The following is a 72,089-nucleotide window of genomic DNA, read 5'->3' as shown; positions in this document are numbered from 1 at the left end:
CCATCATATCACTCAGGTGAAAACTGTCTTACTTTACAGCAGATAGCAGCTCAAGGCCAAAGTGCCAGTGGAGCACCAGAGGGTCAGGGAGGGTGCTGAAGTGAGTGCCATGTTTAAGTGCCAGTAGATGCCTGCCTTTCCTCCACTGGGACTGGGCAGCTGATGGAAAGAAACAGGCCCGTTTCAGTGCCTGGCACCCAGATGCCCTCAATTCCCCCAAGCATTTCTTTGGTAAACTAATTTCCAGCTCTGTCACGTTTCTCCTCTGTCATCCTGTGCAGGGAAACAGAAGTTTGTGGGACTAAAAAGAAAGTTAAATCAATCAATTTCAACTTCTTGCAAAAAAAAAAAAAAAAAGATCTTGCAAAGTTGGAATTGATTGATTTAACTTTCTTTTTAGTCCCACAAACTTCTGTTTCCCTGCACAGGATGGCAAGAAGCATGACAGAGGAACATGGTGGAGCTGAAAATCAGGTTAGCAAAGAAATGCTTGGGGGAAGCAAGGGCATCCAGGCAGTGGAAGGTGAGGCAAGCGCCATGGCATGGTGCTGCACTACACTGGAGAAATGGGAAATGGGGAGTGAGGGGAGGAGGAGGATCAGGGAGAAGAAAGAGGGAAAGCAGTCTCCTCAGAACCCATTGTTAAATTATTTGAATCTCAACACTGGGTCCAACCATATATATTGGAAAGGTTTTTATGAATAAATGTTCCTTTGTTTCAATCCTCAAGCTAATTTAGGACTTCAATGATTGTTGAAGACGATTGAGTTGAGTCAAAACAAACTGGAAGTCATTGAAGAGTGTATGGCTCTGCTTTAATGTGATTATAACTGTGATTCTTTTCAAGAGTATTGCTGTTTTTAAAATATGTTAAAAGCAAAACCAGTGCTATATGTCAAACATGATTATATTGATAAATAACTGAAATATAGATAAGTTTAGCTTAGTGATCCATGCCCCAATAGAGTAATCTTGGGTACATCATTTGACCAAAGTTGGAATTATGCAAATTGTTATATTTATGTTAAAAAATTCTATATGCTATCTTCACCCTAGGAAGATGATTAGATATCTGCCAAATGAATTTAGCAGTTTAAATAAGTTTACCACTGATGTCCCTTTCCAGAAAAAATAATCAAGTGATTTATTCTTTACAAACTGATTTTTAAAAAGCAGGAGAAATGAATTTTAGAAAGTGTGCAAAGCTAATTATGCTCTTAGGAGTTTTATCATCTACAATTTAAATCAGCATTTTCCTAAGTAGGATTGAGAATTTTGCATATTGCATGTGCTGTGCTAACCTTTATTACAGAAACCAACTGAGAAGGCTAACCTAATTTGCATATCAAACATATTTCCTACTGTACATTTTAAGCCATTCATGTAGTTTATGCTATATTTTACAGAAAATGATGCTGGAATGAAATTTCCTATGGAGATTCTTTTTAATTAGGGTGAGCAGCAACATTTCTTAAAGGAGAAATAAACAGATTGGTCAATCATCTATTCACTCACATTTGTATATAATATTTGTCATGCCAAAAAATTATGGAGATTTGAAAAGTCAAGCATAGCAATTTATATGAGTAAATAGCCCTGTTACATTTTCTACCCACAAAATTTGATCAAGATTCAAAGCTCTATGTTCTGCTTTGGCCTGGTTTTGATCACAATATGATAGAGAAGAGCATCACAATAGTAAAATGACCCTGCATTTCCTATTGTATTGGAAGCCAAATGAGGCAACTGTTTTTACCTTTATTTCCACAGGAATAATTGATTAATTATAATTAATTATAGCCTCCCAACTTCAGTGAACTCTCCTGTGGCACACAAAACCAGACCAAACCAAACTGGCAAAAAACCTTGTAAAAAACATAAAACCACAAAGATAGCTCAGGGTAAAACTTTCTAAAAGCAACTGAAATCAAATCAAATACACACACACAAAACACACACACATGCACAAATAGTACAATACGTTATAGTAGTAATGTGCAGTGGTGGGATTCAATTTTTTTTACTACCAGTTCTTTGGACGTGGCTTGGTGGGCATAGCAGGGGAAGGATACTGTAAAATCTCCATTCCCTCTCCACTCCTGGGGGAAGGTTATTGAAAAATCCCCATTCCCTCCCCACTCCTGGGGGAAGATTACTGTAAAATCCCATTCCCTCCCCACTCCACTAACCTGCTTTCCAGCTCTATTTTCCTGTGCAGGGCAACAACGAAGACCCAGCCGATCAGCTGGGACTCAGGAGGCAGAGAATAGATGGGGGGCAGGACCAGTCAGAGGTGGTATTTGCCAAACTACTCAAAATTTCAGCTACTGGCTTTCCAGAACTGGTCAGAACCTAAGGAATACCACCTCTAGTAACATGAAAGATCATTGCTATTTCAAGGAGTTTAATAACATAGTTAGATTTTCCCTTCACATTAAAAAAGCATAGAAGTTTTGAGCTCATTCTGAGCTAATCTGCTTGTTTTCTATTTTTGCTTGTTGAATATAGCAGAAGTGTGTATGTGTGTATGTGTGTGTGTATCTTTAGTACTTCAAAGCATGAAAAGTTCATACTTTGGATTCCCCTCCCAGAGTCATGTATTAGCCAGTGAAGGTCAGGTCTTGTAGTCTCTTGACCATAGCACTTGAAGTCATAGTGCTTGGTTTTAATAAAAACCTTGCAGTTATGTTACTTATTATGAGCTTCTACACGGAATTTAGCATTAAGGACTGTGGAAACTGGCTGGACATAAGGTATTTCTAGTGTCATTATTAAGGAGCTCCTGAGAACCTGAAAGAGATTTGGTATTATCTTGCTTGGTATATGTGTTTTTTATGTTATGCTGGAATAATAATAAAGCTTAAAATTCCTTTATTTACTGGTATGCTTATTGTCTTTGGATCCAAGAAAGAACCAATTGGCTGGGCATCTGATCACTGCCCTGACACTTGGCAAAACATATATTAATACATTAATTATATTAATAAATTAACCTCAAACTTGGGACTAAAGCCAGATTTTATTTCCAAAAGCCTAGAAGACAAGACTTTTTAAAATTATATTCGGACAGTAAAGCAAAGCTGATACAAGTTAAATAGGAAGGAGTGAGTTAAAAATTATTTCCAGGGTTAAATAACAGGAGAATATATTTGATCTATTTTATTGATCAGAAAGATAGCAAATTTCAGATGACACTCTCTTTCAGTGTTCTCCATGTTGGCTGCACAAGAGGAGAAATGAGCAAGGGCCAGTTTCACAACAACAGCATTTTATTCAAGGGTATAGATAACCTAATCTTTCAGTTTCAAGAGGTTGACATTTCAAGAAGCTTAGTTTTTTCCTGAGTTATGAAACTTAGAGAAACACCACCTCCAGTTATAAAGTAGGATTCTGATGCTTAAAAACAGAAAAATGTCTTGATGTATGCTACCCAGTCAACCTTTAGTAAAGACCTATACCTGAAGACATTGGAATCAAATCTAAAATTCCATTTCCTTCAAGAGGCAGTTCCCTCTGATATAAATTCACAGGAATAATGTTTATTTTTCTTTAGATGATTTATCCAAAATGTATCAAATGTTTAACTGTTGCTGCATGCTTTTTAATTCTACTTTTAGAGTAGTATATAAGAAACAAATGGAATACTAATTACAATTAAAACAAATCTACAAGATGAGTAAAAGCATACATGATTGAAAAAGATCAATTCACAAGTAACCACCTTCTGAAAAGGTGAAGTAAAAACTAGAAGCCACCAAACTCCTATGGGCTACATGCCTCCAAACTCCTATGGCATATACCTGTTCACCTGGATGCTGAACATCAGGCCATTGGAGCAGAAATATTATCTCAAAGGTGTCTGACAGTGCTATTTTATCTTAAACTATTTGACTAGATAAGAAAAGCCTTATGTTCTTGCTTGTTACAGCTTTTTAGTTTAAGGCAACATTGAGAAACTTGTTTAAATATTCACAGTTGACAAATTTGCATTAAATTCATATTTAAGCCTCCTTTAAAACGAAGTTGTTGGCAGGATAGACAGCAATTATTGTACAGTTTATCCTATGCCTCTGATTTGGTTAGAGATTGTCTAAAATGAAGAAATCGAATTTTAAAGCTTTATTACTGCTTATGGATAATGAGTAGCAGCTGGTCTGGTGGTAAGTAGTAATTCTCAAAAGATTGGACATAAAATAAATTTCCCCTTTATTCCTTCTGCTCCTACTTAACAGAACATTTGTCTATTACTTTATTTATTTATGTCCAGTTTTTCCTCTTGATACATGAAATGGCATAACTCTCATTTATTGTCATAGCAGCAACACCTTCAACCAGGCCAGCATTAGAAATGGATGGCCTAAAATAATTTAATATGGATTAAGCATGATTAATAGTCATCCTACAGAATTCCTGATCTATTGGAGGTTCGCAATTTCTTTTCTTGAAGTGCCCATGCTTCTTGCTTGGGAAATGTGCATCTTTAAGAGTCCTAATTTTAAGGAGACATGGAAAAAAGGACAGGACTCCACAGAAACTTCAGTTTGGGAATAGAGCATATAAAATCCATATGACCTGATTTTATTCAAAATTACTTGTCATTGTTATGCTTGATTTTATTTACAGTAAAACAAAGCAGATAAAATAAACTCATGAGGTGAGAAAGTGTTCATATGGAATATTTGTTCTTAAAAAATAAGCTGCTGCAAATTTAAAGGAAGGGTAAAAAAACATTTTGGTGAATGAGGCCAAGACCTCACTTTTGGTCTAAGGCTGGTTGAGAACCCAAAGTAAACAAACCATACCATGAACAAAGGCAGATCTAGGATGCTCTGTGTGGTTTTGTAGTTGCTTTAAACTATACTAAACTATTTTAGGGCATCTATTTCAAGTCTCAGAATCAAAGATGATTATGGTTCAAGGGAGTTATAGAGTTGCAAAATAGCTGGAAGGGGGAGGTTGGTTACAATATACATATGGCTTAAAAATACATAGGTTGAATATATACAATATGTTATACTACACTATTAGGCTAAAACTAGATTGGATAGTTTGTGATTGAGTGTGTTATGACAAGCCCAAAGAGATATCTATCACATCACAATTAATTCAGGGATTTATCTAATTAACTATGTGTTTTATTTAGTAAACAACATTCTGACTTTCAAATGGTGAAAAGAAAATGTAAACTGTGCAAAGAATGTTGACTGCGAATAGTTTTGTGTTTTCTTAGGCACTCATCCTATTACTATGCAAGTGTCTAATTGGAAAAAAAAGTTTAGAGTTTTTTTTCTCCCCATCAATCCTTTTGAGAGCGAAACAAGTACAATTGATCTCTGGGTCTTCAATATGGCACATTGTTAGTTAACTAGACTAAGGATTAGATGGTTGATTTAAAAATTACCCTTTATTTCTTTACCAAAAGAAAAGAAAGAAAAGAAAAAAAAGTCCTGTTCAGGGGATTACTTCTCTCGATTTCTAAAGTAGAAGCCATTGAATAAAAATAAAACTGACAGCATTAAGAATCAAATGAATCATGAGAAGATCACTAATCCTTCTTTAGAATAAAATGCAGACCATTTCCTTGAATTCCAAAACAGAACTCCAAGGCCTTGAGCTGGGTATCTGAAATACACTTTGAACATGCTGGAAATGTACTGAATTCTTCCTCCAGCATTTTTTTTTATTCTTGTCATTTTGGCCAAAACAATAAAGATCAGATTCAAAGTCCGCCCAAGTCAATAAATGCTGAGATAATTGGAAACCTGAAATTGGTGGAATAAGGCCACACACTTGAATAATGCCTCTGAGATGTGTATTTCTCAAAAATGATAGAATCAGAATAGTAAGCTTTATTTTATTAAAATTGAATTCAATAAAATGAATGTTTGTATGATGGCCATATCATTAATCACATATTTCACTTAATTATGATAAAGAAATAATGTTTATTAACCTTTTGACGCCAGTGTTGTCATGTAACCTTGACTAGCATTTGCAATAGCCAAAAGAAGTTTCTTCACATGCACAGGAGTCTAAGCAGGTACTACTAGACCTGACTATTGTAAGGCATAGGTGGGGTCAGTTTCAAAAAAAGAGACAAAGTGCTTTACATTTAGAAGGAAGGGGCTACATTACATCAGAAAGCAGCTTTGAAAGGGTGCTTCCTATGAATTTTCATCCAAGCAATGTACTCCCAGAAAGCACTCTTGACCTAAGTTTATATAATTACTAATTATGAAAAGAGATGTGGTGGCTCAGTGGCTGAAAAACACTGCTCTGCTCTGGCAGTTCGAGCCCTAGCATCTTGTGGTAGAGTGAGCTCCTGTCATTTAACTCAGCATCTGCCCACTAGCAGTTAAAAACATGTTCATATGCCAATAGATAAATAAGTACCATTTTGGTGGAAAACATGGTAGCATTTCATGTGGATGGTCAGATCCCTGCCATCGCTGAACCTGCCTTGGTGCAACATCTCATTGTGAGGTGATATTGGTGCAGGGGTGAGATTCAAAAATTTTAACAACCGGTTCTGTGGGCATGGCTTAGTTGGTGGGCATGGCTTGTTGGTCATGTGACTGGATGGATGTGGCTTGTTGGTCATATTATTGGCTGGGCGTGGCCAACTCAATTTCACTCACATCGAGGCACATATCTCCTCGCCTGGCCTCTCATGACTGTGGGGATGCTGCAACAGTCGTAAGTGTGAAAAATGGTCATAAGTCACTTTTTTCAGTGCCATTGTAACTTTGAATGGTCACTCCACACAAGCAAAGTACCAGCAAAGCAGGGGGAAAAAACTCCAGAGAAGTTCCTGAGACAGGAAGTCTAGTCCTGCCAGGGATGTAATAAGGGTTAACAGACTAAGCAACACCAGAATGTTTCCTTCCTGCCTTCCTTACAGGATTAGGCCAATAACTTCTTCTAAGAACCGGTTATCTGAACTGCTTAGAATGTTAACAACCGGTTCTAGTGAATAGGTGCGAACTGGTAGAATGATAAGGAGTGATGAGAAGATTAACAGTAATAATAGTGCAGTCTTTGTAAATAATTGGACAGTGTTGAGGGAATTATTTGTTTAGCAGAGTGATGGCTTTCAGGAAAAAATTGTTCTTGTGTCTAGTTGTTCTGGTGTGCAGTGCTTTATAGCATCATTTTCAGGGAAGGAATTGAAACAGTTTATGTCTGGGATGTGAGGGGTCTGTAAATATTTTCACAGCCCTCTTTTTGACTCGTGCAGTATACTAGTCCTTGATTGAAGGCAGGTTGGTAGTAGTATTTTTTTTTCTGCAGTCCTAATTATCCTCTGAAGTCTGTGTCTGTCCTGTTGGGTTGCAGAACCAAACCAGACAGTTATAGAGGTAATAAATTCCTCTGTAGAACTGTATCAGCAGCTCCTTGGGCAGTTTGAGCTTTCTGAGTTGGTGCAGATAGAACATTCTTTGTTGTGCTTTTGTGATGATGTTTTTGATGTTAGGTGTCCATTTTAGGTCATGTGATATAATAGAACCTAGAAATTGGAAGGTCTCTACTGTTGATACTATGTTGTCTAGTATTGTAAGAGGTGGTAGTATGGGAGGGTTTCTTCTAAAGTCTACCACCATTTCTACGGTTTTGAGTGTGTTCAGTTCCAGATTGTTCTGGTTACACCATGAGGCAAGTTGTATAACCTCCTGTCTATATGCCGATTCATTGTTGTCTTGAATTAGACCAATCACTGTTGTGTTATCTGCAAACTTCAGTATTTTATCAGATCGATTGTTTGAGATGCCGTCGTTGGTATATAGGGAGAAGAGAAATGGAGAAAGCACCCAGCCTTGGGGTGCGGGCTGTGCTAATTGTACAGGTATCAGATATGATTTTGCCTAGCTTCATCTGCTGCTTCCTGTCTGTCTTTTTATACTTTTGAACTTGAGGCTGTCTCCTTTTTTCCCATCCTCCAAATTGGGGACCAAACATATTATGGAGAAACACGTTACACAATATTTTTGAGTTCAATATGTATATCCAGAAGTAATGAATAGAAATAAATATAAGAGCTAGCAAGGCTATATATAAATATTTGCTTAGATTTACATTGAAGACTAATCATGTCCAACACTGATTAATCTAGGTACCCAACATTTTTTGTTACCCAAAGGTAACATAAAGTACCCAATATTTTTATCTTATTCAGAGATAAAGAAACAGCTGAGAAACAAAAATAAACAGGTAAAAGGATAGGTAGTGTAATGCAAAAGAATCAAGAGACCCAGATTCTAATCCTCCTTTGGGCATGGAGGCTGGCTGGTTGATTTTGAGCAAATAGTTCTCTTTTACTCCTAAACTGAGAAGCTGAGAAAGCCTATTTACCAGCCTGCATTGGACTACATTAGTAGAGTACAATCCAGAACCTTGAATGAAGAGACCTTATCCAGTGGTATAAATCATTTGGGACATACTTTTTTTCCCCAGCGATTTCAACATATATCCACTACAAGAAAAAAAAAATATCTGTTATATTTCCACGCTAAAAATTATCTCAGAATATGAATGGACAATTATTTAAGTACTACAATCTACAGACTACTAACAATGATAGTGGTAAACAATTGTACAATTGTGCATAAACCATTCATTGCAAATTAAATTTGAACTGCATTGCTGTTTTAGGATGGTTTTAAATTCCTCTTCTGAAAATAATACAAAGTATCTCTAGGGATACAACATGCATGCAATTGGTTTAAATTGTGTACAATAAATATGATAGCATGAATATTCATGCTAAATATTTATGCAACATATAACAAATTAAATTTGTAAAACAAATTAAATCTTGAATTTGCGTGCCTCTCTCTACTATGAATAAGTCCTTCATTAAAACATAGAATCTAAATCCATGGATGTGAATTCTAAATTGTATGAGAGTAGGTCCAAAACAAGAAACCACAGTCTATTCATCTAGGAAACCTTGCATGCATGGTACAGTTTACATTCAAAATCTCTCAGAAGATAAAGTGAAAATATTTGTGATCTAGCCTGAGAACATCTTGAGAAATGAGAAGCACACACTTAATCCTGTTCTCCTCAGCATCTTCAACAAAGGTCCTGGATAGTTTTGAACAATAGAATGTCAGGCACCCTGGAGAAACATGTAAATTTAAACCATTATAGCATTTTAATTTGCAGGGATGAAGGAAAACATAGATGTTACCAGAAGTATCTCCCGGCTAATGAGAATTTCTACCTTGCAAACAGGTTTGATAAAGAGTCATCTTATATAGCATAGTATTTTAGTTATACTCAAATGCAAATGCCACAATAAGCAGTGTTGTAACATCAAATTCAGGAAAAAAATGAGCACTTTTTTTGTTCCAGGGTGGTTTTGGATTTATGTTTTTCAGGATAAATGCTCCATCGTGCTGCATGATAACATGCATTTGAAAACAACAGCTGTTTCAAAAGCATTTTGACATAAGCATTATGGATGCTAGTCTGCCCAAAGACTAAACATCATGTCCTTGTTTGAATTCCTTCCTGGACTGTCTGGAATTAGACTGTAAAGGAAGAAAACCATAGCCTGATTAGATTCTGCCCTACATCCTGCTGAAGGTTATTTCTTTGGCTAATTGGATTTTAAAATTAGACATGTATACTGATAGTTTAACTTAATTCAGTGTCTCTCAAACTAGATTGGATTTATTTTTCTCAAGAGATAAACTGAAGTTATTTTGTTAGACATGTTTTTCTTAGGGTCAAACGAGGTACTACACAAGTTATGCATTCTTTTGACTCTTTATCTTCATTTTCAAACGACAGTGTTTGGGAGAGGAAATAGAGCGGAGAAAGCAGAGAAGGTGAGGAGAACACTTAATCTTTTGTACTGCAACCATTTTCCCTCAAAATGGCCCTGACTATTTTTTCTTATTGTTGCTATACATGTATTATTATTTACTAAGTTTATAACTTGACTTCATTATGATTCTGACCATTTTGACCACCATATCAAAACAATTTAAAGAAACAGACAAAACAACAGGCATCCAGAAAGAATCCATCAGCTCTAAAAAGAGCTATATAACAGCATCCCCTCTAGCCCACAAAAATAAAACAAAACCACAACCACAACAACAAAATCAGAAAAATAGCCTTAGGTGTAATTTTTGCTTAATTGAAACTTAGTGCATGGGACACTACATATCATAGTAGTCCCATAATAGAACTTTTTGAAATTGCCTTTTTTGGTTTCTTTCTCTTTCACAACATTTTTTCAAAGTACATTATTGAATTATTTCCTAGTAGTCAGCAAACATGCTCAAACATTATCAATGTTTTTCTACGTGCAGACTGGATAGTCATTGTAATGCCTTTTTGTTGACAATCAAGTAAGCCACAGGTTGGCTACACAGTGCCTGTGGATATTATGCATGAGGCATTACTCTCTCCAACATTATTGTTATAAACTTTTATTCATTAAACATGAAACTCAGTCAACTGAACATTTAAACATGTATCACAAATATCATTGACTGGCTCTGATGGTTGATATGGGTTGCTGCCAGTATCCTAGGTATCAACCAAGCATCTTCTTAAAATGCATGTTGTTCTGAGTAGCACAGTCTTTTGCAGCTCTGCTGGCATTGCAGCAGGAAGCTGCAACTTCTTGATGTATTTTAGAAAATTATTGGACATGATACCAGTGCCCTGATGACAGTGGGTATCACAGTTACATGTTTCATCTACAATCACGTAGTTTCAATGGCCAGGTTGCGATATTTCATGATTTTTTTCCAATTCTTTTTCTTCAACTCTGGCATCTCCTGGTATAGCAATATCAATAAATTGTATGTTTTGGTTTTCGACAACTGTGATATCTGGTGTGTTGTGTTCCAAATGATGATCCATCTGTATTTGAAAATCCCACAAGATCTTCACCTTCTTATTTTTGGCAACTTTTTCCACTTTATGTTCCCATGACTTATCAGATACAAGTAAGTCATATTTTTAACATAATGACCAGTGAATTAATTTAGCAACTCAGTCATGTCTAGCTTTGTAATCAGTTTGTGCGATTTTGTGATTGCAAAGCCAGCTGTTTGGATTGTCAGTGGATTTTTCATTTTCTTCGTTTTCATGGCATTACTTTGTAGTGCTTGTTCTTGAGCAGCAAGTATTAAACCTTCCATAAGCCATGCCCACGTCAAGTTGTAATCACATTTTCCTTCAATGTTTTTCAAGTGCTGTCCATGCAAAGCTTTGGTTTTCCATCCATTTAATCTATCATCCAGCTGTTTTTCCTTATATTCTGCTTTTGTTTCTGTTGTTTTTATAATGTTCACTATTTTCACAGCTTGCAGCAGTTTTTCTGTACTTTGATTCACATATTCATTCAAATTTAATTTTTCTTCTTCTACAGTTTGATGAATTTTCAATAGGGATCTGCCCCCTATTCTTCTTGGCAAGTACAACCTGTCGATGTCATTATTATTATTATTATTATTATTATTATTATTATTATTATTATACTTTTATTCATTAACCATGAAACTCAATCAACTGAATATTTAAAAATGTATCACAAATACCAGTGACTGGTGCTAATGGCTGATACGGGTTGCTACCAGCATCCTAGGTATCAACCAAGTTATTATCAACCAAGTTATTATTTATTTATTTATTTATTTATTTATTTATTTATTTATTTGATTTAATTTATTTTATTTATTTTATTTATTTTATTTATTTATTTATTTATTTATTTAAAAGTCTTAAAACTGAAGGATCCTTGGTGTTCTCTGAGTTTGGTTGTTTTCTTGCAGACATTTCATTACCTGATCTAGGTAACATCATCAGTGCTAGTAAAGCTTAAATCTTCATATTTCCTGAGATTTTGGTGTTCTTATCTGACATTTCATAAGGTGGATTTGCATATCCATATCACATCAGAATTTGAACAATCAGATGCTTTGTAACATGCCCAACACTGTCTCTGCTGACTCTGACAAGATGTCTCATCAGACCTGAGACAGGAACAGAGAATTCTAATGGTCCTAACTGGGTTAGATGTTAGCTAATGGCTTTCAGTACTTTTGAGAATCAAATTGTAGGGCACTTTGAATTTTCAGTCACTGTGTTCAAATTCCTTAATAAATAGTTTATAAAGCAAGGAAAAAATAGTTATTTTAGCCTTTAGTAGTTAATATCATTTCATGGGGCCTTGGGCATTTATTTTTTTACAAAAGACACATGTAACCTTTTCCCCTTTCAAATTAGCAAATAGCTTTCTGCTTGTGATTGTTAAATCTATAATGAAGTAAAATACCTTCCTTGCAAGTGGCAGATAATTGAGAAGGCAGATAGCTTTTTTCTCTCTCTTGTTATGATGAGCAAATAAGATAAGGTTGTGCTCAAGAAACATCTGTGTCCTTGCTGGATATCTTTGTTCCATACTGTTACTTGGCAAAGAGATTGTGAAAGCAAACAAATTGTCATTCAAGGCCTGGCACAGATCCTGTTGCAAGTTACTTCATCTTTACACAGATTATATGAAAATAACAGGGTTTTCTTCTTCTTCTTCTAAATAGCTAGCTAAGAAAAGCATAGCTCAGTTCAATGGCAATATAAAATATTGGGAAAAAGTGCTCTACAGAGAGAAATGAAAAGTTATAAAAGCTCTTTCCTTGAGAATATGATTGCAACTGAGGATCCACTGAAGTGTAACTAACTATGAGTGTCAGTTTGTGGGGTCACTGAGAATTACACAAGTACTAAAAAGCCTGAAACAAAACCATTATAATTAGTTTCTCTTGTATTTGTAAAAACAAAGAAAACTTAGTAATATGTTTTGGGAGAACATTTTTCTAAATGTTCATAAAGGTGTAGGGCATGTAGGGCGTGTACAAAATGTAAGAAAAATGGTTTTGTTCTTAACACAGAACAAAGCAGCCAATGATCCAGGGAAACTAAATAGAGGATGGCACAAGTGTTCAATGTTCCAATCAATCAATCAATCAATCAATCAATGAATGAATGAATGAATGCTTGCAATATCCATAATATTCTACCGCAATAAACAACAGGAATTCTGCTATATGTGCCACATGGCTTTCCATGAGCAAAGTAATCATTTGAGAGCACAGAGCCAAATTAAATAGCTTGGGAGGCAGGGGACTTATGAAATAATGGGTCTTCTTACATTTGGAGAAGTTAGGTTGACTTCTTAAAAAATGATATTATTCCCCCTTTTAGGCTTTTTTAGTATGTTCCCTACTTAAAATAGTGGGAAAACCTATTTTAGTGGTGTAGCAGAAAAACTTGACTGAAAAATGCAGTTTGAGATGTGTGATTTACAAATGGTGTAGCATTTAAGATATGAATTAGTTGGGTCAGATGAAAGTACTATAATGAATGTCTAGATTTTTAAAATACCTGCACAGGGATTTTTCAATATCCAAATACTTATTACCAACACTTCCCTAATTCCAGTTTCTATTTTTAATGTATTTAGGAGGTGAGGAAACCATGAATGGAAATTTTCTTGGACTATTGATTCAGTACATGATACTGAACATCAAAAATGCTTCCTATGGCTTAATGGTGCTATATAAAGACACACATAAAAGAAAAGAAGCATAACCACAGTGTTAAACTGAAGTCTGGGAAGTATAATAAAGCCCAAAATCTATAAAGTATTCTTATTGTAATACATATATGAAATTCCATAGATACGTTTCAGAGGGATAATAAGTTACTGTGAGCAGGTCACCATATAGAAATATAGGTAGTAAACAGTAGTTTCATTAAGATTATTACAGGTATAAATTACTTTGGCTTTGTGAGTTATTGTGTAATAATAGTTTTGTACCCCTCGAGATGCATTGACTGTAATTTTTATTATTCTTATCTTATGCATGCTGTTCTTTTCCAAAAATATATAGCTTTGGGGGACAAAAACACTATATAGCTGTTTGAGTTAAAAGTTTGTTTTTGGGAACAGTTGATGTTTTTAGGGAAATGTGTTGGTAAGGATAGAAGTTATGTTGAAAGGTAAATATGTTCCTTCCTCCCATACTGCCTCCCTACATTATAACAGGTCTCTATGAAGCTCAGTGCTTAACGTTTGTCAAAGTGAGGTGTTCCTTTGAAGCTGCTTCATGGATCAGTGTGATTCTCTTGTTTTTAACTGAAGCAAAGAACATGCACTGAAATATTTTCAGGCTATTGGAACACCAGACAAGGCTTTGAGGTGATGAGAAGTCCGTAGTAGAGAAGCGTCACTTCATCTTTCCTGACCATTGAACAAGTTGTGTTCCTTCCATGACACAGAGCACCTCACTGAATCTAAGCCACATAAACGAATTTACTCTGTAATCATTTATGAATATGACAACTGAATGCAACAATTCTAGATGTATATATTAGAAAAAGTATTTATCTGTAAATGGCAGTCTGTACTCACAGGACAATAAATCAGGGATTGTAATTTTTTTTTTTTTTTTTTGGCATCACATTTTGCCTGGTTTGTAAGCTTCTTTAATAAACTCTTCTTTAATAAACCTATGACAAATATACAAAGTATTTGCACAGCAATGTCAAAAATTATTTAAATGTGAATACCAAGTAAAGATATACCAGGTTTATTTAATAGACACAGTATATAATGTAGAAACGTGTTACAAAAGCTGCAATTTGTGTTTTTTTCCAGAAGGATATTTAGACTGAAACTGTGAATGCTCTGATAAAAACAGAAAAAAAATCAACCTATGCCATTATCCTCGCTCTAATCATTTGCCTACTAGTAGTAAGTTTTATATTTATTTAACATTTGATATACTTCAAACAAACTGCCATTGTTTTACTGGGCTTTGGTGTCATCAAGTCAAACTTGGGTCTTGGTGACTTGGAAAATACTTACTGCCTTGACCAAGCTTCAGTAATAACTTATCATCTTTACATTCCAGAAATCTTATTGGAATCAAATCAAATCAAATCAAATCAAACCAGTTTATTAAAGCCATAAGTTCAGATACAATAGAATATCTAAAATATTCTAGCCATATGATATATAACTAATCAAGCTATAATGTGTCCTAATCCGTTTGTTCAAAAATGAATTGTTAGCAAAAAGCCCAGTGGAATATCTCTTGTTTTCACTACAATTCCTATATAACATCAGGCAGATGGTCAAACAGATTTCTGGAACAGGGAATCCAAAGATATTGTTCCATTACAGCAACATTTATTTTCTGGCCATCTTTTCCTGAATCTCTTGTAGCATTCCATTCTGGAAAAATGAACCAGACAGGTTGATTCCAGCTAAAGAAGATAGCCCTGAATACTTGTGCATCAAGCCATAAATAAGGAGGAAAGTCTGTTCTTTTTCTGAGCATGCAGCATATAGAGATTGCTGCCTTATTAGCATAATTGTATAATACTTACACATATATTGGGATTATAAAAAGTAGGACCATCAGATGTACCTATGGCACCCTAGATTTTTCTGAAAAACTTACCATTTCTCACTCTCACCTATACAGATGTCATGAGTGTGTAGAAAGAAGCAGAGTTATAGTTTAGCAACTTCTGGAATGTCACAAATGTTTATCTCTGAACATAAATCTGATTGCATACTAAACTTTTGAGACCCCCTGCCATGTTAAACATATCTGTAAAAGATTAGAACTGGAAATATGTTCTTTTGGACAGCCTGATGACTTATTTTATAGAAGAGATTTATTTTTTGAAGTGATGTCAGAGAACAGACCTGTTTGAAGGTTTTATCTGTTTGATGGCCTTTCCATTCTAAGTCTGGTTTGAAGGTTTTAAAAAGAACTACATGAAGAGAAAGCTGGATTCCTGAATCTTCCTATCAACAATTGGCAGGTTAGGAAAGACATATATCTCATGTGGTTAAAGACTTCTATTTAAGAAAAATATAGTATTATATTTCTACAGTCTGTGTCTATCTAAAATCTATCAGCAATAGAGAGTTGAATATTACCTTTGGAAGCAAAGACAGAGCGAATATATGAAATGAATGTAAAACAGTTCATTTACACAAAACAGTAATTTCTTCATGAAATGGGTAAAGGTATAAAAGTAAATATTTATTTGCTCTGCTTTTATCACTTAGGGAAGTTATGTTATCCTCCAATTAATGCCATTTTATTCCTTTTTTTGACCAAGGTTATTCTTAAGTGATGATCCAAGTAATTAATTGCATTGGAAGTACTTCCTTGTTTGGGAAAAGGTAGCCTCAGTTATAAATTGTTCTTTTACAGTGGTTCAAACACCTATTAAGATATATCACCTGCCCATTTGATTTTGGAATGAATTTTATAACTCTTATTTTGTCCCATTATCTATGAAGACACAAATTTATATTTGATATAGTCACCCAAGGTTTAATATAAAGAAGAATGGCCAACAGTTGGTTCATATAAAATCTCATTGGTGCCTTTCATTGTTTCTAACAATTCTTGGAAGAGAATGGATCATTAACATGCAACCAGAGATAACTCCTATTTCTGAGCTAATTGTGGCAGTGCATTCTTATGCATTCATAAGATATAATCTGGCAGTTTTGAGGCCAAAGCAATTTTCAAGTCTAAATTATAAGAGGAGGCTCAGACAAGTTTCTAATCTGGAAGCTAGTTCCATGCTTAATTACAGCTGATTATATTTCTTTTTATTGTGAATATTAAAAGTTGAATTAACCTATTACAGAATACTGATTAATAGATTTTTAATAAATTAGTAATCAGTAGGAACCAAAGAGTTGTTGGATTGATGGTATGCGGTAAATGCATCTTAACTACCTTGAAATGACAGAAGGTCTATTAAACTGCTTATCACCCACCATCTATTGACTTTTCCTTTTGAAGCACAATACCATAAGTTTAACATATCTGAGCTTGTCATTATGCTATGGCTGGCTAAAAAGGAGAGGAGAGGAGAGAAGAGGAAAGGAAAGGAAAGGAAAACTCTCCTGAATAAAATTATTGAATTATAAAAGAAAGAAATGTTATTAACTATCATTGTAGGTCCAAATGTTCAGGTGTTTTCATTCCAATATTGACTGGACAAAATATTCCTGTAAGTTTAAAGTCAAAAGAGTCATCAAACTATATGTACCAATAACAACTCCAAAAACCAGAAAAAACAGATTACCCATATCAATAAGGAAGCTTCAATCCAAAAAGAGATCACTTTGGTGGAAAAACAAATCTGGTCATGTTTCCAACTTCAAAAGCCGATACAAAAATTTATGCCACCAGATAAAGACCGAATGCATCAATTATCACATTAAACAAGAAGAAAACCTTCTACACACCAATTATGGTATGGACGGCAAAGCAACAAAGCAACAAAGCGGTGCGGACGAGCGGTAGCTCCGTGAAGTCCTGCCAATTTCTTCAAGCCCTGAAGCTCTTAGGAGCCAAAAGTCACCCTGGACGGGTGGTAAAGGCAGAGGGATGCTTCAGTGGTCGTGAGGAGAATAGAGTCTCCTCGACTAACCCAAAGAAAACCCCTCCATCCAAACTAAAAAGAGAACTGCCAGCATGGCTGAATCGAAGCCGGAAGGCAGCTGAGATGGAAGTGAAAAAGATAGGAAAGATCTTGTAACAGCGTGCTTAGTCTTGGTAAGAATCACTCCAATTTCTGCAGTGGAATTTTCCTTGGAAAGTGGGACTCAAAGGAGGAAATTAGCTGCGATTAATGATCGGGAGTGACTGTCAGATTTAATAAAGGAAAAAAAGATATTGCAGCTAGAAGTAACTTTAAAAGTAAAGGACAGATTGGATTGGTTAACCCAAATTTCTGGACTGTATTTTTTACTACTACTCAACTTGAAGAACTTTGGGAAACTATTGGAAAACAATCTTATTCAGAGACATATTGATTGTAGTTAAAGTGTTTTAATTCAACGAGTTTTGCTCTCTTTCAATAATCCAACGTGCTTTTGAACATCCTGTTACAGCCTATTGTTTACAGTGTAATAGCAGCAGCCATCGGAGCAATAAATTCCTCCCACCCAGTAAATAACAGCTCCTAGTAAAACAATTAACCCTTTCCTTGCAGACTTTCAATACTACCTCATTACTTTAATCAAACACTGATTAATTCATTACCTCAAAACTTTACAATTTTTCTACATCATTACCTATATCAATGATTAGATAATCAATTTCTATCAAATAATTTATTAATGGTTTAATTGATTTATTGTTTTAATTGATTAGTGTGATTAGAGTGTTTAGTGCAAATGGTGTGATTACTGATTAGTTTAAAAGATCAAAATTCATGTAATTTAATTGATTAGTAAAATTAGTGATTTAGTAAATTTAATTGAACAGTGTGATTAATGATTAGTGTAATTAATTGATTAGCAATTAGTGTAATTAATTGATTAGGCTGATTGTTGCTTAGCAAAAGTATTTGACTAGAGAGATTATTGCAATTGATTGATTGGTGTGATATTGGCTATACTGATTACCCAAAATTGTTTCATTAAGTAATTTAATCAACGTACCATCTTAACAAACTTACCATGCCAAGAAAAAAATCCAATGCCAAACCACAACCTAAAGAGAAAGTAATCCCCACCAATGAACCATAAGACTCCTGCACATGCCTTGAATGCTATAAAACTCTAAAGGATAATGAAAATCCCATCAAATGTTCTCTATGTAACAAATACACTCATCATGACTGCTTGGGATTACCCGAGCAAATGATTCAATACCTACAATCATTCGATTAGTTTCAGACCCAAACTGGATCTGTTTGAAAAGTTGATACCATAGAAACATGAATAACATATCTTGACACCATAGTAGCATCCCTGGATGCTTTAAAAGAAAGATTATCCAACCTTTGAAAAAAAGACACAAAGCAAAAACCTGAACATCCAATAGCTACAAACCACATCTCTACCCAACAACCACAACCCAATCCACAAAAAAACATAAGTCAGACAAATAATGATATCCCAATCCTTGTCAGAGAAACTGTTCAACGTGAATGGAAACATCCAAATGCCATCTTATTTGGTCTAGAGGATATCAATGACAATGATGACATCACAACTGTCTGAAACATCATCAGTGATTAGCAAGCATCAACCATCTCCCCTGATGAAATACTTGACATTTCCCTCATTGGCCGAGAGCTCAAAAACCACAGACAGCTCTGTGGCCCCACGCTTCTACAGGGTCATTTGCAAAAATGAATCAAGCAAACATAAATTCATTTATACTATAAATTCACTTGCCAAAAGCAACCATAAGAACCTCCGTTCTCGCCCTGACCTAATCATACAGCAATGTGCCTGCTCCCATGTACTCCGCACAGAACTCAAAAAACGTCTGGACAATGGAGAGAAGGACCTGTACTGTGCTGACTGGATCAAAAGTAAGTCACACAACCCGCAACTCAGCTTTAACTATGGTCCATGCTCTTTCGTTGGAGAGCCCCGATCATTGTGATTAGGGCCTGAAGCTGCCTTGGAGGGGCGGTGGAGTAAGGGGAAGCCACAAACCAGGTTGAGGGGAGCCTCATCTCCCTTCCTGGGCTTGGTCTTTTTCCCCCCAAAGATGACTGAAATGGTGGTCTAAAATGGCCACCCCAAAGAGGAGGACTCAGCTGGACTAAGATTTGTGCAGGAGGGAAGAAAGAGGTGGATAACATCTGAACTGGGACAATTGGGGGACACAACTAAACAAAAGTACCCCAGGATTAAGGTAACATTGAACTTTTAAGAAAAGAAAAATGATCGGCGAAAATACAAAGGGACAGGAAAAAAAATAAGAAAATATTTTTGACAGCTAAGTGGGGCTTCGAACCAGGAAAGGAAGAAGCCGGAACTACAGATTTAATTAAATTAGACTAAAATATTGTGGCAATAAACAGGCATAAAATAAAGCTGGACTTAAGATTGTCAAAAAATAATGATAATAAATTTACAATTTGGAGACTGGATTGTGCTGAAATATTGAGATTCAAAAAACCCTAAATAAAAAAATAGGGGAAAAAACGTGAAGACTTTGTATAATGGAGAGTGCCACCTTTTGACAAAAACTTGAGCTCAAACAAAAGGGAAAGCATCCTGTTTCTGAATGAACTTGTGTTGATATAATGTTAAAGAAATACTGAAACAAAGTAAGAATCTTAGAAAGTGAAAGCAGAACCAGAATAAAGAAAAAAGCAAGGAAAGACTGACTGTGGGATTGATTGATGTTTTTGGTATAGACCCTCGGCTGGAATAATTGAGAACTTTAGAAAATTGAAAAAAGAAAGAAGGAAAGTAAAAGTGTGTGTGTTTTTGTGGACTTTAACGATCATAAAATATAAGAGTGTGTAATGATGATATCTCTTCGGGAATTAAAAATGGAACTTAAAAATATGAGAGAATTACTACAGGAAAGAGGCGAATCACTTTGCTCTGTGTTAGAAAAAATGGAAATGGCGATTGAAGAACAAGAAGAAAGAGCTTCAGAAGAGGAGGAGTCGACTCAAGGAGAAGACATTTTAAATAGACAATTAACACAAAGAACACTACAAAGAAGTGGGGAAAGAAGGAAGGTTAAAAAGTTGAGATTTAAGAAGGCAATCAAAAGGAGGAATACCTGTGAAGTCGGGAAAGGCAGAAAGACCCAGCAGAAAAGGGGAAAGGAAGATATCAAGAAAGAGAGGGATATAAACTGGAATGAGAAAAGATATGGGGAAAAGATGGGGAGGAGAAGCAGTAAGAAACAGGTGCGTGAAATAAAAAAATACGGAAATAGTAAAATTATGAAGAGAAATCGTTTTTTCAGAGATAATGGTTGATGAATTAAAAAGGGGATTCTGCAGGGTAACAAGGGTTAACAAGAATATATCTGCAATGAAAAATATTTAGAAAATAGGGTAATATAGATTATTAAAGGAGGGATAGATACTGATAACTCTTATTAGATGAAGATACATTTTTATTTTTTATTTTTAAAAGAAAACTTAAGGTTTATTGAAGAAATTGTAATAATTGAAATGAATGTGAAGATGTTTAAAAATGAGGTCAATATCAGTGACCAGAAATTGAATAGTCAATTTTTTCCCTTTTACTTTTTTGAAATTAGCAATAAAATTAAGGGGGGAAAATATGCTGCGGAATCCAAATGAAAAGATGTAATGATTCTATTGTAACTTCTTAACAAATAATGGTTTATTGGGAATCAAGATGAGGGAATAAAGGTATATTTTAACCACTGAGGTATCACACTCAAAGCAGTAAAAGGGGGGAAACCTATACTTGTTTTTTTTTCTTTTGTGTTAAAACTTGTATTAATCTAGAATCTATAAAAAGAATGTGTGATGGAAAGGGAATATGACAGATTAAAGAACTACTTAAATTAATAAGTTAATTTAGACTATTAAAAGGAAGGAGAGACATTGGTAATTATTATTATTATTATTATTATTATTATTATTATTATTATTAGGCAAATATATGTTTATTTTTATTTTTAAAATGAATATTAAAGGATTATATTTGAAATAATTGAAATGAAACGAAAATATGTTTTGATTGAGATTAATGTAAGAGACTAGGATTAATTTGTTTGTTTCTCTCCTTATTGAAAATTTGGAATGGAAAAGGTAATAATAGAATTAAGTATGCATATATGAATGTATAGCTGTTGTCATATTTGTATGTAAAAGTGATGACCCGGAAATATGTTGTCCACTAAAAAGAGCTTTTTGTTTTTTATGTAACAAATTGAATAAAATTTGTAAAAAAAATAATAATTCTCCACTCCTCTACTCGTTGCAGAATACCTTATTCCACCAGACTCAAAATTCTAAACCTAGAAAATCTAGAACTACGCCAACCTTCTGTCCGATCTAAGTATAGTATATAAAATCATACATTGCAATGTCCTACCTGTCAATGAATACTTCAGCTTCAATCATAACAATACAAGAGCACACAATAGATACAAACTCAAAGTTAACAGCACCAAACTTGATTGCAGGAAATACGACTTCAGCAACAGAGTGGTCAATGTCTGGTATACTCTACCAAGTTGCCAAACTTTTGGACCTCAGGGACCACCAAACTCATAATTTTAGATCCCAAGGACCACTAACTGGTTCTGTGGGCATGGCTTAATTTGTGGGTGTGGCTTGGTGGTCATGTGACTGGCTGGGCATGGCTTGTATGTAAATATTATAAATATTTGTATAAATATTGATTTTTTTTTTATAAAAAAGAGCAACTTTTACCCAAAATAAAAAAGCAGGCAGATTGAGTTGCTCACAGAATCACAGATTCATTCAAGAAATCTATCTATCTGCCATTGGCTAGCTCAGTCTGTCACATAAAATTTCCTTGCAAGCAAACTCACAAAATTAACTCACAACACACCATGCATGTAAATATTGAATTTTTTATTTAAAAAAAAGAGCAACTTTTACTCAGAATCAGGCAAAGCAGGCAGATTGAGTTGCTTACAGAATCATTCAGTGATCTATTTATCTGCCATTGGCTAGCTCAGTCTCTCAAATTTGCTTGCCATGAGTCTGCACTGAATTTGCTTGCAAGCAAACCTTCAGTCCTAAGGGAGGTTCAGCTGTGCTTACCTAGAAAGCAAGAAAGCATTTCTGGCTTCCTAGCTAATCTGAATCTCCCGGCACAGCAGAACAGATGATGGTCGGGATAAGGAAAATTAGCAACTTAGCAGACAAGTTTGCCGGGTAAGGAGTGAGTGGGCAGAGAGGGTTCCCGTGGGCCATGTGAGCTGAACAGCCTTGTGTTTCTGCGCAGCCTGGATTAATTGCTTTGCGGGGGTGCTCTGGGGGTGAGATTTCTCTGCGGCCCACCAAATTTTTTTCACGGCCCACCAGTGGGCTGCGGCCCACCGGTTGGCGACCACTGCTCTACCTGACTCTGTGGTTTCTTCCCCAAACCACAAAAACTTTAACCTTAGACTGTCTACTATTGACCTCACCCCTTTCCTAAGACGTCTGTAGGGGGCATGCATAAGCACACCAACGTGCCTACTATCCCTGTTCTATTGTTTCTTTTTATTTTTCTGATATGTAACCATTTCATGTATTCATAACTATGTTTATACTTATACCTATTATCTTGTAAGCGATTGAAAATCAAATAAATAAATAAAGTTGTAGAAAAGAGTTTAAGTGGTAGTTCTCTAAATTCTTGGTAGCACATCCCAGGAGCAGTAGGTAGAATGTGTTCTATCCCCTAAGGCTGGAAACACTGGGGTAGATATAGAGTAAGGATTAGATAGCATAGTCTTCCTTCCATAATGGCATCTTACAAAGGGATAAAATTATTGTTTTCAGAAGCATAGAGTAGAGAAAAGCAAGGACAGTAATGATCTCTTTCCCTCTTTCCCTCTGTCCTGACATCCTGATCCAACACTGTGGATTCATACCATGTTCATTTATTTGGTTCATTTGTGCAGTCCCTTGATAAATAACCAAATACAGCATGCAGTTGGATGAGAACTAATAAAATGAAGCTGAATTTCAGTCAGAGGGAGATATGGTGACCAATAGATTGCTATTGAGTAGCAGCAAAATAAAATATTTCTTTCAGCCTTTGTTGCATTCTTTCTGAAAGAATAGATGCCTCTTCAGTCTGCATTATCAATAAAAATAGCAAAGAATACCTTTTTGCTTCTTAGGCAAGTATGTCATCTCTTGAAATCTTCAACCTTCCTGAACAGCAATAGCTTGGGCACAGTATTCATGTGTCAGTATCATGGAGAATGAGCTATTGTAGTTTGAAATCTAGCAGTGCAGCAAGAGTCTGTTCAGAAGCTGCAGCTGGTGCAGAATTTTGTTGCTAAGAGTCTGAAGGTGGCAGCCATATATTTAACCTGTTTTACAGAATATGATAGGAATGCCCTTTTGAAAGTGTTACTTTTATCAGGTATGTGTTGAGCAAGCAACTCTGGGCAGGTTATAACTAAAAAACCTAACATATAAAAAGAAATATAGCTGACCAGAAGAGCAACATACAAAAATAAAAGAATAAAATTAAAACAATTATGATAAAATGAAACAAAGTGAAAGAAGTAGGGGACTTTATAATCATTCTGTCTTTAAATTTTGGGAGAACAGTCAGGCATTTAACAATTTCTGGAAGATATTAGTATGGTAGTCTTATGAGACTCTAGGGAGAGACCATAACATTTGTATAAAAGGAGAAGCACTAGGGCAATACAGTATCTCAAAATGTTTGAGATTTGAGGTTGCTGTATAAAAATATTTGGAAGACATAATTAACATTGCTAGTTTTTCCCCCAGGCCTTTTTTATTTAACCAAAATGAAGATTTATCTTTTATCTTGATATACTTTAAGGTAAGCCTAGTTTTTCACCCAGATCCAAATCTATATGTAACCATATGGTACAATGAAGTGGTCCAAGTTACTTTTACAGAAAAGATTTGACTCCATGCAGTCCTTCCCAAAGTCAGTGGATATGCTTTTTTAATGAAAGTGATGCAAATCCTTTTTCAAAGTACAGGTTCTTTAAGAATAATATATATATGTATATTTTATGTATGATTAAAGAAAGAGAGAGTGTGAGAGAGAGACACACACACAGACAGAGAGAGAGAGATTGAGACAGAGAGAGAGAGACACACACAGAGAGAGAGAGAGAGAGAGAGGATAAATACTAACAATTTCCCTCATAAAACACACTAGTTAAAAGGGAAGAAAAATGATGTAATTCTCTTTACTAAAGTGGGAAATTGTGGGTACAGTTCCAAGTACCAATACAAAGTATGCTATGAAGGAGCTCACAGAGGCCTCTTGGTGTTTTAGCATCACATCAAAGATCTATTATTGATTTTGAAAAATATAGCTAAAGAAGCAGTGAAGCTAAATAAATCAATGTCAAAATCCAAAGATTGTCAGGATGATGAGAATGAAAACTAGTTTAGCTGACAAAGATACCAGTAATGACTCTGGACTGTAAAGCTCCCATTTCATTCAATTTCTGTTTTGTGAAAGTTATAAAAGCAGTGAGATTTACAGCTATCTTATCTAAATAAAAACCAGTTCAAGTAGAAAACATGAACACACTACAGAGACTTTATTTTTCTCTATTTGGTTGCTAAAACTGCTACAAGTGCAATTTCATGCATAAAAAGCTTTTAGACGTCTACTGGGACTTCAGAGAACATGGCAGAAATTAAAAGAGAAACTTTATAATGACAGCAAATAATGTTTACACTGATAAATGTGTTTGATGAGTAAAACACTTTCATCAAAGCAAAATATTTCACAGTTTAAAGGGGTTGCAGTTATTCAGTTTCCTTCCAATCATCAAAACTTTTCCATTAGAGTTTGATGATGGAAAATAAAATAAAGTATACCCTTGTTTTCCGAGACTAATGAACAACTAATAAATGAGACCACAAATCTTCTCATATAGCATGACATAGTTTTGGTTGGACATCAGGCTAAGGCATAATAGTCTAGCCAATGTATTGGTTCTCCAATCTTAGTATGCCTAGTATGCACTATATATAATCTTTGAATAATGTACTGGGGCAACATAAAAAAATAGTCAGGCCAAGTATAAATGTAACAGTATGTGCGAGAGTATGAGAGATGGGTCAAAAGAGGTGCTGCCTATGAGAAGTGCAGGTGAGTGTAGTCTGCAATAGCAATAGCACTTAGACTTATATTCTGCTTTATAGTGCTTTACAGTCCTCTCTAAGCGGTTTACAGAGTCAGGATATTGACCCCAACAATCTGGGTCCTCATTTTACCCACCTAGGAAGGATGGAAGACTGAGTCAACCTTGAGCCTGGTGGGAGTCGATCTGCCAAATTGCAGGCAGCTGGCTGTCGCAGAAATAGTTTGCAGTACTGCACCCTAACCCCTGCGCCATCAAGGTTCTTGTGCAGCTGGAAAGAAAACCAGAAAAAAATATTCCTTAACTGGTTAGGCTGTCAAATAAGATGATGGCAGATTTGTTCTTTCAGACTTGCAAAATTATATTAATGTAGCTGTACAATTAAGTAGAATTAGCTTATTTGGTTACTTTTCCTATCTGGATTACCTGGAAAGGTGGACAATAAGTAGTCAATACTAGGAAAATTTTGTATTTTGATTTACTTTAGCTTACATTATATCTATTTACATTTAAATTAGGACAGTGCAAGGGTTTGATCTGGAGGTTCAATTCAAAAGTGATTTTACTGAATCTCCGAATCAAATTAACCTTCCAAATAGAATTGACAATGTGTTATTCAATTTAATCAGTTTCAACTATTTAATATCCTCCTTAAAATCTATGTTGAAAATTAAGTCTATTTTCCAAAGTGATCTACCTCATCAAATCAAACTGACAGTTTAAATCAAACTGATGACTTGAACTGGGTTACAGTAAATCCACATAGCTTTATTATTTAAATCTACTTAATACATATTTAACCACTATTCTCTTTGATCTCATTAAATATGTTGGAATACAGGTTGAAATATATTTTTGTGCAACAACTACAGTAGTATTCAGCCATTAGATTGCAGTGTTTATAAGTTTGCATCTCTGGTTACACAGGTAGTCCTCAACTTATGACCATAATTGGGCCCAAAATTTATGCTTCTAAGTGAGAAATTTGTTAGGTGAGTTTTGCCTCTTTTTATGACTTTTCTTGCCACATTTGTTTAGTGAATCACTGCAGTTATTAAATTAGTAAGACAGTTTTTAAGTGCACCTGGTTTCCCCATTGACTTTGTTCGTCAGAATATTGCAAAAGGGGATCACATGACGCTGAGACTCTGCAACCATCATAAAGTCAGTTGTAAAGCACAGAACCACAACACATTTTGCTACCCAAAATTTAGCCTTTAGGACAAGGAACTGTCATTTAAAAAGGACACAAAGATAACAGTGGTGGGATTCAAAAAAATTTTTTTACTACCGGTACTGTGAGCATGGCTTGGTGGGCATAGCAGGGGAAGGATACTGTAAAATCTCCAGTCAGAGGTAGTATTTGCCGGTTCTCTGAACTACTCAAAATTTCTGCTACTGGTTCTCCAGAACTGGTCAGAACCTGCTGAATACCACCTCTGAAAGATATGTAATAGAGTTGACATTCCTGGAGGTATTCATAAACATGGAAAATAATTTGGCATTGGAAAATTGGTCAAAAATGTGAAAACTGCAGTTCAAAGTTTCTAAATATAAGATATGCACTTAGGGAAAAGGAATCCTCTGGCAGTATTGGAAGTACTGTGTTAAACAGAATAACAGAAGAAAAAGGTTTACATGTACTCATAGAAGATGACTGAAAAAATGAGCAAAAGGTGTGACCAAGCAATTGTGAAGGCAAACAAAATTCTGGGATGCATCACTAGAGGGATCACCATCAGAAAAAAGGAGGTCTTAATTCCATTATATGGGGCTATAGTCAGACCCTGTTTGGAATATGGTGTCCAGTTCTGGAGACTTCACTTAAATGGATATTGATAAGATTTAGTGAGTTCAGAGATGCACAACAACCATGGTGCAAGGTCTGAGAGACAAATCATGACAAAACAGGCGTTGAATATGCATAGCCTGGAGGACAGAAAGAAAAGGAGTGTCATGATTGAAACTTTTAAATATATTAAGGGAGTGAATAAGGGGTTAGAAGGCAGTATTTTCAAGCAAAAACTAAGAACACATGGACATAATTTCAACCTGAAAGGAAGGAAGTTCAAAAGTAATGTTTTTAACCCCCTCTCCCCTCCCCAGGAGGACCCTTTGGCTTTTCTGGGAATTTGTCAAAGAATTGTTTAACTAATCTAATCACCTTCACATCCCAAATTCCCAGGCTCAGGAATGTGGCAGCGTGGAAGCTGCTGGTGCTAATATGGCTTCCAAAGCTGACAGTTATAAAGTATTGCTTTATTGAAAGAGTAGTGGAACCAACTTCCGGTGAAAGTAGTAGTAACTGAGCTTAAATATGCTTGGAATAAACACATGTCCATTATCCAATGGGATGACTGCAGATAATCTTTTCTTATCAATGGATAAGAACTAATACAATGACTAAGATGCCAGGCTAGAAACCAAAAAAGTCTAAGCTTCAGTCCTGCTTTAGGCATGAAGCCAGTTGACTGACCTTGATCAGTCACTCTGTCTTAGACCTAGGAAGAAGGACAGTGGCAACCCATTCCAAAAAATCTTGCCAAAAAACCTTTAGGAAATAACACTGGCAAACACCAGACATCAGTCTTGATTTGAAGGCACAGATCCAGGCACAGAGGAACATACAATCATAGGTACAAACATCTATTTCTTCCTATTAATTATAATTATAAATTTATAATTATAAAATCCACCATTGCCAGTCCAATCCTAGTTGAAAAGGGAGGACAGTAGACGTCTGACTCAGAGGTAGTATTCAGCAGATTCTGACCAGTTCTGGAGAACTGGTAGTGGAAATTTTGAATAGTTCAGAGAACCAGCAAATACCACCTCTGATTGGAGATTTTACAGTATCCTTCCCCTGTCATGGCCACCAAGTCATTCCCACAGAACCGGTAGTAAAAATTTTGAATCTCACCACTGGTCCGATTCTGCAACAAGTCAGCCAAAATTTGAATGTCATATCATTATGCATCAAACCCAAACAACGAGATGTGCTGCAGACCGGATGAAGTAGCAGGCAAAATTGCAAACTGCAGACCACACAATATGGCGGGAATAATGTAAAGAACACCAAGATTTCTTCCTACTAATTCTATTCAAGAAACTTTAGGTTTTCTTAAACAACGTAAAAAGGAAACCAAATATTGTGCTTTTTTTTTTTTTTTATCATTCTGCTTGTAAAAACCTAACAGAATGCCCAAGGCCATGAAGCCTGTAAGTTGAGAGCACTTCATGCTTATAAATAGGATTGGTATATAAGGAAATTGATATAAATATTTGTTTGTTTGTTTGTTTGTTTGATTGATTTCTATAGTCCAATTCAACCAAGTGCCTCTGGACAAAAAATATTGTATGATAATACTTACAACAAATTTTATTCTCAAGGATAGTCAAGATGTAGCAATTTTATATATAGAAAGAGTTTTAATAACTTTCAGTTTAGAACAACAGAAAATGTTTCTTTGCTACTGATGAGTTCCTTGTAAGTCTTTCCCTATTCCTTAAAATGAGTTCAAAGAGGAAATGTCACACACTGTATATTACAAATCGCATCGTCTCATTTCCCCCTTCTCCTTTTTGGACTCAATTTGTTTTTGGCTTTTGCTTTTCTAACCTGACAATATCCGCATTAGCTCTCTGAAATGAAGCTCTCCACAGTGGAGTTGTTGAAGAGGGTTTTTTTTTTTTTATTTGATAAATACTGTAGGAATATAACCCCAAGGAATTCAACACAAGAAAATATTTGATGCTATTTCTTTTTTCATCTGTGCTAGAACTTTGAAATAACAAGGTCCATCAAGGATAGTAGCTCTGATTATGGTTTGTTTGATACATTTTTTTTAGATCTGTGAGTTGTTAAGGTATCTTCTGCCCTTAACAAATATAAATAAAATCTGCACATCAGAAGGGTGCCCTTTATTTTATTGGTGTGCTTTGTTTTGCAACTTACTTATTTGAAAACCAAAAGTCATAAAGAATTCAAGGAGCAAAAGCAGGTGCATTTTCAGAAGCTGTTATTAGATCCAAGGATATAGGTTGTCACTGAGAATTATGACCATCATCCTCTTGTTTTCTAATTGCTGCCCCATATGGCAAAATAAGTATAGCATACTCAAAATTTAACCAGTGGCTGAAAAGGTAGGTCAATAAATTCTGTTGTCCAAACAACATAACTCAGTGAAATTGTTTTTGCAGCAAATATCAAGTATGGCACAATGTTTCACATGAAATGATTGTTATCTGTGAATACTACGTTTTGGTGAACTCATATACTTGCACCCTTAGAACAAATAAAAAGAACCAGATTTTCTGTAGCTAAATAAGCAAATGGAATTGGAGCGTAAATGATTATAACTATGCCTAGCATATACACACTATGTTCTAGCATAAGTGTTGTATGTTTCCACAGTGTCAACAAATTTAATGGCTCCAGCAAACAACATGTATGTTATGGAAAGAGATGAATGTGAGATGATTAAACTGTAAACACTTTTACATTGCCTAGGAAGAGAACTGAAGTACAGCTGGAATAAATATGGACCTGAGCTGTAATTTGTTCATCAGTGCATGTTGACAACATTACCAGATTAAAACAAAAACAAAAACCAATAAAGAGAAGAAAGAAATGGTGGTTTTTAAATCTCTTCCACATCACTTCTATAGATCTGTCCCATTTAGCTCCCAGTAGCTGCCACTACTATTTCTATATTCAAAATAGCTTGACACAGACTTTATTGGATATTTAGAGATGCACAATTGCATATTTGAGAATAACGTTAAATTGCTTTGTGATGCAAAAAATTGTGTAAAACTGGCACACAGTTTCACTTTGAGAAGATCAAGCTGTGTTGGTTTTGAGGTTCTTAGTAGAAGTCCCAGGTTTGTGAGATTGTGTGCACATTGTGGAATTTGTGGAACAGAGTAGTACAAAACACATTAATTTCAGCTAACCTTGTACAGTATATAATTAATTGTCTAAATGTATATAATGTAATGTTTTCCCCACCATACCCAACCTGGGTACTTTCAAAACATGAGGATATTAGTAAGTCTGATTTGCAATATTCCTCTGAATGGCCTCATTCCATTTTAGTTCAGTTCCTTTGGTATCTTTATAAATGAGCACATGAGCACAAGTTTCATGTGTATGCCCATTTCCCCTAATGATGTTTATACTTACATGTTTGCATGTTTAGTCATTCAGTATAAGTTGAAATTATAATGGCTTTATTTATTTATATATGTGTATCTGTAATAAAATATGGGTATGTTTTTCCCCTTTTTACAGATATTTTCTTTCTTTTGTAACCATGTTTTCTTTTTCATTTCATTTATCTTCTGTATTTCATTAATAAAAGCAAATGTTAAAGTAAGGCACTGAAGACTTGGCTATTTCCCTAGGCATTTGGGTCAAGTGGATAAGTGAGTTCTGTTGTTATTGACATCTTTTTGTCAAGTGGGTTTATCATTTATCCTTGAGTGGGTTATATGTGTTAAGATTTTCTGGTTTCAATCTCTGTGATTCTCACACAGAAGCATTTATGTGAGATGGACAGCTATATAAATCATATTAAATACATAAATAAAGTATGGATGGATTGGTGAAATAATTTATTTTACTAAGGGCATCATTATTTTATTGACTTTTTATTCTGGCTTTCCATCAAGGAAAAGATAGGTGGCTGAAGTAGGTACTTATAAATATAAAATGAAATTAAGAACAAATTGATTGAGCCCCAAAGGAAATGTACAACCAATGAAAATTTACCGGTAATAAACATCTTTCATTATTTGAGTGATGTAGCCTGAATATTGAATTTTCAATCTATTAAAATTATTGTTATTGAAACTGTTTTCTTTCCAGAGAATCCTTTAATAGCTTCCATTTATTAATTAATAACCATTTAAGCAGCTCAGGAGATCAATTATTTCAGAAGCCCTTCTTTTGCAACCAAAAGAGTGCAAAATATGTCATTGTCAAATTGCTAGGTCCTATCCCTGTAAACAACAACATTAGAGGTTAGGTAGTTAAGCAGCTACTGGTTAGAGAATGTTCTCATGTGGACAAAGAGATTTAAAAGGAACCTGTATATTTTCAGCAAATTTTCATTCTTATTTGTGGGATCACTTGTCAGAAATATACAGTAGAGGTGGTCTAGTGTGGATAATTGTAGATTCATAGTTCAAAAAAAGCAGGCAAAGACTCCAGCATTCCTAAATCATATTTAAAGAAGAAAACCAACCATCTTCCCCAACCCATTTATGTTTCTTTCTTTATAAAGGGCTAGTAATCTGACCTCTTTGGTTCTGAAGGTACAAAATGCATATTTATTTCTTTTTTATTTATACAGGTAGTCCTCAACTTACACCAGTTTGTTTAGTGACCGTGCAAAGTTACAACAGCACTGAAAAATGTGACTTATGACTATTTTTTAAAGTTATGATTTTTGCAGCATCCCCATAATCATGTGATCAAAATTCAAATGCTTGGCAACTGGTTCAAATTTATGACTGTTGCTGTGTGCTAAGATCATGTAATCACCTTTTGCGTCCTTCTGACAAGCAAAGTCTATGAGGAAGCCAGATTCACTTCTCAGTGGGGTTACTAACCTGTCAGCTGCAGTGATTCACAAGCAACTGTGGCAAAAAAGATCACAAAATGGGGCAAAATTCAAATGTTTCACTACTTAACCACAAAAATTTTGGGCTCAATCATGGTTGTAAGCTGAGGGCTACCTTTATATCATATTTAGAAAGCTGGGCCCAGTGAAAAGCAATAATTGATACCATTGGCCTGAATTCCACTTACCATATTTTTTGTACAATTAGACCAACCCCCCAAAAAAAAGTGGGTAGAAATTTCTGTGCATCTTATAGAGCAAATATTGGGGCAGGGGAAGGGGGTTGGTGTGATGCCTGATTGCTGCTGCCTTTTTGCTGCCACCCATTTGCTGCCAATGGGCGGCGATAGGTGGTGGTGGCAATCCCCAGTATTGGGGATCGGTGGTATTCTGGGAGGCTGATCCAACCACCAACCAGCTTCTTGGCAGCAAAGGCTTCAGTGTTCCCCAGCAACAGCAGCAGCTCAGTTCAGTTGACCAGTGGTAGGTGAGCGGCAACAGAGCAGAGACCTGACGAGCCATGTGCTGGAGATGCGATAACCTGCTGAAGCTGACCTGGCTGTTTGCTGTTTACTGAAGGATGCTAGCCAGATGAATACCAGATGGATGCTGATAGAAAGAGGCAGATTTTTTTTTCTTGTTTTCCTCCTCTAAAGCTAATGTGCATCTTATAGTATGGAGCATCTTATAATGTGAAAAATATGGTAAGTTTCTCAGTATGGCTGATTTGGGGCTTTTTATATAAAAAATACTTTCACAGAGAATGCCAGTATTTCTCCTTCCAACAAGACTAAAAGGTCTTCATAGCAGCCATACCAGGCCTTCAAGTTGATTTTTCTGCCTTGGAACCTCATGGAATGGATCAAAGAGAAGCACATTTTGAATGATTTTTATAGGCCTAATCCTTAATCTAACAGAAGCATGAGATTGTCTCATAGAGACCTAACCTATTCTCTACAATAGGTTTTCAACATTAAGTCTTCTTTTCATACAGTCATTTTGCTGATTTTGGAATTATAAAAAACATGGTCTATTTGTTGTAATCATCCACAAAGGGTCTGCTTACTCTCTGTCCAATTTTAAAGCTACCTTCTGAATATAATTATTCATTGCCTCTAAAATAGAATAGCTTTTCCATAAAAATATACCTATATTTATAGACTATCTACATCCATATACCTAGTAATTTTGATTTGCTTTTGGATAATATGACACTTTAATTGAGTTTAATTTTTGACAAGAACTTGAACATGCCAAGAAGGCAGGTAGAAAACCACCTGTACTAGTTCTGTGAAATTCCTGCACCAAGGGAATAGTGCCCAAGGATCATGTTTGTTTGTTTAAAAAAAAAAAAAAACACAGCAGGAAAAGAGAAAGAAATTGTCTTTAATAAGTTTAGATTTAATAAAATTTTAAAAATGCATTATTTTTATCTTTATTACACCAATGTTATGTTTTTATGTGTTATGTTGTGAATTGTCAAGAGATTTTGGTATGCCTAAAAATATGTATTTGAATTCAGGTGTAGAAAGGTTAAGTTTTAAAAATGCAGGCCAAATAATAGTCTTGAATTATTCTTTTCCAAGTATATGGAAGGTGTTTCCTTGACAACAGACAACTGTATCTTGGCTGTGATAGTGGCAAATTATGAGATTCTACAAGTATATCCAAACACAGTTTGGAGGAACGTAACATACCTTCAAAACTGATCAAAAGCCTTCAGACTTTGAATGGACTCCTACAATACTTCAAAATGAAACTGATCTTTAATTTGGCTTACATCAAAATGTGTCAAGATCTTGAATATGCTTTTATAAATACTCATTTTATGTTATTAAACATCCCAGCAATAACCAACTTTACTGTCTTAATTTTTTAAACATATTACAAATAAAACCTTGCTACTTAGCAAAAAGAAAAAGAATTCTTCTCACAAAATGACTTCATTGGTTTTAATTAATTTCACATTCAAAAGTTTAACTTACTTCCATTCTGAAAGGTTTTGACATCTTTTTGAAGCTAAACATTTCCAGCATGACTACATTCACTCTACAAACTCTCTAATTGGTCATTTATTCTTCTATTCATTCATTTCTTCTTTCCTTCATTGCTGTTAACTCAATAGGAAAACACAACTACAACTTATAGCTGCAACACTGACAGATCCGATACAAATTATTTTACACATTCCAGGAATGAATACCTAGGAACAAGTGACATTGTGCAATTAAACCAACCCATTTCATGCAAATTCTTTAGTTCAGAAAAATTCAAAAGACTAATCATTTTGATTATTTTTTAATAGCAATGTGAAGCTCTGTATTTACTGCCTGATGAAACTCCTGAAATGCATTGTGTGTCTTCAAAAGCTGTCTAGGCTGCTGAATAGGATACTATAAACCTGATTTCAACAGACTGAAAACAAGATGTGACAAGCAGTTTGACACTGGCCCTCGACTAATTTCCGTTATTTGTAAAGAGGAGCATCTGAATAGAAAGAACTCAACAGAGTGGGTCAGTATGGTTGAGGCCATGTCAGTTTGCGCATAAAAATCCAGTACAGGGAAAAATAAGCACCCATTGATTTCCAGAGAAAGCCCCAGAGCCTGTGGAAAGTTGCCAAAATGAGGCACCAGCTGCTCTCTGCTGGAAGCTTTTGTGGGAGGGTGAGAGAAGGGAGCGAAAGCTGGTGGGCCTAAGAAAAGGGAAATGAGATAGAACCCAGGATAGAAGAGGTCTTCCCGACTGCCTCAGCAATGCTTTATTCTGAGAAAATGCTTTAAAAAACTGTGTGTGTGCATGCACACACACACCAACCCCTCCCCGCACACACCAGTTCCCCCCTACTTTTATTTAACACGGTGAATTGGGAACATTTCCAATGGGAATTTCTCATGCTCTCTCACATTTCCTGAATTCAACCTACTGTTTTTCTCCCTACTGTTCTGATCTAATAAATAAATATAGGCTTTAAAAAAAGAACAAATGCTCAGTGTGATTGCAGTTCTTCATTAGCATAATTGCATTATGGCAACAATTTCAGAAAGATAATAAATGGAGAGTATTTTGCCGATGTCTTTAGGCCTTTAATATTAATAATAATAAAATCCTGCTTTCAATTTTACTTAAGTACTTCAGCAGTAGGTGAAGGAGGAAGAATTTTAGCGATGAGCAATAAGCCTTTTGTTTAAAACTAGACTGGAAAGCTATTTAAAATATTCATAAGACAGCATAACATCAGCATGAACCTGCAAGTTTCAGACAGATTCCAAAGTTGAAATGTTTATTACTTTTACAAAGCAGTAAGAATATCACGCTTTTCTACATTTGCTACACACTACTAATTAGAGCATAGACAACATTTGCTAGACTAATACTCGAATACAGCTCATCAGTCTGGAACCCACATTACGTGTCTGATATTAGCACAATTGAGAAAGTGCAGAAATATTTCACAAGAAGAGTTCTCTACTCCTCTACTCATAGAATACCTTATGCCATCAGACTTGAAATTCTATACCTAGAAAACCTTGAGTTACACCATCTTCAGTATGATCTAAGTATGGCATATAAAATCATACGTTGCAATGACTTACCTGTCAATGAATAATTCAGCTTCAACCATAACAACAGAAGAGCACACAATAGATACAAACTCAAGGTTAACCGCGACAAACTTGATTGCAGGAAATACGACTTCAGCAACAGAGTGGTCAATGTCTGGAATACTCTACCTGACTCTGTGGTTTCTTCCCCAAACCCCCAAAACTTTAACCTTAGACTGTCTACTATTGATCTCACCCCTTTCTTAAGAGGTCTGTAGGGGGCATGCATAAGCGCACCAACGTGCCTACTGTCTCTGTCCTATTGTTTCTTTTATTTTTCTTATATGTAACCATTTCATGTATTCATAACTATGTATATACTTATACCTATTATCTTGTAAGCGATTGACAAATCAAATTTTAAAAATTTAAAAAGCACATAAAAGAGATACAAAGGAAACTTTTACTTTCCCATTCTTCTATCATGAGAAAGGATGGACTCATACAGATACGTACATATTAAAGAAGGATTAATTTATATATTTTACTATTTATTTAATGTGGTCACTGAGATGACTCATTTGGTTCAGTTTCTCCTTTTTTCAAAGGTAAATTTATTTCAAAAATCAATGTAAAAATTTGTCCAAAAGTAACTTTCTTGTCATGCACTTTATCTACATTTTTCTTAGCATATAATTCTGCTAGTGAAAAACTTATTTTTGAAAATGTTTCCTGAGTCAAATGTATATTTCTATTTAGTCTATGTGCACATTTAAGCATGCTTTTTCTCCAATATTATTTCTCATTTTGCACATTTTAAAGTAATTATGAATTTCATAGTCAAAGTTTAAAATATGTGTGAAAGTACAATCTGATTTGCATAGAGATTTGAAAAATGTAGAATTGCAGTAGGGAAGTTTGTTCTAGTCAAGCAATACTTTTCCTGCATCTTTTATTTGAGCATATGTTTTTTTGTGGCACTATACTTTAGTTTATCATTTTTAAATGAGCTGCTCACTGCAGTTTTCGAAAAGAGACCTGGATAGCTAGCTTGGTGGTGGAGATGTGGTTTAATGAAGTGCTTTTGAAACTTGGCAACCTTAAGATATGTGGACTTTCCACTGTTGCCTTTGCTCTTTAGTCTACCATTAGAAGTGTTATTAGCCCAAATCAGACAAAATTCAGAAATAAAGGGGATTAAAATTAGAAAAGAAGAGTATAAAGTCTAAGCATTTGCGGACGACTTAGTATTTATTACAGAAGACCCACTAAACACCAGACACATCAAGCTGCAAGAAATAGAAAAATTTGGGGAGATGGGTTGTCTAAAAATTAATAAAGACAAAACTAAAATGATAGTTAAAAATGGTACTGCAAACCAGAAAAAAGAATTAGAGGGGGACATTGGACTACAGATCGCAAAAAAGGTTAAAAAAAATAAGTGTATGGTTGTCATCAAGATGTTCTTCAATTAAGAAGACAATTATAGGAAACTATTAAAACAAATAAAAAAGATTAACTATCGGGGAACCTACAATTGTCATTATTGGGACATTATTGGGAAGAATAGTAGTAATAAAAATGAATATTTTGCCCAAACTATTATACCTATTTTAAATAATTCCTATAAAACTAGATAATTTTTTTTAAAGAGCTAAACAAAATAACAATGAAATTCATCTGGTTAGGCAAGAAACTGTGCATTAAATTGAAAATACTACAAGATTGTAGGAATAGAGGCCGCTTTGGACTACCAGAGTGAGAACTCTACTATCAGGCAGTGACACTAACTTGGATAAAGGATTGGGTAAATTTAAAAGATAAAAGAACTTTAATGTTAAAAGATCATGACCACCAGATAGGTTGGCGCACATTTTTATGGGAAAAAAGGAGCAAGGTACATTCTTACTTCTATAGACATCAAATAAGAGATTCATTTATTCAGATTTGGATGAAAATTAAAAAGAAACATTATATGAAGATACCTCGCTGGCTCTCAACTATGGAAGCCATGATCTACCTGAATACCTTGGATGTTTAAAAAATGGTAAGCTATAAAGATTTATTAGATAATCAAGGGAAGCTTAAAACAAACCAAGAGCTGAGAGAACAATGAATTATAATTGACTGGTGGCCATATTTACAGGTTAGATATAAAAAAAGATTTATTGGAATTTGGATTTGACAATGAACAACAACAATTAGATAAAATTTTAGTTGGAATGGAATAAAAATGTATAACCAAAGCGTGTAACTATTTACTGGGATTTAATATAGAAGAAGAAATTGTAAAAGTATGGGCTCAGAACTTTGGATACAGTATTGAATTGGATGAATGGGAAAAATTATGGACAAGGAATTATAAATTAAAGACCACTACGGCTTATAAAGAAAACTTCTATAAAATGTTCTATTGTTGGCACCTGGCCCCAGTGAGATTGGCTAAGTTATACTCCAACACAAGTCCAAAATGTTGGAAATGTGGACAAAAGTACGGTACCTTCTATCATATGTGGTGGTTATGCCTCAAGACCAAGAAATATTGGGTTAAAATTTAAAAAACTGGCTAAAAGCACCAAATTGAACTCAAACTGGATTTTTTTCTATTAGGAATAATTACAGGTCAATACAGCAAAAAGATTAAATATGTTATATTACATATTTTGACAGAAGCCAGAATAGCTTTCGCACAATTATGGAAAGGAGCTAATATTCCCTCAAAAGATTTAGTCATACAAAATGTACTGGAATGCGTTGAAATGGATAAGCTCACATTGGAAATGAAAGATAAGGAGGATTTCTAATATTATGTAATATGGTATAAATGGTATGAGTGGTAAACATAGACATAAAGATTAGGATGAAAGATTATGATAAATAAAGCAAGAGACCTTAATAGATTATCAATATATAATCATGTATATAAGATATATGTATTTGTTGATGCCAAGATGTTGTTACAAATATGAATGTGATTTGTATTTTTGAAAACCGTAATAAAAATAATAATTAAAAAAAGATATGTGGACTTTGACTCCCAGAATTCCCCATGCTGGTTTGATGCACTCCTGCATGGAATAGCAAGTAACCCTAGATGACCCAGAAGTTCCCTTCTGATCCATACATTTTATATAAGTAGCATATGTGTGATAGTCATCTTAGTGTTTCAGAACCAGTCTAGCATAGTGCAGTGTTTTTGGGCCAATGTTATTTGTTCCAGTAATGATATGCAGTTTTCCCACCTCAAACTGGGAAAGAAGAGAGAATAGAGAATGAGGGCAGATACATTGCCAATCTGTGCTTCAGTCTATTGAAAGGAAATGAGTGGTCTATAAAGACAGTGGTCTGTCCTCTATGTGAGGAAGATGAGTGGTCTCCAAATTTGATAAACAAGCAAACAAACGTATTTCACAGAAGTCAATGTCTGGCTTGCTAGCTAACACAAACCTTTTCTGGGTAGTTTTCTCTCATTGTTTTGGATTTGACTTTGTGCTAAGAGGAAGACTACTCCCAAGGTAGTGAAATCTGCTTCAATTAGCTTTTAGCTATTACTTTACAGTTTTAATCGATAACAGTTATGGTAAACAGAATTATTGCAACTTTTATCTTTTCTAAAACTCTCTCTATAGTTGATAAACACTTTAAACATGTATGCCCTTTCTGGAAAGAAGTGGACTGTTTTTCCGAATTTATGGGAGACAGAATCTTTGCAGGGATGGTTGGTGAGAATTAAGAAATATTAGGTAGGATAACACTTTGCACTAATGCTTGCTTTGTTTTTATCACACTTAACATAATCTTGTGTATTAAAGAATTTGTATTGATTGCAAAGCATTTTTCAAAAATTTCAATATAATCAGTGCTGATTTTAAGCTTTAAGACTTGAATAATTTAAGACCAACTTATTTGAAACACCTTCTATATATATGTTACATATGGAAATCATGCAACTTTTTTCTAAAAAAACATGAAATTAAACCTTGAAAACATGGGATAATATTGATCATGATATGGACAGAGATCCAAATCACAAGAAGAATGGAAACATATGCTAGCAATTTAAAACTATAAATTTGGTGTAATAAAAAAGATTAATTTTTGTTGACCTTCCACTGAACAGAGGCCAACTTTAATCTTTGTTGATATTCATAATACTAAATTAATAAAATTATGAATATTAAATAAAATTAAATAATATTGGAGATAGCCCATATGTTATCATATTTGCCCCATACCACATCCTTTCAACAAGGTACAGTGGTTTATTTGCAGTTACACTGGCAAAATTACATTTTTAAAGCCAAAACCAAACAATCTTAATAATGAATTACAACAGTATCGAGTCTCTATCATGAAATAGCAACATGACTAGGACTTTCAGTGAAGAAATGGAAACTGAAGATGGTTCTGCTTTTTGGCGTGATGGAATGAAAGTATGGTGAAATGAAGAGTGATAATTCCTTTCTATACAAAAAGAGCACTTATCACCCACAAGTGCTTTAGACATATAATTGTTATCCGAAGTAACATTTTTCAGATGATTTCTTTGTTAATAGCTGTGGCAGAAATGAACATGAAAAGTGTAATATTGATCATGAATATTCATTTTGCTTCATTTATTATGCTCATCCTAGGAAATTCTTAAACTCAAGTATGCTCATTGATTGCATTCTTCTTCCAATCAGTTTTAGCCTATTGTCTGTTGTTTGCCTAATGCAGTATGCTGTGACATGTACAGGTGGAAAGAGTCAACTAAAGAAGTCTCTATGTGGTTTCATGAATCACTACAAAAAATCTGCCATACAAAACAAAGCACAATAGAAATCTTAAATATCTAATTTTCTTTGGTAGCGTAAAACATATTCATTGGAGTAACTCAATAAATAGGAATTTTGGCTTCTTCTTTATTTCTTCATTCATGCTTGAGGAACAATTTTATGGTTAAAATTGGCAACGCTGATGCCAAATTGTAGTTTGTTGCATTTGAATGCCCCCCTGTGTGTCACGATTGTCTGGGCTTCCGCTGTTTCAGGGTCAATGGGCAACTTTTGGTACGCCTGTGCGAGGTCTAATTTTGTGAAGATTTCCCCTCCCCAAGGGAATGTAATAGATGCTGTACCACTGGAACCGGGTATGCGCTTTGTTGGAGCGCGTGGTTAAGGGTCGCTTTGTAGTCCCCACAGATGCGCATTGACCCATCAGGTTTAATTGGAATAACAATTGGGGTTTCCCACTTAGCGTGGTCAGTTGGTTCTAAAACCCCTTGTGCAATGAATTTATCCAATTGCTCATCGATTTTTGGTTTTAGTGCGAAAGGAACCCGCCTCGCCTTTAATCTTATGGGGGTTATATTTGGGTTTAGACTAAAGGAAATTGGGGACCTCCAGTATTTGCCCAGTTCTCCATTGAATACGTCTTGGAATTCTTCCATCAGGTCCTCTTCCCACTCTGTTTTGGTTATGCTGTTTATCCCTGTGACTTTGATTCCTAGTGGTGCAAACCATTTGAGTCCCAATAGGCTGGGTCGATTCCGGTCGACTATGGTCAGTGGAAGGACTCTGGTGTATTTTTTGAATGTTACCTTGAATTTTACAGTACCTACTATGGGGATTTTGTTCCCCTAGTAGTCTTTCAGCGTTAGTGTTTGTTTTTCAAGTTCTTCCCGGCTCATGTCTGGTATCAATCTTTTTATGGTGTCCCACGATACCATTGACAAGTATGAGCCTGAGTCCACTTCCATCCGGCATGGTTGGCCTTCTATGGTGACCTGGACATATATTTTCTTGGCATTTGTTGTGTTGGAGTGTCTGATGGTCACCGTCTGGTGTGTTTCTTCCCTTCCGTTGCTTGTTTCTTTCCCTCGCCTGTTTCTGTTGTCTTGGTCCCAACGGCTCCCTGTTTGTCTCTCTCTCTCTCTCTCTGGGAGGAGGTGTTCCATCTTTGTCTAGGGCTGTAGTTCTTTCTTGCTCAGCATGCCCTAGCAATATGTCCCTGCCGTTCACAATGTTTGCAGATTGCATCTTAGAAACGGCACTTGGAACGTGGGTGGTTCCCCTTGCAACCGGCACAACACATTCTTTCCTTTTTCCATTCCGGTCCCTTCTGCCCTGTTCTGCCCAGAGTTGATTTACCCCTTCTTCTTCCTTGTTGTCTTCCGATGGGGACTTGATGTCTTTGTGGTGGGTTGTGGCAGTGTTTTTGGGGGTCTTCGGTGGTGCTTTATTCAGCTTCCACATGGCAGCTGCCAATTTCTGCATTGCTTCTGCTGTGGTAGCTTCCTCTATTGCTTCTTGGAGTGTTATTTTAGGTTTTGTTAATAATCTGCCCTGAAGTGTAAGATCTCAGTCCCAGGACCACTCAGTCCCTCATGGCTTCATCCATGTTTAGGAATTTGCATGCTCCGGCAATGTCCCACAGCGTTGCAACAAAATTGCCGATGCTCTCACCTTCTTTTTGGTCACGCTGATAAAATTCATGTCTTTTGATCAGGCAGGAAACAGTTGGTGTGTAGTGAGCCCTCAGTATTTTTTCCAGGTCCAGCCAGGCCATCGTTTTCACGTTGGTGGGTGCTGCTAATGCTTTGGCCATCTTAAGTACTGTGGAACCACAATGGGTGAGGAAGATGGCTCTCTTCCTGTTTTTGGACACATTATGGAGGTCGCTCCCTTCGAGGAACATGAGAAATTGGTCGATGTATGATTCTCAGTCTTTGATTGCTGGATTGAATGGTACGGGTGGCGTGTTGTTTCCGGCCATTTCGCCTTGATGCGTTGCCGGTGTTCGTCGGTCACCACGTGCTCACTGGTTCCCTTTGTCTCAGAATCCCATCCTCGTCGCCAGTGTTAAGTCGCAGGAATGAGACTCAGGACACCAGCATGATTTCCAATTTGTCTTTACTTCCGTCTAGGACTGAGCAACGAAGAAACCATGGCAGCCCTTCTTATACTCGGGCTGCTCATGGCTGTGGCCAGTGACGGCTCTTTGAATTTCCCGCCACCACGGACCGGCCAATTACAGGTAAGTATGCTAATACATAACAAAGAGACTATTTTATATTATCTAATATGTAACATGCTTTTAGCTACTCTTTTACAATTGTTTCTCTAAACTAGTAGTGGTTAACTTGCAGTCCTAGAATGGAATGTGTTCCTCAGTGTAATTCCAAACACCCTCTGCAAACAAACAGTTCATCCTTTTAAAGAAGGATGTATCTCATCTCAGCAGTCTGATAGGTGACTTCAATCAGAGAAGATAGGAAAGAAATATCATTGGAGGCTCTGGTTCTTTCTGTTCCCACCTTTGACATATAATTACCTCTATGGGATGACAGCCTTTGCCAGAAGAAAAATTATATACTCTTGGTCTAATAAAATAGCAGGACTGGGAAGGTCAAGAACACCTACATAGGCTCTAAAGAGGGGTTTGGAACAACATCACCAAATATTGCTTGCTTGAATTCAGCTTCTAATAGATGGAAGTAAAATAGATGAAGTCACTGCCACATAGGATTTTTGCAATGCTTTGTCACTATTTGATCCATAAAGAGCTGATAAAACCCACAATGGCATCAAAAAAGTTTTGTGCATTGTGATCCCACCACATAAATGATATAAATTATATAGATAGTTGCAAGTATGCAATTTGTATCACTTGCATTCATATCACCTGCAATCCAATACCCATGTTATGAGTCATGCTGTCAACTATTTGGTAACTGGAATCATACAAAGGCAAACTTACCATTAGCAATGTTGACCTCAACAGTGATCCATTTTTTTACTGGTGGGAATTTTTTCCTTGTCCCATTTCCTGGATCCTGGACTCATTCAGTAATTATATTTTCTCACCCAGAGCTCAAGGTCTTGTTTCTACTGCCTCTTTGTAGCCATTCTATTCAATAGTTCTCTTTCTCTATCTCCCTCATCACTTTAACCACTAGAGTAACATGCAATCATAATTAGAGAAATTGAGAAAAACTTTGTTTTACAAAAGATATAATTATGTTACCATCACAGTCTGCAAAAGGCTGTTAAATAGTGGGACAACTCCTTCTGTCATGCAGTGAATCACTTCTTGAATTCCTCCAAAAATTGTCATTCATTTATTTATTTAGTCAATTTATATGCTGCTCATCTCATCAGGAGATGACTCCAGGTGGCTTACAATCATTAGAAACTGATGAAAAACATTAAAACATTGCAACAATAAATAATAATATTAAATTACTTTAAAATTGACAAAGATGGAAAGGAAGGGAGCAAGATCACATGAGGAGGGAGGTGGGGGTCTTATCTAAATTGCTAAGTGTTGTGGTAATTCCCCGTTAGGAGAATGAGTGCACACAGGGAAATGTAGTGAGAGTGGTGAGGAATAACACACAACCAGCACATAGCTACACTGTATAGTAAAATGTAGGTTTTTACTTCCAGTAAATGGTTAAGCAAAGTCCAACAAGCAGTCCAAGTCATACACGGTTAAAGCAGTCAGTTTGCAGTCCAGGGATAATCCAAAATCAAAGTCCAGTATCATAAACAATTCAGTAACAGGCTTACACCAAATCCAAGAATAACGATGATCAGCAACAGTCAATAGGGAAATGCAGGAACCAAAAACAGCCAACATCAACCAATTAGCAACTAGCAACACTCTCTGGGAAACCTGGTTTCTGGCTCCATCTTATGGCCGTTTGAGGAACCACACCCAATTACAATTTTTAGCATTCCCTTAAAGAGACAGTATTAAAATGTCTATCCTGGTTTATATATTTCCAACCCAACTGTTAGGTGCCTTACATTCCTAACACTAACTATCTCCAAAGTAATGCACCCACCCATTGGTGTCTCACTCCAGTTGGCAGAGCCAGGTCAGAAGCCAAAGTTGGTTGCAGATCTCACCTTGGGGAGCATGAAGTTCAAAAGGGCAGGAGCCATGGCAGGAAGACCAAAGGCTCTTTTCCTGGACCCTGCCAGTTGAAATTAATTGACCAATGAGGCATGCAGTATGCCCCTTCTGCTAGCATGGGGGGTGGGTGAGATATGACCAGGGTTTGAGTGACTGAACACAAGGACTTTTAATCCAGGAAGGGTACCATTGGCACACAGCATGAAGTTGCACAGAGGATGTCCTAGCTATGACTACTACCTGCTTTTTGAGCAGGAGGCACAAGTCCAGGAGAACCACCAAACTCTCCTGATGCTTTGGGCAGGGCTGTTGATTTAACAGGCAGTAGTGGTCACAGTCCTGAGGACCCTATCTATTACTTTGAGGTTTATAGGCTGAAATTCCCCCCCAGTTAGAAATTAGAATGTGACTCAGTTATTTCAATAGGGCATGCACAGCTAAACTAGTTCACCTTGCACATTGTCATAGGCAACACTCTGATTCAGTAAGAGCAGAATTATGTTTTACTGTTTGTATTGCCCCAATGTAAACTTTAATGTAGACTTTTATAATGTTTTTTTCCAGGAGAACCAGTTATTCTGTGAGTTCATATTTAGATGTTCTAAAGAATAGGGAGCTCATATGATCCACAAAGACATAGGAAGAATTCAGTCCAAGCCACTATCGTGTTTTCATTCCAACTGGCAATTATATTTTCAGTGAAAATATTCAGTAGAACCTCAGTGAATTTCCCATGCTTCTCCTGAAACCTTATCAGGTTCATCAGGAGCCTGAAGCACATTAATCAAATTGGCCCTGCAGTAGGGAATAGCACTTGAGAAATTCAAAGCAATCGGACAAACCATCACAAGGGGTGGATGTTAATATTCTCCAAATTCAGATTATGTCACCCTTGCCTTGGTGCCTAGTATATATTGGGCCCTTGATAATTTAAGTCAGAACTATGGTGATGATAATGGCCATGATTTTCAGGCCAATTCCAGCTCAATAGCTAAGGATGAAGTTCCCTTCATAAGCCTGGCAAATTCCACTACCAACACCAACACAGAATCAGGTATCACAGAAAGAAAAGAGCTGTGCATTTGATCTTATAATGCTCTCGTGTTGGATTCCCATAGTTTGCTGATGTTTGAGAACTTCATTCTCCATATCTTAGATATGGAATCAGAAACAGCTCGGGAATTTATAGCATCTATTGCTATTGTTATTGTGTGTTGGGTCATTTTATTGTTAGGATGTGAGCCACTCAGAATCTCTGAACCTAATCAGGATACCAAGATTTATGATAAACAAATAAATAGGATTAGATTAACTAGCCATTCCATGACAAGTTAACAAAATGTCTGTCTTTCACCTTTATCATTTTTTAAGTTTCATCACTTCTAAAGCTGTGCTTTAAACTGTGTCTAAAGTCCACAGTTTTGCAAATTCAGTCCCATTAAAATCCAAAGTGAATTTATTTGTTGTTCCTAATTAAGAAAGCTAAATCTCTAAGATTGGTCAAAATTCAATAGACTCCAAGTTGCAGTTAAGTTTAGGATGAAATACAGCATGCTTTTATAGACAAAAATATATTCTGTTGCTCACTTTAAATTAATAATCTTGTCATTCAATACAGACTATTTATTTTTATAAATAAATTAAGAACTTAACAGTGACTGTAATCTTTCTAAGTAGAGATATAACAGGATCAAGTATGTCAATATTTATACTTCACTCTCTTAATTTCCAATGTGCTTTTTTATTATAATACTGCATTCACTGATAAATCCAGAAGGCACTTGAGATTTCATTATTGTTAGGGTGGTTATCATAACTCCAAGAAACTTACTTGACTTCTTTGTGCTTTAAACTTTTATCCCAATGCTCAGGTTGTTATTCATTTAATCTAACAACCTGCAGCAAAACAATTATTTTAATTAAATTAATACACACAGGCTATGTCATGCCATGCCCTCGTTCCCTTCTCCTATCAGTCCTTGTATTAATCAAAGTTAAAATCAGAATTAGTAACAACATTAATATGTTTATATATTTTGATTCATTCTAGAGAACTGAAATACTTTTAAAATAAATCCTTACCATATTTAAGAGGTTCAGAATAATTATTCAGGGAACTATAGGATTTAAAATACTTTCCAGATACAGCAGGATGCTTGATCTCAATGTTATAATTCCTAATTTTTGCAATCCACCTTTGTTTGGGATTTCTTTTAAATGCCAATTATTCCATTCCCAGTTTGCAAAGATTCAATTATGTTTTTTTCTGATTTTTTTTATAAATGTTAGCAAAAATGCTTGATGAATACTATATGTGATTATCTATAAGGAATTATACCAAACTCCAAACTATTTCTGAGGTAAACATGGGAAGTTTATTATTCCTTAGCTATGTACAATAAAACGCAATAATATTTTTTGCTTTAGTGTTTCAGTGCCAAACAACAAATTGTAAAATAAGTTTTTGTTAGTATTCGATTTGATATGGTAAGTGTATGCCAAGATGGGTTTGGCAAAAGTTTGTTGGGGATGGGATGGGCAGAAGGGGAAAAATGTTTTATCATTTGTTTTCTTCTTTTGTATTTAGGAACATTGCTATAAAATATTACTGTATTCAATTGTTGTATAAATTGAAGAGAACAGACTAATAAAATAAAATCAGTAGAAGATAGGAATATAATTTTACCCTCCCTTCATATGAAATCTCCTTTCGCAAACATGGTTGCACATATGTTTCTAATTTGAATTCAGCTTTCTCAATTAGGATTATTTTTGTGTAATATGTCATTAATAAGGAACTACAGAAACATAAGATTTCCCAGCTTCCTACTGTTAAAGCTGCTTCCCTGTGTGAATAGATCAATATTCACCATATTCATCAACCAAGTTACTTTGCTTTACCTTTTGAATTTTTTTTTTTTTTTTTTTTGTATCCCATTTTGATCATTTTTACAAATAACTCAAGGTGGCAAATATATTTGGCACATCCTCTTGCTATTTTCACCACAAAAACAAAACTGTGAGATGGGTTGAGCTGAGAGAGAATGACTGGCCTAAAGTCACCTATCTGTCTTTCATGGCTAGGTTGGGATTTGAACTCAAGATCTCCCACTTTCCAGCCTACTGCCTTAACTCCTAGACCAAACTGTCTGATCTGACCAGGTTCAGAGACCCAATCTTATGGTCAGACTTTATTCACTTTATTTTACTATTGAACATTTTGGAATGTTTGTCATGAAAAGAGATACATAAATATTAATGTATTGATGGTGTTATGGCTTTCAGGGTTTATTTTTTTCTTTTGATGGGGTTTAAGAGCAGCAAAATTTACTGAGTGTACAGAAAATATAGGTATAATGGACTTTGTGAAATGCCCTGAATGAGATCTAATAGATGAATTATTAATCTCAACATTAGTGCAATCCTACCTAAGCACATTTTTGTAGCCTACCTAAGAATTTTATGAGAATCAATCCATACCCCCACTGCAGACAACACTGTCAACACAAATGATTTGATTAAACAATTAAAATAGGATATGCACAGATTTTGATTTATAATAAATTATTTGATAGGTGGAATTGATAATATTTATATGGAAACTATGAAATGAGGAATAGTAGTTGAACCTACTATTTTTTTCAGTTACTCATTTTTGTCCAGTTTTATCATACTTTTATGCTGAGGTTTTTTTTAGGTTACATAAAAATTCATCCTTATTTTAGTTTACATTTCCTATTTCAATAATGTTGAAATACTATTTGTATGCTATATTTGTCAAGATAATTATTCTTATGTGGAGCTTACTGATATATGCATTTTAGCTATACTTTTGTGACAGACAGCATTGCAAAACTCATATAAAATATTAATCTTAATGCATAACGAAGATTTGTTTTTTCTTATTTGCTTGGGAAGTGCAGGTGTGATATAATAAAACCATCTCTAAAAAGTATGAGCAAGATCTTACTTGGTAATGATGACAACAGTTCCCACAAAGATCTGCATATCCTTCTATTAAGTGCATGCACAAATGGGTATAAAATGGTATTTCTTGCCCAAATCATATGCTTCACTTTAAGTGAATAATTCCTACTGTATGAGAGTAAAATCCTTATATTATTTAGTGAGCTTCTTCATATCTATGGGCTCTGCATTACATTCTTGAAAAACTGTGATAGAATAGATATGAATGCCTATATTTCTAATATTGTAACTACACCTAATTCATTCAGTAAGTTGCATATTCTTAATTAATAGCACTTAGACTGATTTACCACTTCACAGTGCTCTACAGACCTCTCTAAGCAGTTTACAGAGTCAGCCTATTGTACCTCACAATCTGGGTCCTCATTTTACTGACCTTGGAAGGATGGAAGGCTGAGTCAACCTTGATGCCAGTGAGAATCAAACTCGTGGAGTGAGCAGTGAGTGAGCCTGTAGTACTGCATTCTAACCACTTGTGCCCCCAGTGTTCTAGATAAATGCATATCTTATGCAAAGAACTTCTGATGATGCAACATTGGTGATTAATCAAATAAAGAAGAAGGAGAATGCATGCATCACATTGGCATGTATGGGTTCATTTAAAATGTTAAAAAATAAGAAACCAAAAACAAACAAGTATCCACACAACCACAAAGCAAAATTATATTCCTGTTTTTATCCTCAAATGACAAAATTCAGCATACTATCAGTCTTCAGATTCCACTTCAACATCATCCCCATCTCTTGAATGAGCAGGAGAAAGTTGAAACATAGTGAAATTCAGCATAATATTAATTTTACTTGGACAATTTTTGTCATATGAAAAAATGCTTAGATTTATTTATTTTATATAATATAATCTTCCAAGAAAATGGCTACTAGCTACAAGCATATTTATTTTGAACATGTGATCTCCCTTATTTTTAAACCATAATAGAATGAGTACATAGATAAAACTTTTTCAACAAACTTTTTATTTTCCATTATTACATAATATGCTGCTGTGAATCCAGGCTTAGCAAGCTTATTGAAGCAGGTCCATTAAATTCAATAAGGCAAGTTAATCATGACCATCTCATTAACTTCTTGCTGTGTGAGTACTCCTGACCAAGGAAAGTACTATAATTCTGATTTAAAACTTTGTTTTTGCATCGGTGGAAATTATCCTTGTAGCAAAGTTATTGGTATATGCTCTTGAGATCTCATAATACACTCATTTTTACTTATTTTACTTGTTACTTATATACAATTGGGAAATAAAATTATTCAAATATAGACAGAAACATTTACTTCATTTAAAGCAACCAAAGCAAATTATGTTAGTAGATTATTTTTTTAATTTTTTTCAGTACAATTAAAGTATGTACTGAATAGCTTTTGCTTCATAAACACCAGAACAGGCAATATAATAGAGAAACACATGTCAATATTCTAAGAACTAAGAGAGTTAGTTATATATAAAGTTATCATTTATTAAGTATTAATATTAAAAGTGGATTCATTTTCATTTTTATGGGAGCAATAGAATGGAAATTATTATTATTTTTTGTTAGGTGAGATTTCAGAAATAGGTGAAGGATCTTAGAAAATATTCATCTTAAGTACCTTAATTGCTCATATCCGGAATTAGGTTCACTGACAGAAACAAAACTCTGATTTGATTTAATCAATCAACGCATTAAAACTAATGGTCCTGAATTAATAGTGTTTTGATGGTTTCAGTTGTCAGCCCAAATATTTTCACTCCCACTGAGTTATGATTTGGTTGGCTTTTAAATCTTTACCTACAAACATTAAAGTAAAAGTTACTGTTTGTATTTCAGAGTACACTTTGATATCTTAAACATTTTATACCATTTTTCTCGAGTATGCTATTAATCCATTTCAAAGAAGCACTACGAATTAGAAAAACACAATTAATTGGTCTGCCTGGCTAATAATACCACTTACACTACATTCCCCAGCGTGGACAATCAGCTCAACCCTCCAGAATTTATTTTATTTTATTTATTTATTTTATTTATTTATTTATTTGATTTGCCAATTTTTTACAAGATAATAAGTATAAGTGTATACATAGTTGTGAATACATGAAATGGGTACATATAAGAAAAATAAAAGAATAAGAGAAACAATAGGACAGGGACGGTAGGCACGTTGGTGCGCTTATGCACGCCCCCTACAGACCTCTTAGGAAAGGGGTGAGGTCAATAGTAGACAGTCTAAGGTTAAAGTTTTTGGGGTTTGGGGAAGAAACTACAGAGTCGGGTAGAGTATTCCAGACATTGACCACTCTATTGCTGATTAAATTTTAAAGTTTAAATATTGTAAAGCTAAGGTTAAATAACACAGCATGGTTCTATTATTGCAAAGAATAAGGAAAAGGACATTGAAAGAAATAAACAGAATCATTACATAGGTATTCTTTAAGTCCTGGGCAACTCAGGCAAATGCCTCCCTGATTAATCGGGGTATAAGGAGTGAGATGCAGCATAATCAGACTTGCAAGTTCTGTTATTATAGCCAATCTCAGTAAACACCATTCTAGTCTTCTTCTGGAATTAATTTCCTAGTCTAGTCTACTTAGTTGGGCTGATGATTATTGACACATAAGTCATCACCATCACAATCAGTAGTCTCCATGCATCTCTATAGTATAAAATTTTAATACATGTTAGATAATTTCAGGTTTTGAACAAGGTTGATGTGTTGTTTGACAATAATTCAAATTAGGGATTTGGAATTCCAGGGACACCTTGCTAGACAGTAGCTTCCTTATGTGAAGATCGTCTGCAGGATTGGTTTCAAATGCTGCAAGGATTATTGTTGGGTTAACTAAATTTTCATGCCAAAACTAGAAACCTAAAAAAGATGAGTTCTTTTAATTAACTGCAGAGATAACTTGTCCTCTCATGAGATCTGAAGCAATTTTCAAAACATAGGCACAAACACACATAATCGCACAACCCACAAGTTATTGTCAATTAAAGATTCTTTCTTTGCTTTATAGGATTAATTATATGTAGACAATGCTATTAAGCCAGGTCAACATTTTACTGTATAGTCCAACTTTATACCAATTATGTATGTTTAATCTGTTTAGAAAATAAATACAATTTGCAGTGTTATGAGAAGATATTGTATGTTAGTTTTATTTGATAATGTTTTTTTTCTCTTACTTGTTTCATGAATTAACAGTGGTCAGATGTTCCCTCTTCTGAATTAATAGTTTCTGCTTCAAAGGAAACATACTATAGCTAATCAATAGCCTTAGCTGTCATTTGCTTCAAGGAGTTCTTTTTGACTAGAACTATTGAACAGAGGGAAACATATGCACATACCTCAAGTGGAAGCATGGAAAATTATCAATTCTCTGAAGGTAAAATTCATGCAAAGTCAACATAAAAGAAGAAGAGAGGAACTGATATTCACATGCAAATGCAATCTATGAAATTTATGAATCAGTTTCATGCTTAAATGACTCAGTTTCTGATTATTACATGAAAGTTCAGCATTAGTTTATTCTGCCAGAGGGAAATTGGAATGCATTTTTTCTGTACTTTTAAAAATAAGGTGGGGAGAAATCCAAAAGCAAAGAGATATTGGAAACAATGATAGCAAATAAAGAAACTGAGCTACAAATTTAGAAGATCAAATCTCTCCTTGGTCATAAACTCAAGAGGTGGCCTTAGGCAGCACATCCTATCTCCTATCCCAATTGGAGCATAAGGATTAATATCATTGATTTATCACCATTATATAATGCTTGTAAAATTACTTGTAACTATATGCTATGATGTAATAGTCAGCCAGATGTTCAGATTGGATTTGGCATTTTAATCCATCTATCAAGGATGTGGGATAGGCTGTTTTTATGGTGTTAGATATACCATAGCAGGATGTAAGCTATTCAATGAAGTAAAGCTGCCTTTTGCAGTTGACTGGTGGTGTTCAAATGATACTACAGTTGTTTTGGGATTGCACCAAGGCACCTTTTATTATTATTGTCTTTATTTTTAACCCAGCCTGATTATTGTTTTTCTGACTTTTTAAAAATGTAAGTTTGGAAAGTTCTTATAAACTGCTTTAATGAATGTTTCTATCAGGATTGTAGAAACACAACTCAATGGCCCAGAAATACAATTCAATGGCCCAGATTGACCTGAAAAAGTATTGTAAAGATACGTTCAATTGAAATAATGGATTGAAATATATGATACATTTCACAATAGCAATATGTTTTCCTGCTGTCTTAAGAGTGAAAAAAAGCTTCAGATTGCATTCAAAACAGTAAGCAAAAAGGGAAAAAGTGATGGCACATGTATGCCACACTTATGTAAAAATAGATAACGATAATGGGGGACATATAGTGACATTTTACTTTAAAAAGTTGCTTAAATTGCAATATTGAACATTCTGTATACCCGATTGAATTTCAGAAGATTTGATATTTTGTTTTTATTTTTCTTAACCAATTGCTGTTAAAGAACAGTCCTAATATATGACTAAGAACTAGAAAGATATTGGTACATACAATTGGAAAGATACAGTATAACTATAAAATATATCTAGGCACAAAGGGGGAAAAACAGAATTATCCTAACTTAAAGATTGGGAAGCAATGTCAGCATCATTATTCTAATATAGTGCTTTAAAATGTTATACTGAATTTAAAATTGCCACCAGATGTTAACAAATATAAAATTTTAGGTAATTTTGGAAGAGTGAATCAACTCTAGGAAATGTGTACAAAACCAATTGTTTGAAGGTTCTGAAAAATGTCACCTACAGGAAAAATAGATGTGAGGACATATAAGCATAGAGGAATCAGGGGTGTCAAACTGGCGGCCCATGGACTGGATGCATCACGTGCAGGCCACACCCACCCCAGCTCCGCTGGGTAGATAGGAAAAACGTCATGAAACATCACATGACAGCAACAAGACGTGGCAAGTTTGACACCTGTGCTATGGGTAGTCCTTGACTTAACACCATTCATTTATGACACTTCAAAGTTACAACTCATACAAGGCATACAACTGCCTTCTCATTTAAGACCATCATAGCATCCTGACAGTCATCTAATGAAACTTCAGGCACATGGCATCTGGTATTTCTGATACATCCCAGGTCACGTGATCACCTTTTGCAACCTTCCCAGTCAGCTTCTGACTAGCAAAGTCCACAAGCAAAGCCAGATTTACTTCTTGACAACATGATTCACTTAACAACCATGGCAGAAAAGATGAAAATTAAGCGTAACTTGCTTAACATTTCACCTTGCAGAAATGCTGGTCCCAATTGTGATTGTAAATCAAGGACTAACTATATTGCTACTGTAATTGTCTATCAACTTTTGTGTTGGCCTTTTAAAACTTCTTTCTATCTTCCTCAGAATTAAGGACTTCCCATGATTCTTCACATTATGTGTACAGAATTTGATAATTTGAATAGGATCATTTGAGCTTTGAGTGAGAACTCTGAATTAATTGAACTATTTCTTTGTTTCTTAACTTTCAGTGGTGTACTTAGGACTCTTCTCTAATACCAACTTTCAAAAGTTTCAACACTGTCTCTGTGCTGCTTTTTCAAAGCCCCTATTTTCCTACTCCAGAGCAATATGTGTCCTGAAATCAGTGCCTGCATGGTTCTTATCTTTGTAGATCAGATCCCAGAATGTGAATATCTTTTCAAAAGCCTTCCTGGCTACCTTATCAAGTGCTAGTCTGTAGGATACTTGTTAATTATTGTCCTTTACTTTATTACATTCTAGAACACTGTAAAACTATAAATTTTCTGGTCTAATGCTTACTGGAACTTAACTTAGTACAGGGGGGGAAATCTGATACATTAAATCATAAAATCACCCTTTATAGTAGCTGTCCTCTGTCTGATATTAGAATCAGTCCTGTGAGGATAATCACCACATCCCCCTTTAATCACTTCATCTCCAAGTAATCCCCAGCTCTTACCACCATTCCTCATTAAATTTAGTTTTTTCACACCTTTACTTCCTACACAATAAGAGAATGCAATAAAGAGAAGTGATGGAAATTCCATTTTTTGATCAGAGTGTTCATGATCTAGATCTTTTTGAGACTTTAAAGGTGATTTAACTTAATTAATTTTCACAATGTAGTCACCAGAAGTGAGACATTAACATTGTTTCCTTGATGTGAGTCTTGTGAGGGATGTGGCTTCTGCAAGTTGTGGTATAATTATAGTGCTTCATTGTTTAATATGCCCCAATGATTATTTTTTGACAACCATGCATATTTCTAATGAATATTTCCTAGGAAGTGAAAAACTAAAGATAATTGAAGATAATTAATACTGGCATTTGCACCTCAAGGAAATGTGGCATTGAAAGGGTGCACATGACTAATTTTTTTAGTGGTTGAATTCACAATAGGAATATGGTGCAGTGTGATGATATTTAACACAGCTTTCTTTCTCTTCTTTTGGAAGCATAAAAATGAGGTCAGAGTTCCTTGCTGATGCAATTGTTCAACTGGGAATTATAAGCTTGAGATAGATGAACTCTGCAATTCTAACAGTTCAGAAGATTGATGAATTTTGTCAGCAGATCTCACAAGTGCTTCTAACAGTCTTTTTCTAAAAAGAAAACAGACTACTAGTGAGATACACAGAATATTTATTTGCGATAGTGGTGGATATCTGTAGCTTGGGTATAGGATGAGGGTGAGGATAGATGATATGACCCATCACAAGACCCTCACCTTATATGACCCTCCTATCACAAGACCTACTGACTACATGAAGCCCTTATAAGCAGAAGAGTACCAATGACATTCCTTAAATTCTGTTGAAGATGTTACTGGTTAACATTTCTGGCAACAAAATGTTCAAAAACCAACCCACAAGCCCGGAAAATGAACCTCCACCCCTAAACCTTTGGTTGTTTGTTTATCAATCATACAGCTCTACACTAATTAGGGATTCAGGACTCTGTTTTTTCCTACAACAACCCTGCATGTGAATTACACTAAGCTGAAAGAAGTGACGGGTCAAGGCCACCCAGTGAACAGAGAGCAATCCAGAATCCTAGCCTCCTAAGTCACAATCCAACACTCTAGTCTAACCACTATTCCATATTGTTTTTCATGCAGGAATACAAAACACACTGGAATCACTTTCAGGTTTCTTTATAGCTTGGGATAAATACACTAAGGTTCAGGTCAGGTTGGGATAAATAATTAAATTATAAAATAATACAACAAATATTATTATGAAATAGTAAGGTAGTAACTTAAAAGCGCATTGAAAAACTATTTATTTAACAGACCCTCAGTAAAAGATAACTCTGATAACTCCTACTGGTCAGGTTCAGTCTCCAGACACACCCTAATCTGTCTAATCAAGGAATTGCTAACTCTTCCATTAAGGACTTTTGTCTTGAGCCTAGCATCCAGAAAAATGGAAAGAAAAGTGCTTTGAATATTCTTGCCAGAACCAGAAATACAAAACTTAAAGAACTTTTGCCAATTCAGAAACACAAGGACTAACTGTAACCATATGAATCTTTCATTTGGGGAAAGTGTAATGAGAATTAACTTAATAAACCAATTAAACCAAATTTCTAGTTATAAGTAGGAGTTTAATGGTGGGGGAAAGAATAAAGAAAAGAAGGAAGTGATATGCATGGTTTTGCTTGATAAAAGGTTATACATGGTTTTGAAAAAGCACTTTGATTCAACAAATCAAATGCTTTGCAGTCTCTTGGGGCATTTTTTTATTGTTTCTGCAGTTATTAAAGATAATAGATAAAGGCTGGAACTTCAATTTTTTAGTTGGAAAATACTGATGAAAGAGGGATTGGGTGATGTGACAAGATCCCAGACATTGGCATCTGTAGCTACCAAAAATATCTGTGGGATTTAATATTTCCACTAAAATAACAAAAGCAGTATTGTGCCTTTAGGATATAAGCTGTATCCCTTTTGTAAATGCCTGCACATCATGCTGAAAGTACAAAAGGGACATAACTTGTATTGCAACTGTGCAATGTTCTTTTTGCCCTCATTTACCCCCATGAGCCCCTCAAGGATGTTTCTCATAAGCAGACAATATAAAATTGAGTTTCAGTTCTTGCTTAGAAGAGAGCTTTGGGATAACCAAGCTTCAGCTATATCACCTTTTCAGTTTTTAACTTCTATAACTTTGTCACAAATTTAATTTCTTGCTCATGTAACTTAATGTTACATTTCTAGTTGATCCTGTTGATATAACTTGAGAGCTTAGATCAAGTCAGTTTTCAACACTCTAAATTTGGCTCATTGTTATCCTTTTTCGTTTTGCAAAATTGGGATAGGTTTTACAGCTTTTGAAACTAATACAAGCACAACTGAAACATGTCTGAGTCCTGCTAGGGTTAAGAGGATTTTTTCTGGACCAAGCTTGCCAATTAGCTGTGCCAAACCTCCTGACACCACAAAGACAAGGGATAGGAAAGTGAGGTGTGTGAGGAAGTTGTCCAGTTTTTCTTTCCTGTGTGGCCAAATTATGAAAGTGTCATCTACATATCTAAGCCAGAGTTTGAGTGTGTATGCTCGGATTTGTCTAGAGCATTAGTTTCAAAGTGTTCCATGTATAGGTTACCGATGACGGGTGAGAGGGGTGATTCCATAGGTACTCCTTCTATCTTTTTGTATCTTTGTCCATCGTGGATGAAGTATGTGTTGGTTATGTAGTGGTTGGTCAGATCTAGGATGTGCTTAGGGGGGTTGTATTTGTTTTGGATAGCTGTCAAGGCTTCTTTAATAAGTACTTGAGTAAAGAGGGATATGACATCGAAGCTCACGAGTAGATCACTGGGTTGTAGGTTTTGTTTCTTTATTGTTTCTATGAAATGGAAAGAGTTTTGTATGTGTGAGGTGATGGATTCTATGTAGGGTTGGAGTTGTTTGCAGAGAAATTTGGCAAGATTCTGTAGAGGTGAGCCTATGGAGCTGTCTATGGATTTGAGTGGTGTTCCTTCTTTGTGTACCCTGGGGAGGCCATAGAGCTTAGGACATCTGGGTGATTTTTCTCTGGGGATGATTCTTTGCTGGATCTCTTCACTGATGGGAGAGGCTTTTATTTTGGATTTGGTGGTTTTTTCCAGGTAGGTGGTGGGGTCTGTATTTAGAGGTTTGTAAGTGGGATCTTGGAGTAGGTTGGATAGTTAGGATTAGTAGTCCGATGTGTTCATCACGACCGTGGCGTTGCCTTTGTCTGCTGGGAGAATGATTATGTTGTTGTCTTTCCTCAAGTTGGTGAGTACTTTTTGTTCTTCTCTGTGTAAGTTGCTTCTGGGTGGACTGCTGGAACAGAGGACATTGATGACTTCAAGTCTGATTTTATTGGCTACATCTGGCTTAATTTTGGTTAGGCTAGCTTCAACTCTGCATATGATGTTTTCAGTGGGGATGCGTTTGGGGGCAACTGCAAAGTTGAATCCCTTGGAAAGAACATTAGTTCCTGCTATGGTGAGGGTTCTGTCTGATATGTCGTGTACTGTTTGTTTCATGTGTTGCTGGGGGGGTTTGGGCTTCTGGCATTTCTCAAGTCTGTGGAGTTTGTTGGTGTGTGTGTCTGTCTTGTGGGAGGTTTCTGTTTCAGCTCTCCAGAGGGCTAGTTGTTTGGATTTGTCCCAGAATGTTTAGTGGATTTTGTTATTGAGTTTGAGATCTCAAACTTGGAGCCAAACCAAAACATGGAACATTACATCACAGCCTTCTGCTCAGGATATCACATCACGGAACTCAGAAGGTTACACCACAAAACCTCAGGATGTTGCAACACAGCCAACGACCCAGGAGATTACAGCACAAGACCCAGGATGTCACAACAATAGAACTCAGAAGGTCATCACACAGCCCATTACCCAGGTAGTTACAACACAGGAGGCTGATAGACACACAGCCAGTACCTCAGCCACACAGGCTCTTACAAAAAAGCCAACCAATCTGCAAACATCAACTCCATCAACCAATCAAGAAATAACTACACAGCCAACCAGTCCGCTTACAACAGAGCCAGCACACCACACCTCCCCACCAGTATTTATAGAGAGACAGCACCTCCAATCACACTCGCATCACCCAGATACCCTCACTCGTGCTCGCACAAGCACGAAGCCGAAAGCACCAGCCTGAACATGGTGAGTGGGACCTCGTCAAAATGTCACCAAGATACTCTCAATCTTACACAGGAAAAGACCCGAACATGCCAAAACCTGCATACCTGTACCCGTGAAAATCTACGAAAACATACATATATGTATGTATGTATGTATGTATGTATGTATGTATGTATGTATGTATGTATGGTATTCAGCTTTGTTTGGGTATTTTCCCACATCATTATAGTTGTGCTTTTAAAGTTGTAGTGACGTTTCAGCAGAATTTCAGGCTTGTATATTGTGTTCGTCTGTGAGTCAGGCTTTCACAGCTGTTTCTGTTTTAAATTTGGTGCTAGCCCATTGCTGTGTTAGAATGGTTTTTTTCTTCATCCTAATTGGTTGGGAGTCTATATGGTGTGTCTGTACCAGAAGAAAGCACACATCAACAGCTACCTCAACGCCCAATCCCACTACCAACCAGCACAGATATACTCCGTGGCCAAAACACTAATTGACAGAACCAAACGCCTGGCGGAAAAGATACACATAAAGACTGAACTATGCACCCTGACTAAAGTACTGACAGCCAACAGCTTCCACAAAAGCAAAATCACAGGCCTGGTTCATAAAAACACACTGAGACATAATGGAGACCTAGAAGATGAACAGACCTATGGAACAGCTGTCCTGCTCTATATAAGAGGTACTACAGACAAATTCAGTAAGATACTACACAGGTATCACATCAAGACTGCCTTCAAACCAGACAGAAAGATAGCAGCCATCCTAAGAAACCCCAAAGATAAAATTGACCGGGAAAACCAAGGCATATATGAAGTCCCTTATGCATCATGCCCTGCCACATACATTGGACAGACCAATAGAAGAATAAGTACCTGCCTAGATGAACGCAAAAATGCAGTAAAAAAGCTGGAACACACTTCCTCACTAGTCCAACACATGAAAGGCACAGGTCATAGCATTGACTTTAACGCACCAAAACCCTAGCCACTATAGAAAACCCCAGCTACAGAATTATCAGAGAAGCCATAGAGATTGAAAAAAGACCTGAAAGCATGAATAGAAGAAATGATTCCACCAGACTGTCAATTATCTGGAAGCCTGCCCTCACAAACAAAAAAAATCTCCACACCACAAGCCTAGCAAACACCTGGACACAAACAGACACCCCCGATATCTCCAGCTCAAACACACCCCAACCAGGCACCCAGATGAAACCTAGCTTCCTAATAAATGATAGCCATCTGTTTACCCGAAGCCAAGCTGCACTAAAAGCCTCCAATACAGGAAACACAATGTTGCCAGCTAATCAAGACAAAAATACTCTACAAAACAGACAGAAGATATTAGAAACACCAATCAAGTAGAACACAGAAAACTCCAAGACCAGTAAACACAGACCAAGACTCCCAACCAATCAGGATGAAGAAAAAACCATTCTAACACAGCAGTAGGCTAGCACCAAATTTAAAACTGAAACGGCTGTGAAAGCCTGACTCACAGATGAACACAATACAGAAGCCTGATGATGGCAGATGAGATTCTGCCGGAACGTCGCTACAACTTTAAAAGCACAACTATAATGACGTGGAAAAATACTCGAACAAAGCTGAATACCATACATATAAATACCCACAAAAACATAAGAAAACAAATATCAGACCTCTATGGGCAGGAAATAAACAGCCAGACCAAAACCTACGAGAAGCTGGAAGTTAAAAGTGCAGGAATACTATGTGACCTCAAATTCCTATGCAGCTGCAGAGACAACAATGCAACACCGACCTGCTTCAAATTAACATTTTATCACAGCACAGCAGCTACCAAATGTATCCTGAAAAGAACTGAAATGGCTCTGCTCAGGAACGAGCTTCACAGAAAGAGATTCCAACTCGACCAGTTAAACAAAGACCTCCTAACCCTACACCTGGAATTGAGCAACAAAATCCATCCTCTACTTTGGGACAAGATAAAACAACTTACAACTTGGAGAGCTGAAACTGAAACCACTTACAAAAATGACAAACTCCCCCCAAAACTAAAGAATTTAGAACATGACAAGAAATCCCACAAGAACTCACAACACCTGAAACAATTAGTATACAACATTTCCAATAGAGAACTCACCAAAACAGAAACAGATGTCCTAACCAAAGGATTCAATTATGCTATAGCACCCCAAAAAATCCCCACAGAATCCATCATATGTGGAGTGGAATCCAGCCTCACTAAATTAAATACAGATGAAGCTGATAGAATAAGACACCAAGTCACTAACATCCTATGCACAAGCAAACCACCCAAAAGCAACTTACACAAAGAGGAACTAAAAGCCCTAAGGAACAGCAGCATAACCATACTTCCAGCAGATGGTGCCTTCCTCATGCAATTCCAAAATACCTTTTTTCTCAGATCAATTTTTTCTTCCAATATATTTCTCAAAATAAGTAAAATAAATAACATATATAAATGATGGTTTCCGGTTTGAGCTTCTTCGGCGACAGACCGAAACCTCATCTCTGCGAGGCTTCGATCCATCCTCGCCGCTGGAGCGCCCTGAGCTGGCTGGTTTTGGGGCTAAGCCACCCCGTAGAGGTGGTGAAGAAGGGGTAGACTGCCTGCAGGGTTGAGGAAAGCCATATCTCTCCTCCCCAGCTGGCCATTACTCCCTTTCCCAAAGGCGGTTGTAGCGGTGGTCAGAAATGGCCACCACAAAGAAGAACTCGACCGGAAAAGAATGTGCAGGAGGAAGATAAGAAGAGAAAGTTTTGGTTGACGGGTCAAACAGCAAAAGCAACAAATAAGGTACCCTGGAATTTAAATTTAATAACATTGTTCCCAAAGAAGATTTTGAAGCTGCAAAAGAGAGAGAGAAGGGAAAGGATTAGTTTTTTTTTCTTCCCTTCCTTATACTGACAGCTAAGAGACTTAAGCAAGAAACTGAAAAAAAAATCCACTTTGACATTAATAGGCATCTAAGCTGAAAATAAAAGTCAAAGGGATAATAAAGATTTCTGGATATTTAAAAGTTTTTAAAAGCAGGAAAGGAGAAAAAAAGAATAAAAGGGAAGGATCTGGAAAAATGGAGGAGACTGCCTGGAACTAAGGAATGGAACTGTAACTAAAGGAACTTACAGTGAAATTTCAACAAGATTCCTCAAAGATACATCTTAATTGAAACTTGGTAACAAAATAATAGATCCCCAGGAAGAGAAAGTGGAAAAAAGAAGCAGAAAGAAACAGCCTTGGATTATTTGGATTACTTGGTGATTTTTGGTTTTTGCATCTGGATGACTAAAATTAACCGGGTGGTTGTTTAAAAATCTTTAAAATGGTATCACTCTTAGAAGAACTGAAAATTAAGAGAAAATTAAAATTGAGAAAATTAAAAGAGGGGAAAAACTATGTAGAAAATATAAAACAGTAATAAGATATGGAATAGAATATAAAAATGAGCATGAAATTGAGTTTGGAAATTGAGAAGTGATAACCTGGCACCATGCTATTTTCAAAAAAGATGTTTTATTTGTATTTTGTTTTTGTGAAAACCCAAATAAAACTTTCAAAAAAAAATATATATAAGTGATGATCCAAAAGGGAGAAGGATGTATGATATATCTTCTTTAATGATACATCCACGATTTGATGATCAATATAGAATATGTCAGATTTTCATTTCAATGTGGAAAGAAGGAATTATATAGAGGAAGGAATTATATATAGAAGAAGATTATTATTATTATTTTTAGAAAACTGCTCTATTTTATACTAAGAAGAGATAATATCAGTAAAAATTATTATAAAAATGCCATGTTTTTCTTGTATATTATGTAGGTGATGGAATCTACAAATCCTCAATTAATAAATGTTGAATAATTAAAGCTAAATTATCCTTCTCAAACCATGATCTCCAAAACGTACATGTTAATTTGGAAGCAGATTACCTAGTTTTGAAAGAATGCTAGGAGCTGGAGCTGAGGAAACAGTTACATCATAATAATGCCAAATACAGTATTGATCTGGAGAATTTCTTTCAGCTTCTGTGCTGGAATTATGTTTGAAGATTTTGCATCAATGGCATTTACTCTTTGTCCAAATTGAATAGATATCTTGTAATAACCTAGCAAATCACTGGTGGAGTTGTAAATAAAAAGGAATGTTCTTCTACCTGTTAGTTGGATAATGTTAGTCAGGCTATCATTCCTCTTGCTACTACTATTCCTTTCTTCATCTTCCTTTCACAAAGTTATCTTCAGTTGTATAAAATATAAAGGATTAATAAAAGCTGCCTTCTGAATTATTGTTGATTTAGCCAATCAAGAAATATATCAGTTCTCTAATGACATAAAGACTACTCTAAAAACCGCAACATTTTTAAGCAAATGAACCTTCCTAAGCAATTCTTTATTGAATGACCAAAGCATTTTTCCTTCTTTTTTGTTGTTGTTCTACCTTTTAACAATTTTGTTATTAATATAGTAGATAGATGATAAATTAATAATTGAAAATAGTTGGAAGTTTAAAAATTTCTGGGCCTCTTTCTCAAAGGGTGAAAAACTAATATTGTTGCAATATACTTATCTGTATTCAACTGGGCAAAACATGTGGCCTTTTTTATTGTACTTTTTAAATATATTGTTTGTTTTTTCTTTGTTTATTTTTGTAAAAACATTTTTTTTTCTTTTTGGAATTTTGTACTTTCACTTTTTTTGAATAAAATTAAAAATTCATTTAAAAAGATATCACAGGTTACTCAGATAGGCAGGTTAATATATCTCTGTGATCATAAAAAAATAAACATTGAAAAAAAAAGAATGCTGATGCATTTACTAGTTTTACCAGATATGCCATGGTGTAAAGTGATCAATGAGGAAAGCCATGTGGTCAGAAGAAAATATGAATTCAATCTATTCAGCCTACTTAAAACAGGGTCAGGTGTTCATTAACAAATGCTGTAGTGGCCATTATTGTGCTATTTCAAAAAATAGAAATTACACTAAAAACTATGAGCAGTGGGATTTGAATAAACTGGCAAAGGAATAATGAGTATTATAATAATAGCTTCTTAAAAATAAATTATATGTTATTAGTTAAATTAACACTTGAATTAATTATATTAAAACCAGATGAAATATGATTAAAATTAATCTGCGAAAACTAGGTAAGGTTTCTTGGAGGGGAAAAGGTTGGATCATAACAAAATCAGCTTGGCCACTTCATTAATACACTTAATTTATTATAATAAGAAAATTATTTTCTTTCTTTGCTTTCAGTTCCCTTAAGCTGTAATGCTATTATTTTTGATAGATATTTCATCTTGAAAGATTGGTTTCTTTTCACATGAAGTGAGAAATCTCCCCTAAAATTTCCCTTTGCATGATTTCTTTTCTAACAAAAACCTTTCGATTTTACAATTACTGCATTGTATACGTGTTGAATTAATGCATATTGTTCTCCACCTTAGGAGAATTTCTTTATTATCTTTTAATTTATTTCTTGTTTGGTAGTTTCGTCTTTATCATATTTTAGATTGATTGGGTAGTTGCCTCATTTTTGAAGCATACTGACTCATCAGACACATGTGATTTGGGCTTCTACATTGAACAATAAACAAATATTAAAACAGTGATTTGAGATTTGCAGACAACAGTTTGAAATGATCAGTGATTCTCCCATGAGCTATTCAGAGCATCCAGTAGTGGGAGGTGCTTCAGTCTCTGCATGTCTAGGCTGGGCTTAATTTGTGGAATGCTCCTCCTCCTCCATGGGACTCCTCTCCAGAGTTCCCCAGTTTTGGCTCAGCCTAGTGAGGGATAGGCAGTGTGTCATGCCCCTGGTGGAGTCTGACTCTGAGGAAGAGGAGGAACAGCCAACAGGGAATGGGAGTGTGGCTCCAGAGGTGGTGGAGGAGGCTGAGGAAGGTCAGAGGCCAGCTGAGCAGTCAGAGGAGGATCCAGGCCCATCCCCTATCCATCCTAGGTCATGCAGGGAGGAGAGGATCAGGGAAAAGCGAGGTCTACTCAAGAGGAGATTACCATGATCCTTCTCATGGCTTGCAGTGGGAGCTATGTATATAAGTTTCCAACTACGCAGTTAGAATTGCTGAAGACAATTAGTGTTCACCTTGAAAGAGGCTTATCTTTGCTGGCGTTCTTCCCATGGACTTTTCTCGGTTGTTTTCCTGGAGTTTATAATTAATTATCTTGGCTTGCTTTGGAACTCTCATCAATGCAGTTTGTTTTGGTTTTCTGTTTGCCTCATTATTTACTTTTGTGACTTTAAACTGTGCCTAATAAAACAGTGAAATTAAATTGAAGGCTTTACCAGACTTTAATATATGTTTTGGGTTTTGAGTTATTTTGAGAGACTATGGGTCATCACACAGTGCTTTTTTGTTACTCCTTGGCTGAAACAGGAGAATTTCTCTTATCAGGTTTGGAGACAATCAATTCGTCTTTCAGGCTCTCTCAACAAATTGCTTAACGATCTACCCACACTGCCTTTTCCATCTGGCCGTCGGTGATCACTGTATCTGGAAGCGCTCTTCACGCCCCGAAGCGGAGGGAGGATTTGGCTTTGTTCCGCACCCCCCCAACCGCTAGACCTGCCCTTGCCATAGTGATAGCTGAGCCATTTTAACAAACAAATGGCGTGGTTTTGTTTTTCTTGCTTGCAACTGAGTTGTATCGCTGTTTTTCCCCCAGAATGCCACCTTGGGGTGAAAGCCTTAAACGCCTGGCTATTTTCACCCCCCCCCCAGCCATTTAGTACTAAGGGAAAGCTGTCTGGAACTAATCCCTTCTCACGGTGGGAGATTGCTGCTGGCGCGCACACCAAAAATAATGGCCGGTCTCCATTTTATTGTAGGCAGACCACGTGGCCGCGCTGAGTGCAAATCTTCTGTAGACTGTGTGAGGTAGTTTTTTTATTCCCGATCAGAGGGTCTTTATTAAAAAAAAAACCAAGGAATTAGTGCAACCTCATTTTAAACCATATTTGAGGCCATCTGCTATTCTTGTTGTTGGCTTAACCCTCACAGTTCTCCCTAACCCGCGGCACAACAGTGAGCACCTAGGCCAGTGTCCGCCTGTGCAGGGAAGCTGTTGAAGGCCTGTGATTAATACTTTGGCCTGTTAGGCATTCTCAATTTGGCTGATTGGGATATCCAATTAAATTAGCTGTTATATTGATATATATTTACATACAAATATACACTAATAATAATAACAAGAAAAATAATATATAATACTAGTAATATAATAATAATAATAAATATTATAAATTATAAATATAAATTATTATTGAGGTACAACTCATATTAGAAATATATATATATGTATATATGTGTGTGTGTACTATTTCATATATATATATATATATATATATATATATATATATATATATATATATATATATATATATATATATATATATATATATATATAGGGGATTTCAATTTCAGGGCACCCTGTCCACCCTTGGTGAGGCCCCTAGGTGTGCCAACCGCCTATACAGCATAGTACTAAATAATGAGCATACTGTAAAATCTCTAATCCAAATGGCAGGTGGTAGTGGTTCCCAGACCTCAACCTCAAGGGTCAAGTCTAAATCTCAGCACAAATCTAAACAGACAAAAGGGAATTCTAAGGCCTCAGAAAAAGATGCCAACAGGCACCACAAGGCATTGGAAAGACAAATAGATAAGTGCACACGGGATGCACACAGGACCTCTCAAGTTTCTTCACCCCCCAATCCAGTGCTGTCTTCCTCTTCCCACCCTCCTCCTCCCCTAGATCTCTCCCTCTCATCCAGGCACAGCGTGGCTCCACAGAGTGAACACGCCCAGTCAACTGGATCACCAACCATGCGAAGGGCACCTGAAGCGACGTTCACACCAACTGCTGCTGGTCTTCGAAAGGACCAAACTTTCCAGACAAAGTGCCAGAGAGGATGAAGGCCTGGATGGAGATTGTTAGGAATATAAGTCACCTAACAGGTATTTGGGTTAGAAATATATAAACCAGGATAGACATTTTAATACTGTATCTTTAAGAAAATGCAAAACTGTAATTGGGTGTGGTTTCTCAAACGGCCATAAGATGGAGCCAGAAACCTGGATTGTTTTAGTCTTAGTCTCAGAAGAGAGTGTGTCTGAGTGAGTATCTCTGTTTCCTTCTGTTCGAAAGTATTGCTGTTCCTCCATTTTTCCCAATTGACTGCTATTTCTGGATTTGATGTAAGTCTTTTTAACACTGGAATTTGTTATTGGGTTATCCCACCTCAACAAAGATGGCTATCTGTCAGGGAATCACAGCAGGCCTAGAACATGTGGTTCTGACTAGGGATCAGCCTGTACCTGCTGAGTATGATTCACAATCAGGTCAATCATTGGCCAGGTCGGAGCAACACTATACCCAGGTACAGTTTCAAGAGGATATGCTCCTCCAAGGGCTGCAGGAAGAGGAGCAGGAGGAGGGGACAGAAGAGGTAGAGCACATTGATCTGATGGAACAGATTGAATTGGGATATGTTAGGAATATAAGTCACCTAACAGCTATTTGGGTTGGAAATATATAAACCAGGATAGACATTTTAATACTGTATCTTTAAGAGAGTCCTGGAGGTGTAATTGGGTGTGGTTTCTCTAAGGCCATAAGATGGAGCCAGAAACCTGGGTTGTTTTAGTCTTAGTCTCAGTGAGTATCTGTTTCCTTCTGTTGGAGAGTTTTGCCATTCTTCCTAATTGACTGATATTCCTGGATTTGATGTAGGTCTGATACTGAACTGTTTTTTGATACTGGACTTTGTTATTGGATTATCCCTGGATTGAAAATGAACTGATTTACCTGTGAATGACTTTGGACTGCCTAATTTGAACTTTGCTTAAAGCTTTATTGAAAGTAAAACCCTACATTTACTGTACAGTGTATCTGTGTGCTGTGTGTGTATTATTCAAACACTACTCTCAATACGTCTCCCTGTATGGGCTCATTCTCCTAATGGGGAATTACCTCAACAGGATCAATACATGACAGTGACCCAGCCCTTTCAAAAGTGGACCCCTTAGAAAGGGGGATGTCTGAGTATGAGGGCCTTGTTCCTGACCAACCTGTATTCCACCCACAAGTATTCAAATCACTATTGTTTAAGGCCAAAAAGTCTGCGCGCCTGGACAAGCCGGCCCCTTCTACCACTCCAACTCCTTCAGAAGAGGGACCAAAAGTCGAGGCAGATGTGATTCCAGTTCCTCACATGTTTGTGGATCTGGTACAGAAACAGTGGGCTTCTGCAGCAGTGTACCCTGCCCCCATGGGTTATGACAGGAAATACTTTAATTTGGCCCCTGATTTCTTAAAATTGTTGAATACTCCCGAGGTAGACGAACCTATTGTGGGATTAGTGTCCTCGTCCTCCATTCCCAATGAAGTGCTGGAGGCATTAAAGCCAGAGGAAAAATGGGCCAAGCTGGCCCTATGCAGGGCCCATCAGTCTGATGCATGGGCCATCAGAGATGCCATGGCCACTTCCTTCTTTACCCATTCTTCTCTCAGATGGCTCTGGCTCTTACGGGAGCATGTCCCCAATTCCAACATTAGAGCACACCAAGACATTGCAAAACTTATTGCAGCCGCTGAATTCTCAGCTGATGCAACCTTTCATGCAGTTAAGTTTTCATCCAGAGCCGTTACTTCACATGTCACAGCGCGACACTTACTATGGCTCTTACGGGAGCATGTCCCCAATTCCAACATTAGAGCACACCAAGACATTGCAAAACTTATTGCAGCCGCTGAATTCTCAGCTGATGCAACCTTTCATGCAGTTAAGTTTTCATCCAGAGCCGTTACTTCACATGTCACAGCGCGACACTTACTATGGTTAAAACATTGGCAAGCGGATATTAAACACAAATGCAAGCTGGCTTCATCTCCTCTTGTGGGAGACAGACTGTTTGGCCCTTCCCTTGATCCACTGCTTATCGAAACTCGAAACAAAAAGAAAATTCTACCTTTCCTTTTTTGGAAGTCAGATCCTAGAAACCCTCAGTCCTTTCAGAAGGAATCCTTTCAGCCCTTTTATAAGGGACATTCTCAACCAGATACCAGAAACCTCCATCTTTCCCACCAGGGCAGCAGCCAGAGAGGTCTGACTTCGGGGATAGGAACTGAAGGGGTGGCCAGTCCAAGAGATCCTTTCAAGGAGCAGGAAATAGATCTTTCCAGCGTCCAAGATAAATCCATGGACCCAACTCCCATTGGCGGCTGCCTTAAATTATTCGCAGACCAATGGGACTCCTCAACATCTGATTCCTGGGTCAGAGACACAATCAGATTCGGCCTTGCGCTAAAGTTTCAATCCACTCCCCCAGACTTTTTTATGTCCTGCCCTCTTTCCAGAGATCTGGTTAAACAAAATCTTATGGAAACAGCTATCCAACACCTACTGGACATAAGAGCCATCCAATCAGTAGCTACCAAACAATGAGGGCGAGGTTTCTATTCACATCTTTTTGTTCCCAAAAGTTTGGGGGGTGGGGGTGGAGAGCTATTTTAGATTTGAAACGTCTTAACCAATTCTTAGTATATCGCAAGTTTAAAATGCACACCCTGCAATCCATCTTACTTAGCATCAGAAAAGGTGATGTCCTTACGTCCATAGATCTGATGGAGGCATACTTACATATTCCTATTTGGCCTTCCCACTATAAATTTCTGTGATTCTGTTATAATAACCAACATTTCGAATATGTGGCTCTTCCTTTTGGACTAGCATCTGCCCCCAGGACCAATTTCTGATGTATAAAGTAATTTTCCTTGTAGCAATTACTTCCGCTCGTTGTATTTTGGAACTTGCAGCTTTGACTAGCAGACAAGATCTTTGTGTCTTCCATTCTGTCCAGGTGGTCCTTCGTCCTGATCCTACGTTTATACCCAAAATTAACTTGGCTTTTCGCAGGGCACAAGAGCTGATACTTCCTAATTTTAGTCCGAGACCATCCCAAGGGTTGGAACTACAATGGCATCAGCTTGATGTGAGGTGAGCATTGCGAATATATATTCAACGCACAGTGACTTTTAGAAAAACGGAAGCCTTATTTGTGTCATTTCAGCCCAACACTCAGGGATGCAAGGTCTTATCTTCTACAATAGGCCATTGGCTATGGGCCACGATAGCGAAAATGTATCAGACTCAATCACTACAGGTGCTCAGGGGCATAACAGCTCATTCAACAAGGAGCACCGCAACATCTCATGGGAGAAAGGGCGTTGGTACTTACCTGACATGCCCATTCTCTTTGAGCTGTGAAGAGCATCCAGCCCCACCCTTTTTTCCATCTGGTGGGGTCCTGTTTCAGCCAATGAATTGTTAGGGCATTGAGGACGAGGGTGTTTATTTCTCTCATCTTCACCAAAACTGGGGAATGCTGGGGAGGAGTCCCGTGGAGAAGTAGGAGCGTTCCACAAATTAAGCCCAGCCTAGACATGCAGAGACTGAAGCACCTCTCACTACTGGATGCTCTTCACAGCTCAAAGAGAACGGGCATGTCAGGTAAGTACCAATGCCCTATTTGGATGAACTGTACCACTGCAAACTGAAATCTTTTTCATTACCCAGAAAAGATGATATATTTATTACAATATGCTAGGCAGCACCTCGATCTAACATACACATCTAGAAAAGGTGTGTTACAGAATATTTCAGCAATAAAGCAGGTTTCTGGCATGTATCAGGTGATTTCCGATACCTAAGCACACTGAGATTGATTGGAGATATAATTTCAGCACACAGGACCAAATGTAAAGAAGATCCAGATGTCATACTATAGAAATGAAATGGGCGACCCAAACCCTCCTCCCTCATTTGTGTGCATTGAACATCCAGGAAAAAAAAGTACAGGGCTTCAGTGGGTTTTCATGCTCATCACCCACCCAATGCACATCACACACATACATACACCCAATAGACTACACTATGCTGGAAAAGGGGTCTTTTTTTCCTAGCATATTCCTTCAGGGTCCACTGTTTGGATCATTTAACCCCACTTTGCATGGTCAGCTGCATCTCACAGGTTGCAGGCCCATGGCTTGCATATCTTTGTTGATGGTGTCTTGCCATCTCTGTTTTGAATGCCCACAAGATCAGTCATTGACTTCTAGTTGGTAGGTAGTCTTGGCCATGGTGAAAGGTGCTGTCCATACCAGTGGAGTTGGCCTTCTCTCATCTTCTCTATAATTGGTGCCATACCAAAATGTTGTTGAAAGATGTCATTGTGATGTGGTCAAGAAGGGAGATTCCCGATATCCAACAGATGCTGGAAGAGAGGTGTCACACAAAAATAATAAGAAGTCTTACTCTGAAATGAAATACATTTACATATACAGTCTATGCATCTGGGAGAACATAAATGTCATAAAATTGTTTTTTCTTTAATGCGAGTTACTGTGAAAAGTTCATCTGAATGAATGAACCTCTGCAAAAAATGGCAGGAACTTCAAATAAAAGATCCAAGAAAGGTCATGACCCCACCTCTACAATTCTAATAGAACATCTTTAGATATTGAGTGATGAAGCCGTGTGTTAAAAATAAGCAAGCCAAATAGGCCATTTGTGTTTTTAGAGAAATCTGAAAGAAAACCCATATGCTTTGAGAATGTTTGTCAGCTCTATCTTTAGATGGTTGTCTTAAATGTACTTTAAAACAGCTTATGTATGTGCTATTAAATGGATATAATTAAGACTTCCTTTGTAACATATACTTGTCTTATGATCAACTTTTAAACCCAACTTATGCAAACAATATTGAAAACCTTGGATTTTGTCTTTATTTAATGTAGGATTAGCTCTGTCTCTATCACTGGGTTGCAGAACTGTGTGTGTGTGTGTGTGTGTTAAATAATGGATTCCAAATGAATTTAAAGCTAAAACATTTGCCTTGAATATTTTGAATGTATTAATGCAAAGGAAAAAGTGCTGTTTTCAGCCTGCCATCCTCCCCTGGAGCTAAAGCAGATTTGCATATATTAAAAAAAAAAAGCTTAATTCCTATAGGCACTGAAATGGTTTTAAAAACAGATTCATCGGAGATATTTGCTTTTTATTTCCATGAAAGCAAGAAAGGACTAATCATCTCTAATCTTCAAAGTTGATTTCCATGTCAAATAATACATTATGTGTTATAATATTCAGCAAATATCATATGATAAGAGGGAACAGGAAATATGTGTGTATAATCTATTAAAGAAAAATGATT

Source organism: Notechis scutatus, chromosome 2, assembly GCF_049901735.1.
Source record: "Notechis scutatus isolate UNSWTSFEM ecotype Mainland chromosome 2, rNotScu1.2, whole genome shotgun sequence".
NCBI lineage: Eukaryota > Metazoa > Chordata > Lepidosauria > Squamata > Elapidae > Notechis > Notechis scutatus.
Note: the sequence above shows the minus strand (reverse complement) of the source record.